Source organism: Suncus etruscus, chromosome 4, assembly GCF_024139225.1.
Source record: "Suncus etruscus isolate mSunEtr1 chromosome 4, mSunEtr1.pri.cur, whole genome shotgun sequence".
Lineage (NCBI taxonomy): Eukaryota > Metazoa > Chordata > Mammalia > Eulipotyphla > Soricidae > Suncus > Suncus etruscus.
This window is the reverse complement of record NC_064851.1, coordinates 103,633,090-103,700,117: the sequence shown is the minus strand read 5'-3', so window position 1 is coordinate 103,700,117 and position 67,028 is coordinate 103,633,090. Positions and strand designations below refer to the sequence as shown.

The window sequence follows — 67,028 nt, the reverse complement described above, 5'->3', positions numbered from 1 at the left end:
ATCAATACAATACTGGGAGCTAGCCTTGTATATGATACAACTGACCCAATTTTGATCCCTGGCACCCCAAATGGTCTTCTAGCCCCTCCAAGGATGAACCCTGAGTGCAGAGCAAGGAGCAAACCTCGAGGTTCATCTAAATCTGACTAAACAAACAAACAAAACTGATAATGGGACATTTCAGATTGTTGATGTTATTCATTCATGAACTGTAGCTTTGAAATGTAGCCTTGAAATGACAGTGTAAGAGCCAGAGCAATCGCAAGGCAAGCAGGGCACTTGTCTTACAAGCAGTTAACCCAGTTTTAATCCCTGGCATTCCATATAGACCCCATGTTTTGAGATTTAACAGAGTTGAGTCATCACACATGCAAACTAATGTATCTTTATATATATATTATATATATTAATTATATTAATGTATATTTATATTTTTCTTTTGATTTTGGACCACACCTGGGTGTGCTCTCTGGTCTTTGTACTCAGGGATCACTTGGCAACCACAAGGGATGCAGGAGATAAGACCCAGGTTGGCTGTGTGCAAGGCAAATGCTCTACTTGCTATACTGTCATTTCAGCTCCATCATAGGGCTTTTTTTTTTTCTCTTTTTTTTTGGTTTCTGGGCCACACCCGGCGGTGTTCAGGGGTCAGTCCTGGCTGTCTGCTCAGAAATAGCTCCTGGCAGGCACGGGGGACCATATGGGACACCGGGATTCGAACCAACCACTTTAGGTCCTGGATCGGCTGCTTGCAAGGCAAACACCGCTGTGCTATCTCTCCAGGCCCATCATAGGACTTTTTATAAACGCTCAGAGCATTGTAATGTGTCTTATTGCAACTTGATTGGTTTCACTCTACATTACGTATATGTGCTTTTTGACAAAATGAGGTATACAATTGGCTTCACAATACTTGGTGTATTGTTTGTTGACTAACTGTGCCTGTCCATCAGATTCTGCTTATCATTTAATTTCTAAAGTTGTGCATTTTACTTTTTTGTCTGTTTAAGGCATGAACTTCATAACATTTTAGTCTCTTGTGTTTGGCCCACACCTAGCAGTACTCAGGGGAAACTGGGCTAGTTGCTGGAGGGTCACTGTGGTGCACAGGAAACCCAGTGTGGTATCGGGCATTTGGAACCTGGTCTCCTGCGTGTAAGGCCTGCTCTCTCTCTCTCTCTCTCTCTCTCTCTCTCTCTCTCTCTCTCTCTCTCTCTCTCCCTCCCTCCCTCACTCCCTTCCTCCCTCCCTCCCTCAATTTATTGAGGAAGATAAAGGAAGTGAGCACTCTGTTGGACCACAACTGATGGTCCTCAGGTGGTGGTACTGGGAAGTTTAAGGCAAGTGCCTCACTTGCTTTTATCTCTCTGGCCCAGCTATATATCTTTTAAATTTGTATTTACTCTTCTATTTATTATTAGTTTTTTTGGTTTTGGTTTTGGGCCTTGCTGAGGTCCTTCAGGGTTTCAGTTCTCCTGGCAGTGCTTGGGGGACCAGTGAACAAAGACATCTTCCTTAGTGTCATTTCTGTTAATACATAACCATAACCATTCCAGACATTGAACCATTTGGCAGTGCCCAGGACTTGGATTGCCAGCACTGGCTTGTCCATCTGAATCAGGGCTTGAGGCATGGGGGTATCTCTGGTTGAGCCATTCTAGACTGAGTCTACAGAGACAGTAGCTTGCTCATCATCCTTGGGAGATGGGGTCTCTGGTTTAGTGCCAGTTGTGAACGATAAATAACCAGCCTTGAGAAGGCCTTTAGATTAAGAAATCATCACCACTAGGAAGGCACCCCTCCCCTGTTGGGGCATGTTCAAGGGAGAATCTCTAGGGAGCCTGGCATAGTACAATCCAGAGTGAGAAATGCTGGTAGATGGACCTGGATCAGAGCAACATGAAGCCATTCTGAACAGGAGTCATGTTCACTGATATTCCAGTGAAAGGCACAGCACATTCAGTCCAGCTTGAGAGGAGGCTTATCATGGTGCTAATCCACCAGAGGGTCAAGTCACTCACCATTGTTGGGGGCCTTCTTGGGTTGTGGGTCCCTATTTGGGTGCCAAATGCAGTGCCAGGATGTAACCTGGGGCTTCTTTATGCAAAATGTGCACTCTACCCTCAGAGTTCTTTCTCTGTCCCTAAAGTGTTCTTCTGATTTATGTGCTCATTTTTGCTGAACATATCATGTCCAAATATACCCATACTCCTTGACCATTCTATTCTAGGATGGCATTTCTCAAAATATGACACATGGACCACAGTAATCTTAGAGATCAGCACAAGAATATTTATCTAGAGATTGTGTGTATGTTTGGACCAAATTGGGTGGCTGCTCTGGGGCTATTCCTGACTCCCACCAATAAAAGGGTTATTATCCTCCTTTAGCCTACCACCATGAGTGCTACAAAAGTGTGATGATAATGGTGATTTGAATGTCCTAGTAAGTAAACATATTCATTTATTTATGGATTTGGGGCTGTAGCTAGCAGTGCCCAGGAGACTACTCCTGGTGGTGCTCAGTGGACAAGACGATGGCAAGATGGCAAGGATTGAACTTAGGTGTCTTGTGTGCACGCTCGGCCTCTCAGCCTGAGTTGTCGCTCTGGCCTAGGGAGCACTTTTACAAGTGAGGCAAAGGAGTAATTAAGAAGAAGGAACAAGGTAAATTAGAACAGACAGAAAGCTCAGAAAGGGTCTCCTCCAGTTTGAAAACTCATTGAGGGGATTGCTCAGTTTCTTCTCCAGCTTGTTCTCAGTCTTCTTTGCCCTAAATTCAAAGCTTCTAACTGCTTGAAAAATAATTTAAGGTAAATACAATTTTTTAAGATTTTTGTTACAGATGTAATCAAATGGGGAGAAATGTTTCCTTTAATTTATTTTTAGTTGCAAGCAGATGAGTCTGCCCATCAGCAGTAAACTACAAAGACTGAACATACATTATTTGGTTTAATACTAGAACCAAATAAAACTCTGAGCAGTTATTTGACATATATAATGATATGTGTATTTGTTACTGCGCTACATGTAATTAAGCTTAAATATAAAGGTCTGTGTTTAATATCAGTTTTCTGTAGCTGGACCTTGCATTTCTAGGGCCAGCTCGAATGAGGACAGATTATGTCAGGCCAAGAAACTGGTTACTGATATCTCTGTTTAGAAATTTTAATATTAAGACATTTGGTATTTGGGAAAATGATTGCTCCTTGTCTTTCATTCCTAATTCTAGAGAACTATAAGAAAGTTTCCAGGCTCATCTCCTTCGGGGAATGGTCCCTGGCTGACCAGGCTGGGGAATCTTGTTGGCAGATGGATTAAAGTGTTAAAGTTAAAACTTAAAAAAAAAAAAAAAAGAAAGTTTCCTTTCCTTTTCACTAACCACAACCATGTAGAAGGAAAATTGGGACTATTCAGCAATTGCTTTATTTTCTCCAAATAGGTTTTTTTTGTTTTGTATTTATTTTCACACCTGTCTGTTTACTTCTGGCTGTGTGCTCAAAGATCACTGCTGAACTGGAGTGAACTGGAGTCCACATGTAAGGCAGGAATCTCACCTGTGCTCTCTAGCTCTCCAAGTGTTTTTGTCTGTTTTGCTTGTTAATATTGCCTAGGTCCCAGTCATGGATGGCCAGTTCCAGAGACACCTTCTTTTTCTCCCTGCTTATGCCAAATCAGTTCCAGATCTTCGAGTCTAGGCTGTCTTGTAATTTAGGTGCCCTAGAGTTCTAAACCTGAATTTCTTTATTTGTTCATTTGTTTGTTTGGGGGCCACACCCAGTGATGCTCAGGAGTTACTCCTGACTATGCGCTTTCAGAAATTGCTTCTGGCTAGGGGGACCATATGGGATGCCAGGATTGAACCAGGTCCGTCCTAGATAGGCTGCTTGCAAGGCAAATGCTTACTGCTGTGCTATCACTCTGGCTCCTAAACCTGAATTTCTTATGCTTTTCTAACTTAGGTGCTGCCTAATGAATAATCAGTGCACATGAAACAGTGAAATAAAAAGGAAAACTTAGGGGGCTGAAGAGATAACATGGAGGTAGGGCATTTGCCTTGCATGCAGAAGGATGGTGGTTTGAATTCCAACATCCCATATGGTCCTTTGAGCCTGCCAGGAGCGATCTTTGAGCGTAGAGCCAGGAGGAACCCCTGAGCATAGCTGGGTGTGACCACTCCCTCCAAAAAAAAAAGGAAAACTTAGGACCTCGGGTTATCTCTGGTAGAGCACTTGCCTTGCAGAAATGATCCTCTCTATGGTTGCTGGGGCACCACACAGTAATATCTTGGAATATAGACAAAAGTGACAACAACAAAGTAGATTTAATATCATTACTGAAGCAAATCAAAAGATGGTAGCTTAGGTTTTATATATATGCATATATATTAATGCAATAAAATAAAACAGTAGTGATGTGTATATTTATCTATATATGTGTAGATATAGAAAATATCTACAGGGGCCGGAGAGATAGAATGGAGGTAAGGTGTTTGCCTTTCATGCAGAAGGTCATCAGTTCGAATCCCGGCATCCCATATGGTCCCCCGTGCCCGCCAGGAGCAATTTCTGAGCATGGAGCCAGGAGTATCCCCTGAGCACTGCCAGGTGTGACCCAAAAACCACAAAAAAAAAAAAAATAAATAAAAAGAAAATATCTACAGTTGTACCTACAGGATACAGATATACAGATCCAGGAATTGAATCCAGGACATTACAAATGCTAGTAATATGCTCTCCCAGTGAACTTGTACTTGGCCTAGGGGCTTCGTGTAGTGGGGAAGGCTCTACCTTGCTCATGGCCAATCTGGGGTCAATCCTCAATCTTTCATATGGGCCCCTGAGTAGTGGACCAGAAGTAATCCCTGTGCATCGCCTAGTGTGCACCTCCACCAAGAAAATATAAAAAACATACTTGGACCTAAATTTCATATTTTTTCCTGTTGACTTTATCATCCTTACCTTCCCAGCCCCAAAGAAGTATTTTTGTCCCTAAAAACACACTGACAAGTGGAAGAATCTAAAGGTTAGTGGTTTGTCTTTCCTTCTCTGTCACCACCTTTCCTTCTATTTCTCTATTGTCTCCTTTTCACTCCTCTCCCCCACCCTTTTTCTTGTAGCTCCCACCCTTTACCCCTTTTCCCAGGATCAAATTCAGGGTCTCAGGAGTAAGGCAAAGACCTCACTGGACAATATGCCATACCTGGAAACAGCCCTATCTGCCCTTTACTGGAAACATGATTTTTGGCAAGGAGTGATGTGGGGCAACTCCTAAACTGTGCTCAGTTCTGTATAAAGACCTGAGGATGAATGGGTGCTGTTTGTGCCCTGAGGTGCTCGGGATTACCTGGCAATACTCAGGTGACCTCCAGGGCTGCACTGAGTTGCACCTGGGGATGCTTTGAAAGCCATGTCATGCTGGGAGTCGAACTGGGATTGGCTGCAGGAAAGGCACTTGCCTTAACTCTCTTCAGCTCCTTGTGGAAACTTTATTTTTTTTCGTGAGTGCATACCCAGTGGTGCTCAGGGACCACACTGGCTCTATATTCAAGGATCATGCCTACTGGTACTGAATTCAGGGGGTGGTGGGCTTTCATAATTTGGATGCTCTACTTTGTGACATATTTATAGTTGCTACCCCATAGAACTAGAGGGTGTCATGGAAGGTGATGTAACTCTGAGAGACAACCAGGAACCAGAGGATGTCAGTCTGTGGTAAATAATAGACAAAACAAGGGACTAGATCGCGCACAATGGCAAACTCTTTGTCTTTTATCTCAAAGCTGAAATTATAAAACAATGGAGGGATGGGGAGAGCGAAAGGAAAAGAAGAGACATCAGAACAGTGGCTGGGGGTGGTCTTGGGCCCTTGAGTGTTGCTATAGGTGCAGTGACTGTACCTTGAAATCATAAATGTTAAAACCCTTTGTAACCTTCGTACTGCCACTATATTTAAAACTTTTTTTTTCCTTAAATTTTTCTTAATTAAGGCACTGTGATTTACAAAGTTATTCATGATTGAGTTTCAGGCGTATGATGTTCCCACACCAGTCCCTTCACCACTGTCCACTTCTCTCCGCCAATGTCCCAGTCTTCCTTCACCCACCAACCTCCCTTTATGAAAAGCACTCTAAATATTTTGGGGTTGGGGCCATACCCATTGGTGCTCAGGGAACTAGGGATTAAACCCAGGTTGACTACATGCTCTGGCCCTGTGACAGGCACTTTAATAGAAAAATTTTAAATCGCCATTATAGACAAGAACTTAAATGATCTGTAATGTGAGCAAGTGAAGGAAGAAAATTTTCTGTTAAATTTTCTAAGCAGTGTTTTAATATTTCTGCAGCATAAATGATGAAATGAAAAAATTTTAAATAACATTCTTGTAGTTTTGTAAGTTGATGTGATACCTCTTATCAAAGATTGTATTAAAGTCTGGAGAGAGAATCCAGCATGTCAAGGTGCTTGCCTTGCATGCAGTGGACGCAGGTTCAATTCCCAGAATTCACTATAGTTCTAACCCCTGTGATCTTTGAACACAGAACCCAGGGTAGATTCTAGGCAGTGCTGAGTGTGCAGCCAAACTAAAAAAAACAAACAAACAACTTTTTTTTTATTTTTTCTAGTTTACGCAGTTTATTTCATATCTTCCTTTGTATCCTACTATTGAACTCTTTGAAGATGACAATGTTGAGTCCACAATATTCTGAGAGGAAATTACTAATTTCTCTATTTTTCAAAATACTTTTCAGATATTTCAGTCAACGGAAGAAATAGCTCTTCTTCGAAGATGGAATCCGTTGTTTGGGAATGTGGCTGATCAACTGGGTACCTTGGCCAGATGTGCCCTCTGTCATAAAATGAAAAGAGACACAATGATGTCATTTTCCCATATTGTGAAACCAGAAACAAATGCCTTTTGTGAGACCCAGCTGACGAGCCTCTGACAGTGCAGAGTATTGAACTGATTGAAGAACTTACCAGAGCGATAGGGAAGGATCCTTTCAAGCTGGGACCTGCAGGAGTCTGAAGATCTGAAATACATATCTTGTAGACCTGATCAGCGACTCTCTCAGATCCAGGAAGGATGGCTATGAATTGGATTGTCTCTTATTTCTGGCCCTTGACCATGTTTATGGAGCATATAAGTGGGCACAGTTTGTTTTCTTGTGAACCTATTACCCTGAGGATGTGTCAGGATTTGCCTTATAATACTACCTTCATGCCTAATCTTCTGAATCATTATGACCAACAGACAGCAGCTTTAGCAATGGAGGTAAGATTTGGTTTCTTCTTTGACATATCTTAGAAAATTCTTTTTTTTGTTTTTTGTTTTTTTGGCCACACCTGTTTGATGCTCAGGGGTTACTCCTGGCTAAGCGCTCAGAAATTGTCCCTGGCTTGGGGGACCATATGGGAAGTCGGGGGATCGAACTGCAGTCCTGATCCTTGGCTAGTGCTTGCAAGGCAGACACCTTACCTCTAGCGCCACCTCGCCGGTCCAGAAAATTCTTCTTTTTTTTTTTTTCCTTTTTTTATTTTAATTATGACAACAAAGATGTAAAGAAGAGGACAGTGGAAGCCCAATCACCCATAAACAGAATTCTCGGTAGTCCCATCGATGATATCCCAGCCTTGAACTTTCAGCCAAAGAGCATTAAGAAAAACAAAACTGAACCCATGTACAATTTCTTGTCCCTCAAATCCCCAGTTGCAGTACATACTATTTCTTAGCAGCACACAATATAATCTAAAGACATTATACTTATGTAGCTCCCTAAACATTGAGGGCAAAGTACATTTCTCTAGTTCTATGCACATGCTTACTAGTTTAAGTTAACCTCAAAAGTTTTAGTGGGTTGTTTTTCTTAAGGATTGGAGTCAAGGGAACATAGTAAAAAAATGGTATTAAAGTGGCATTTGTTTGCATAGGCCCATCAAAACATAAGGGACATGGAAAGACAAATTATGGTCTAAATACAAGAAGACCCTAACCCTGAAGTTTCCTGGCACAGGACTGACTCTAGGCTCCAGGCAAATTAGTTTGTCCAATTCAAGTCATCGTCTGTAGTGGCAATACACCTCCATTCCTCACATAGTCTCTGTTGTTGGTATCATGCTTCTGTATTAAGGATCCTGGAGTCTGCATATCCCATATTGCAGTCAGGATGGTGCATAGCATCCTCTCGTTTCACCTCACAATTAAGGGGCACTAGAGAGAACCATGTCCTGTAGAGCAGGTCATTGATGTTGTCGAGTCTTCTCAGTGTAAACGGAAGTCTCTTTTTAGGGGGTCGATGTCAGACCCTTGGTAGTGTCTTTCCTGGTAGAGGACTGCTTCCAGCTGTTGCTGAAAAAGACCCTGGATGTTTCGTAGATAGCTTGCCTGGTTCCGGCGTGAATGGAGGATGCCCATTCTTATGAGGCCTGTGCCAGGTCATTATATCAATGTTCAGGGTGTAAGGTACATTGTACTGAGATTTATTAGATAAGAACTTATCTGTATGTATGGTGTTTTCCCATAGTAATGTGTCTATGCAAACAAGGATCAATGCCATGGGGCGTTATTGGTGCATCTGGAGGCAATAGGAACAAGACCTGCATTTTCCATGACATAGTTCAATCATAAGCATCAAACTGAGGGACAGTTCCACCAACAATCCTTACTGTACAGCTTACAAAGAACAGACAAGATGAAAAGTGAATAGAAACATCAGGGTAGAAGAATATATAGAGAGTTACATCAGTTAAAGAAAATACCCATAAAATATTCAAAAGATATATGTGTTCAATGTGTGTCCTTCTAGATAGTTCTGGGATTTGTTAGATCTACTGTATGTCTTAGGTCAGAGATTAGAACTATGTGTTACTGAAGTTAAGAAGGGTAGCGCCACCTCGCCGGTCCAGAAAATTCTTCTTTTTTAAAAAAAAAAAAATCTTAAAAACCGTTTTTGACTACCCTGGCTTTGTCCAGGGCTTTCTCCTGGATCTGTACTCACAGATCAGTCCTGGTGTGCAAAGAACTATATGGGGTGCCATGAATTGAATTTGGGTGTACCATGTACGAAAGTTAATGTCCTATCTGCCTGCAACTTCTCTAGCTCCAGGAAGTGACCTGGTGATGCTCAGGGCTTCCTCCTGGCTCTGCACTCTGCAATTTTTCCTGGCGGCGCTTGGAGCCATAAGGGATGTTGGGGATCAAACCCAGGTCCATCACATGCAAGATAAGTGCCCTGTGCACTGTACTCTAGCTCCCCAGAAAATGAGTTTTATATCACTCTCTTAACCAATGTAATGAATGTACCTGATAAGCAGCATGAAAAATATTTTTAAATATATATTAAAAAGTTACACATCTATACTCAAACCCTGGTAGATTGAAGAACTTATGCTGGTGATGTTACTCTCGACTGAGTTTATAATTATACTTTTATAAATTTGAAACACTGAAACTTGGGAGATAATAGTCATTTAGAAGTTTAAAACTGTAAAAGTTATTACATTGCTTTGTTACTTGATAATAAAACTGGACCAAAGACCATAACTTAAAATTTAATCATTATCGAAGGAATGTGATTTTCAAAATTGAGTCATTTTATTTCGTATTTAGGATTTTAGCTGAATAAAATTTTAATTTTGTGTGTATTTAAAACAATTTTATGGTTTTATCATGTTCAGTTAATTGAACAGTAACTCCCAAATTATGAAAAAGCTTTCGTTTGAATTATCTGTACATCTCAGGATTTTATGAAAATTTCTTACCTTGAAATTTTCTAATGATAATTAATTCTACTAGTTCTTTTAAAGACATTTGCTTTAGGATTATGACTGATTTTTGGATATAGTTAATAATGGGTTTACATAATTATGTGATTGTTTCTATAGTTGTGGTTGTTGGATTATTGACAAAATTATATATATCAGTTAAGAACTAGTGATGGGGTAATAAGGAATAGAGGCTTCTCATTTGCACTAACCTGGGCTTGAATTCTAGTTCTTCCCTTATTTAACTGCTACTTTGGGCAAGTTATGTGGAAATTTGTGGATAAAGCCAGGAATTAAAACCAGAGCTTATACTTAAAAAAGTAGGCACTTAAAAGAAAACAAAACAAACAAACAAAAAAAGTAGGTACTTTACCACTAATCAATATCCCTGGCAAAGATAATAAAACTTTCTGCCAGTATTTCTTCACTTATAAAATGGAGATAATTGTAATCATAATTGTAATCATACTGGCTTGTGCTTCCCTTTTTTGGTAAGGTACAAAATGAAGTTGTATGTAAAGTACTTGTCACAAAGTAAGTATACTCTGAAAGTGATTACTTTTATCATTTACTTATTCTCATTTATAGGGTTTTAGAATACATATAATTTACAAAGAATGTTTTTTACTTTGTTCTTTTATTCATTATTACAGTTTGTTCTTTCAGCAAATTGAAGTCTGCATGCTTTGGAATTCTTCATTTTATAATAAAACTCAGGTTTATTACTTCTCAGTAGACAGATATAAATTGTGGAAAGTTATACAAATATTTCTATTTTTAGATCTTAAAATAGGAAGGTCATCTCCTATAACCTAAGAATTTAAAAATATTTTAGAGATAGAATATTTTCTGCTCTTTTGAGTAAATACATAGTTCTAACTCATGAAGAGAATGTTAAATTAGGATGGATGGAAACGAGTATTGGTTTCATTCATCCAGTGATTTGGTTCAAGACAGAGTGGTCCCTCGTGTATGAAAGACATCAGTTTTCTCACAGAAAGTTGAAAGTAGGGGTACCTTGTTTCTAACACATTATAAATTGTAATTATAAACTCCTTTGAAACACAAATAGGGTGGCAAGAACCGATCAAAAGATGTTTGTATTGATTTGGATTCTGGTGGCTTGGTCCTGCCTCTGCACTTGAGGGCTCACTCTTGGTTGGTCTTGGTGTGGGGGTTGGGTACATTGGTATGCTGGGACCTAACCCCCAAGTGTGAGTACTCTGTCTCTCTGGTCCCTGGGCTTAACTTTCCACTCTGCCATGCAATGACGTTAGGACTTGAGACTATTCACAGACCATCCTGAAACTTAATCTCTTTCTTTGTTTGGGCAATAACAGCGACAGTACCTTGAGGGAAGATTTATAAAGTAATAGCATAATGTATGTCACACAGTAGATAATTCTCAAGTGTTAATTCTATTTTCAATATCATTCATTTATAGATAAGAAAAGGCATTCAAAAAGGCCATTCCAGAGTGAACTTGTACTCTTACTTGTAGGCTGACAGGTTGTCTGTAATGATGGTAGGTAACGTTAGCGAGCCTTGTCTCAGACACGTCCACATAGTCTGCTGTATTATGGTTGTGAGGTGGCTTCTTCGTATTTTACATGTTCTTAAAAAGGAACATATGGTGCAGTTGTATCTAAGAGTAAAGGTTCTATTTGAGGTCACTTTGAGTATTATATCAGGATGGTGATACCTTTGAGAGTCACTACACACTTTGAGTATGAAGGACATGGGAACTCAGCAGATACCACAACATACTTCCAGATGGAAGTAAGGATTTGGGGGCACTTATAAGGACTTCTGTCCGATGACATCTACCTCTCTCCCTCTAATCCAGGAACTTCATGTGTGTATTACTTTTTACCAGGCACATACAAGTTCAGGCACATTTTTGAATGTTCACTGTAGAACAGTAAGATTAAAAAGAGAATTTTCTGGGCCCGGGAGAGATAGCACAGCGGCGTTTGCCTTGCAAGCAGCCGATCCAGGACCAAAGGTGGTTGGTTCGAATCCCGGTGTCCCATATGGTCCCCCGTGCCTGCCAGGAGCTATTTCTGAGCAGACGCCAGGAGAAACCCCTGAGCATCGCCGGGTGTGGCCCAAAAACCAAAAAAAAAAAAAAAAAAGAAAAAAGAAAAAAGAATTTTCTTATATGGGGGGAGCTTATACCTGGTGGTGCTTGGGGGTTGTTCCTGATTCAGTACTCAGGGATCACTTTTAAGTGGGCTCAGAGGAAATTGCATGTGATGCTGAAGATTGAATCTGGGTCAATCACCCAGGTCTGCAAGGCAAACACCCTGCCCATTGTACTATCACGTGCCCCCCCCCTTGGGGGGATACACAGCAATGCTCAGGGCTTTGGCTGTACACTCATAAATTTTTCCTGAAATTTATGGAGCTTAGAGGACCATATGGGGTACTGGGGAAAAAGATAGATTTCTAGATCTAATGTCTTTGAGTAGGCCTGGGCTTCAGGCCCACCTAGGTTTCTTCCCCAGACTGGTGTTTGGGCGAGTCCAAAGGAGAGCTTGAGCACAGTATTATGTGGCTATGGATGAGGGAGTCACAGGTGAGGGGAGTTCAGACTGCCAGTTGTTTCAGGTTTGACTTTGCACTCTCAACTAGGTGGACATTCTTTGTATAAAGAGGAGTTTTTGTGCTTGCATTAAAATTATTTCATGTTTTAATAAATTATCTTCACTTTCTAAAACGTGTACACTTATACACAAATATAGAAGCTAAATTTTTATAACTTTTACCTTTTTTTTTTGTGTGTGTGTGTGGTTTTTGGGTCACACCTGGCAGTGCTCAGGGGTTACTCCTAGCTCCATGCTCAGAAATTGCTCCTGGCAGGCACGGGGGACCATATGGGACGCCGGGATTCGAACCGATGACCTTCTACATGAAAGGCAAGCACCCCACCTCCATACTATCTCTCCAGCCCCACCTTCCTTTTTTTTAAACTTAGTACTTGGTAATCTATCCTAATGGTGCTAAGGTTCCATATATAGTAGCACTTTTTAACTTGGTGCTTACATATCTTGTGCTCTAACCCATTGAACCTTTCTAGCCTTTAACTGATTTCTCTCTTCTCTCCACATTTCCCCCACATCCCCAATATTATTGTTGCCTTTGATAGAAAAAAAAATTCTCATTCTTGGGGTCCTCAACCCATCTTGAGCTGTGTAGATTGCAAAGTAAAGTCAGTTTTTGGGAACCGTCCAGTATGGACAACAAATTGCCAGTAACTCAACCCACTTGTTATTGGGCATTTATGACTAGCAATAAGAGAACACAGCAGTCTGCACTGGATAATTAAAAACCCAATTGAAGAAGAAGGTGACAGTTTCGTTGAGAAATACTAAAATAGGGATGGGAAGCATATTCTGGCACTAATGAGTTGTGTGGCTTCTTTGTGTTAGTCTACTCTAGAAGTGAATTTTTTTTCTCTCTCTGTTTTTGTTAAGGTCAGATGATATGTGTCATGTATCTTAAAGAGTTTTGAAAAGTTAAAGTGCTATGTAAATGCAGAGCATCATTCTCTGTTGCCTGTCACCCTGTGTAATTTCAGTTATTATGTGGAACAAATACTCTTTAATCTCTTTGGAGGTTGATTGCTGTTCTTTTCCTGTCTGTCTTCTCTGTTTCTCTCTCTCTCTTTCCACCCCATGCTCCTCCCCACAAACCTTTGTAGAATAATCAAAGAGAAAACTCCTAGAATGGTTTGTGTTTGTCTTCATTTCCTGATTTTACTGTCATGATACTCTCCTTCAAGAGTTTCTGTTACAGTGGAAACTGACAGCAGTATAGATCCTTCTGGAGAACACAGATCCCAAAGGCCTGAACCACTTGGTGTCTTTTATTAAGAACAAAGTGTGTTTGTCTCCTAGTTATCTCAAATAAATTTCATTAAAAAAAAAAAGCTTTATTATGTAAAATTTGTTTTGTATGTAAAATTTGCCAATAGTATATTTTTAATTTTTATTAAGATACTGATAAACAGAATTGTTCATAATAGAGTTGTTTAGGCATACAGTGTCCTGTCAATCCCATCATCTGTGTCCCCTCCTCCAACCACTGTCCCCAGATTTCCTTCCAACCTCCAGCCTGTCCCCTGGGCAGGCATGTAACAAATTTATTTAACATTTCTTGGTTCAATAAAACATAAAAGGAATGGCAAATAGAATTATCAGACAATAAATGAATAAAAGTCAGTTTGTGATGATTAATTGCTGTGTGTTTTTAGACTTTTACTTTGGGGGGGGCCACACCTGGTAGGGCCTGCTCTGCACTCAGAAATCACCCCTAGCAGGCTCGGGAAACCATATGGGATGCTGGGAATGGAATGTGGGTCTGTCCTGGGTTGATAGCATGCAAGACAAATGCCCTTCTGCTGTGCTATCACTTTGGCCCCTGTTTTTAGACTTTCTTAATTTAGTTGAGGGCAACCATAGGCACAATGGATTCCATACCCATTGTCACATGCTGGGAAGTTTCTCCTGGCCTTTAAAGGAGCTCTATTTTTTTTGTGGATTTTGGGTCACACCCGGCAGTGTTCAGGGGTTATTCCTGGCTTCATGTTTAGAAATTGCTCCTGGCAGGCACGGGGGACCATATGGGACGCCGGGATTCGAACCGATGACCTTCTGCATGAAAGGCCTTACCTCCATGCTATCTCTCCGGCCCCTAAAGGAGCTCTTTTAAACACTTTGCAAAATTGGTTTTAAAGCTATGCTTTCCCAAGCCATTGCCTATTCATGAAGCTTTGTATCATTCCTTTATATCTAGCTACATAGTGTATTCTTGGGAAAATATGTAGATAGTGTAATAGATACTTATGACTGAAACAAATAACTCATTGCCTGTTTGTTTGTTTGTTTTTAGGCCACACTAAGTGGTATTTGGAAGTAGTGCTTGTGTTTTTTTGTTGTCTTGGGGCCTCATGCCGGTAATGCTCAAGGTTACCCCTGGCTCTGCACTCAGTAATCACTCCTGGTGGAACTCTGGGGACCATATGGGATGCCTAGGATTAAACCTGGGTCAGCCAAGGGGTCGGCTGAATGCAAGGCAAGAGTCTTACTGGCCGTACTATCACCTCAAGGGTCACTTTCTTGGTGCTGGGAGTGCCAGGATCAAACCTAGAGCTGCTGCACGCAGAGCATGTGCTCATTCACTGACCCATCTGTCTCGCATGGGCTTGCTTTGAGGTCACTCTCAAACATCATCATTTCATCCATAATTTTGTTTGCATATCTCTAAAACATATAGAAGCCTAATCATCTTTATCACTTCCTCACTTTAACCTACTATACAGTTAATACTTAAGTTTCTTTCAGCTTTCACAGTTTTTGTAGTTGACTTTTCAAGTGAAATTCACACATTTTATTCAAGTCACATATTCCTTAAGCCTCTTTCTCGTCTCCCTTTTTTCTTCTAATGTGTGTGTGCCCCATACAGTTCCTTAGTCTTTATTTTGCTGGCTATGCCATGTGTTAGCTACTATGATTCTTTCACTCCTTTTAAAATTTTTCTTGGGGAACAGGGGCTTGGCTTGCAGTGGTGCTTTGGGACCCCGAGACAACTTCTGGCAGAATTTAAAGTGGTAGTGCAAACTAACATTTTGGTGGCTGGCCCCCCGAGTGTGCTGCTGGGAACCACCAGGACCAGGGAAGTGGGTTCCCAATACAGAGCTGGGCATCAGACTCAGCATCTTGTGTTTGCAAATCATATGTTCCCGCCCTTTGAACTCTCCCAAGGCCTCCCTTGATTTCCTTTTATCTCCCCCTAGCCCAGTGGTGTGGACCTTGAGAACTTCGTTTCTGCCTGCTGTGATTCTCTAAGTTCTTCCATATATGAGAGGGGATCATTTTGTATCTGTCCTTTTCCTTTGGACTGACTTCATTCAGCATGATATCCTCCTTGATATCCTCAGGATATATGCATATCCAGCAGACTTAATGTTCGTTTTTTATTCTTTGTGTAAGTTAATATTAATAAGGTGGTTTTCCCTAGGCATATGACATATGCCATATGGTTTAAGAAGTCAGTCTGTCATGTGATGGAGAAACAGTCAGGCATTAAGGGGTATCTAGACTTAAAAATGTACCTATGAGAACTGGAGAAGCTTAAAAATTTTAAATTGATTTTTTGTATGACTAACTTAAAATAAAACTTGTTTGAATTAGAGCAGTCGAATTTGGTTTATAAGGGGCCAGAGCAATAGCGCAGTGGTAGGGCATTTGCTTGCATGCGGCTACCAGGACGGACCTCAGTTTGACCCCTGGCATCCCACATAGTCCCTCGAGCCAGGAGTGATTTCTTAGCACATAGCCAGGAGTAACCCCTGAGCTTCACCGGATGTGGCCCAAAAACCAAAAACAAAAAAACAAAAAAAAAAGTTTATAAAAGTTTTTTATGCTTTTTTTTTTGGGGGGGGGCGGGTCACACCCGGCAGCACTCAGGAGGTATTCCTGGCTCTATGCTCAGAAATCGCTCCTGGCAGGCTTAAGGGACCATATGGGACGCTGGGATTTGAACCAATGACCTGCATGAAAGGCAAATGCTTTACTTCCATTCTATCTCTCCGGCCCCATTTTTTTTGTTGTTGCTGTTTTGGTTTGGTTTGGCTTGGTTTTTGGATCATACCGGGCATCGCTCAGGGGTTACTTGTGGCTCTACTCTCAGAAATCACTCCTGGCAAGCTCAGGGAACCATATGGGATGCTGGGATTCGAACCACAGTCCTTCTGCATACAAGGCAAATGCCCTATCTCCATGCTATCTCTCCGGCCCCAAGATTTTTATGTTTTGAGACAGACCTTAATTCAGAAATGTTCATTATATTTAAAATGTTGAAAGTTTCTTTGTAAAAGGTAAAATTTTATGGGTTGCTCTGGGATTTTCCCCTTTGACTTAAGATAAATATGTTTCTTGTTTGCAAATTCTGAAAACAAACTCACAGAGAGACTAGGAAAGTACTTTAGATACGCAGGAAACTTCATTCAAAATTTAACATTTGTAGTAGAAAAGCAAATCTATAGAATTAAAGGTGTTTTGCAAGCTTTAAAAAAATAAAAAGTTTTCAAGTTTGAAATAGTTTTCATTAGGAATTCAAAACTTTTATTTTTTATTTACAGAAAAGAACTTAATAAAAAGCAGTTGTTACTGTAAAAATTATTTCATATAAATTTTTATTCACTGGATTCAGTAGAATGAATATTATATTTATATTTTTCAACTCCGTTCCACATTTGGGTGCACAATTAGGGAATTCAGTCATAACTCTCCCAAACCAGTAGGATATAGTTTCCATGGTTACCAAATCCTTTGTGGAGGGACAAAGATTGGAATTCTGATTCTCATGAGTCAAATTTTGGCCTTTGACTCTGTCCCCCTTTCACACCCTTGCTAAGCCTGGGCTGTTGCTATGCTTGAAGGTTTGTCAGCTAGCAGGTTCCTATGGTAACAAGAATGGAAATTTGAAAGAAAGAGAATAGGAGGAGAACAAAGGCTTGGTGGATTTGAATTCGAACAAAGAATGGAAGGTTCCATGAAGGTGCACCTTTATTGTAGAAAGGAAAAATTTAATTTTGGAAAGTTACTTTACAGTTTGTAAACTTCCTATATCCTGGTCTTGATTTAGTGGAGTGTCCTGTCTAAGGAAGCAGGTCTTAAAATTTAATCAGGTTAAGTTCCTTTATTCTGCTTCGTAGAGCTTTAAGCGTTTTCCTTCTCTTATATATTTGTTCTTAACTCTATAGTACTCAGTTTATGGAACTTCATTTTGATTTTTCTGAGATAAAAATAGTTCATGTGAGGGCCGGAGAGATAGCATGGAGATAGGGTGTTTGCCTTGCATGCAGAAGAATGGTGGTTCGAATCCTGGCATCTCATATGGTCCCCTGAGCCTGCCAGGGGCGATTTCTGCCTGGTGTGACCCAAAAACAAAAAAACAAAAAAAAAAAAAAAAGTTCATGTTTGGGAAAAGAGCGAGAGTGAGAGAGTAAGCGAGAGAAATGTAAATATTAATATTAAAAGTGGGCCCAGAGAGATAGCACAGCGGCGTTTGCCTTGCAAGCAGCCGATCCAGGACCAAAGGTGGTTGGTTCGAATCCCGGTGTCCCATATGGTCTCCTGTGCCTGCCAGGAGCTATTTCTGAGCAGACAGCCAGGAGTAACCCCTGAGCAACGCCGGGTGTGGCCCAAAAAGCCAAAAAAAAAAAAAAAAGTTAATATTAGGGGCCGGCGAGATAGCATGGAGGGAAGGCGTTTGCCTTTCTTGCAGAAGGCCGGTGGTTCTAATCCAGGCATCCATATGGTCCCCTGTGCCAGGGGCGATTTCTGAGCGCAGAGCCAGGAGTAACCCCTGGGCGCTGCTGGGTGTGACCCCCCCCCAAAAAAAAAGTAAATATTAAAGCAGTTTGCTTATTTGAGAACTAGTAATTTTTTATTCTTCTATAACTGCAATATTGTATTATTTGAACATAACTAAATCATATTTATTAAGTGTCCAGTGAATTTTGAGATATCTATCCATGATCACAATCAAGATATAAAACTTTATTTTATTTTATTTTTTTTGGTTTTGGGTCACATCCAACAATTATCAGGGGCTTTTCTTTGCTCTCTGCTCAAGAATTATTCCCAGCAGTTGCTTGTGGGACCATATGAGATGCCAGAAATCAAACCCAGGTGTGCCACATGCAAGACCCTCCCCACTGTACTATTTTTTGCTCCAGCCTCCAGCCTCGATTCAGAAGCAACATCAACCCAGAAGTTTCCCTTTGTCTCTATGCACTCCACTCACTCTAACCTCTTTCTTCTAGCAACTATCGAGCAGCTGTCTGCATACAGAGTTTTATTTTCCAGAGTTTATATAGCTGTAATCATATATACCTACTTCTTAGATCTGGTTTCTTTCACCAACTTAATGATTTTAAAATTCAGCCTTGTTTTGTTTGGCTTTCTAAAAAGGTCATTTCAGTTGACTTTCCTACTTGTTGAGAAGAGGTTCCACTACTTAGAGCTACAAAGCTTCCCTGAGCCTTCTTTAAGCTGTCACTTGGCTGGATCTGTAAGTTATTGTTTATAATATTATTCCTAATAATATTGTTATATTATTCCTATAATATTATTGTCTGTAATATTATTTCTATTATGTTAACACAGTTTTATAGAAGAAAGATTTAAAGAAACATGTAGATATGTAGTGAAATGAAATTCAAAGACTTAATCAGACTGTCTTGCAAAGTTAGACTCCTGGTACTACTTATAGCTGTGTAATTTCTTTTCTTTCTTTTTTGCAGGGGCACATCTAGGGGCTACTCTTTTTTGCTCAGGGGCTACTCGGATTGGTATTCCAGGCTTGCTCCTGTCAGTGCTCAGGAAACTGTATGGTACTGGGAGTCAAACCCTGGTTGCCTGCATTCAAGCATACATTTCGGCCTCCTGAGTTAACTTTCTGGCCAAATATTATGTAATCTTTGGTAATTTTCATAATGTACTGGGTTTAATTTTCTTTACAACTTTATGAAATGAATTAGTAATAATAGCACCTACTGCATGGAATTGTTGAGAAGGTTAGTGGAAATAATACAGGTAAAGCATATGGAACACTGTCTGATCAATATGAGATGGTAAACACTAGTTGAGATAGAGTACCAACAACAGTACTTGAAGCTACTAAGTTGCAAAAGTAGAAACTTAGAGCTATAGGCTCAATTCAAGCAGCATAAATAGTCACTCCAGTCAATTTTGTTACTCATGATGAGGATCATAGATGAAGCTTTGGCAACATATTAAATTGGTTTGCTATTTTTTTTATTGCTGAGTACCAAGCAACTCGGTCATTTCTTAAGATACTACTTGCTAGGAATTGGAGAGATAGCACAGAGGTAGGGCATTTGCCTTGCATGCAGCCAATCCAGGATGGACGGTGATTCGAATCCCAGCATCCCATATGATCCCTCGTGCCTGCCAGGAATGGTTTCTGAGCACAGAGCCTGGAGTAACCCCCTGAGTGCCATTGGGTGTGACCCAAAAACCAAAAAAAAAAAATAATAATAATACTTGCTATATATGCTGTATATATAGCATCAGCTTGTGACTACAATACATTTGTTGGGTTTGGGTCACACCCAGCAGTGCTCAGGGTTAATTCCTGACTCTGTTTAGAGATTACTCCTGGATGAGCTTGGGGGAGTTATATACAATATTAGAGATTAAAGCCAGGTTGACTTTATGCCAGGGCCGGTCCCTTCCCTACTGTACTATTTTGTAATGTTATTTTTTCCAGGACCTTCTGTAGTATTATTTTTTTAAGATTTTTTTTTTGTGGGGAGTGTTTTTATTTTAGGGCCACACCCCAGTGATGCTCAGGAGTTACTCCTGGCTCTTCACTCAAGAGTCAGTCCTGGTGGTGCTCAGGGAACTGTGTGGGATGCAGGGATGAAATCCAGGTCAGCCACATGCAAAGCAAGCACCTTACACATTGTACTATCTCTTCAGTCCTAATTCTTTCTTATTGTTGTTTTGGGGATCACATTTGGCAGTGTTTGGGGATCGCTTTTGACTCTGAGTTCAGGAATCACCACTCTCTGTGGTGCTAAGGAGACCATATGTAGTTTTGAGGATCATACCCAGTTTGGCTGCATGTAAGGCAAGCGTCCTACTTGTTGAACTACCACTCTAGCCCCAGTTTTTTTTTTTTTTTGGTTTTTGGGCCACACCTGGCGGTGCTCAGGGCTTACTCCTGGCTGTCTGCTCAGAAATAGCTCCTGGCAGGCACTGGGGACCATATGGGACACCGGGATTCCAACCATCCACCTTTGGTCCTGGATCGGCTGCTTGCGAGGCAAACACCGCTGTGCTATCTCTCCGTAGCCCCAGTTTTTTAAGTTTTAGTATTAAAATAATTATTGACTCGTGGGAAGTTGCAAAACACATACACAGCAGAGTCTGTATGTTCTTTGATTTCTCCTAATCTTACTATCTTTTAAAGCCATTAAAAGGTTGAAAGCCTGGGGTATGAGAGTTAACTCAAAGGACAGCTGGGAATGAGCCCTGAGCACTGCCAGATATGACCCAAAATAACCTTTAAGGTTTCAAACTCAGAAAAGTGATGTTGGTATTACTTAAAGACTTGATCATATTATACTAGATATTGCATGTATTCATTTTCATGTGTATGTGTATGTCCCTATATGTAGTCTTTACATTTTATTACAGGTATAAATTCATGTAGTCAATGATTGAGTTAAGCTTCAGAGCTGTTGTATTACTACCAGGAATTTCCCTTGTCTTTTCTTGGTCCTCCCTTTTCTAACACCAAGCAGCAACCTGTCAAATCTATTCTTTTTAATTTTGTCATTTCCAGACTGTTCTATAAATGGAGCATATAAGAGTCTCATTGGGTTGTCTTTTGCACATCGCATTAGCGTTCTGCAGCCATCCATGCTGTTGCCTGTTTGTTGTCATGTTTTTAGCCTCTGTCTGTTCATCTATCCATCCATCCATCCACACACCCACTCACTCACTCACTTCATGTGCCACAGTTTATTTAGCCGACCACTCACTGAAGGACCTTGGGCTGTTCCAGCTCTCTTCTGTGACAAAGCTGTGAACATTGTGTATGGCCCTTAGAGCAAATGGAAGTTTTCTTTTTGTGGGGACAATTATCCAGAAGTATGCCGTGGGTGGTTTGCTAAGCATGTTTAGGTTTTGAGGCAGTTTTCATTGTGGTCGTATTGTTTCCCATTCTTATGATCAGAGTATCACAGTTATGCTTCCTTGGGATTCTCTATCAGCATATGGTATTGTCACTTTTTAAAACTACAACTTTTCTAATATGTATGTAGTGATAGCTTATGTTTTTAATTTGGGTTTCCATATGGCTAATGATGTGGACCATCTTTTCATGTGTTTGTTTCACATTCATATACCTTGTTGTGAAAATATCTGTTGAATTATTGACATCTTTTCAAAATTTCTTGTAATTGTAGTATTTTGTTATACATTTAACAATAAAATATTATATTATCTCTAATCAAAATAGTTTTACTTTTGAATTTTGAGATTGCATGTGTAGTTCATATAGAAATCCTTTATGAGGGCTGAAGAGATAGCATGGAGGTAAGGCATTTGCCTTTCATGCAAAAGGTCATTGGTTCGAATCCCAGCGTCCCATATGGTCCCCCGAGCCTGCCAGGAATGATTTCTGAGCGTGGAATCAGGAGTAAGCCCTGAGCACTGCCGAGTGTGACCCCCCCCCCCCCAAAAAAAAAGAAAGAAATCCTTTATTACATTCGTGAAAACAGCAGTTTTCTTTATATTCTAGGTTTTTTCGTTTTTTTATTTTTAGGCTGTACCCAGTTTGCTCAGAGCTTACTCCTGGTGGGTGCTTGAGGAATCACTGTGCTGCCTGCTGTACTCTCTCTAAGGCCCCTATCTTTACGATCTTAAGTTTTGTTTGTTTGGTTTTGGGGGGGGCCACACCCAGTGATGCTCAGGAGTTACTCCTGGCTATGCACTCAGAAATTGCTCCTGGCTTGGGGGACTATATGGGATGCTGGGGGATCTAACTGCAGTCCATCCTAGGCTAGTGTGCACAAGGCAGACACCTTACCCTTGTGCCACCACTCTGGTCTCTACGATCTTATTTCTTGTTGTGGGTAGCTCCAAACTCAGTGTGTTCAGGGACCATGCAGTACTGGGAACTGAAGATAGGTCAGTTTCATTCAATGCAGGCAACTTACCTCCTGGATAAACTATCCTACTCCTGGGGAAATTTTTTCCTTTTATTTGTGTAAGGCTTTCTTTGACTTAATTTCAAACTAGTTCTCTGCTTTTACTTCAGGAGTTTTTCTCCTTATTGTTTCTGACCCATACCTTCAATTGTAAGACAAAGTCAGCTTAGTTCTTAGCTGAACCTGAGTCTTATCCTGTAAAATAAACCCTACAATTATTCAGTCAGTTTTGAGATCAAGAGAACAAGCTCAATTCCTGTCAACCAAGAGGAAAAAACTGAACCAAACCATCCAGTCTCACGATCTTCCCTTCTTCCAGCTCACTGGAGGCGGAAGTCAAGCAGAGGCAGGCACAGAAAAGAAATCTTTTCTCTTTCTTTCTGTAATGTCTAGACCCCAACACAGGCGTTGCAATATTTTTTTTTCTTTAGGTTTGTGATGTTAAACTTAGAATATTATTGAAACCCAAGAGTATCTAGCAACTACAGAGATTGTTGTAGATTTTACTTTTCAAAACTTCCTGCTTGGAGCCAGAGAGTATATGCTTGGCAAGCTACCAACTCTGGTTTCACCCCAGCAACATGTTGTCCCTCAGCCTTGCTGGATGCAGTCTGGAAGGGTGCGGCCCTGGCCCCCCTCATACTACGAGGATCACCCTGGTAACAACCCCTGCCATCACAGGGCCTAGGACTCTGCTTGCTCTACCAGCCCAGCTGCCCAGAAATCACTGAGAGGGACCTCTTAGCACCTTCTGAGCACCAAAGGGTGGTAAAGAGAAATAAAAGTAGAGCTGGAGAGCCCTAGATTTACAGGCTGGGCTCATGCTATGGATGCCAGAGGACTAGGTTTAGTTCTTTGCACCTTATAGTTTCCCAGTGGGTGTTGGGATCAAATCCTGAGCATGTCCAGAATAGTCCTTTAGCACTTCCCTGTGCGGCCCCAAAACCAAACAACAACAGCAACAACAAAAAACAATACAACAAAACAAAAACATTCAGTAAAGTAAAAAGATTTCTTTATAATGTCAGAAAAAACAGCCTGTCTGTAAAACATTTGAAAAAGATGAAAAAATACGTTAAGAATATGAGAAATAGGGGCCGGAGAGATAGCATGGAGGTAAGGTGTTTGCCTTACATGCAGAAGGTCATTGGTTCAAATCCCAGCATTCCATATGGTCCCTGAGCCTGCCAGAAGTGATTTCTGAGCATAGAGCCAGGAGTAATCCCTGAGCGATGCCGGGTGTGACCCAAAAACCAAAAAAAAAAAAAAAAAGAAAAGAAAAGAAAAGAAAAATAGACCTCTTAAAAATCTTGAATTCACAGACACATCTCCTAGATCACAGTAAAACATGGCCCTTGATTAGAACCCTTGATTACATAGCTAACCTCAACCAAATGCATGGGAGGTCAGGGGTCAGTAGGAAAACTCTTGACTTTTCTAGCTAAAAGACTCCTTGATGCCTCAAATTGTTAGCTTCTTTTCCCCCATTGTTCTGGTATTCGACAGCCAATCTTTCAGTACTGTGTGCTAAACCAGATCATCAAAACACCACCGTTTATCTACTTCAGATAACCTGGCTTCTTTCCGTCTTCCAGAGTTCTCATAAAATGGTGGTAAACTGCCTCTTAGATCAGAATTCCCTTTGTCGGTGCACTTTTTTTTCCTTCTGGAAAATGTCAGATGTGAAAGAAGCCACATACAAAGAGATGGATCAATTCATAGATCTGATAAAAACCCACTATTTCCAATTCACGGGAGTGCTCGCAGGATTGCCCCAAGTCTACATACAGGTAATGAAAGGAAGGAAGAGATTGGAATTCTTGGGTGTGAACCAAATGGTGGCTTTCCCCATCATGACACAGAAGTGACTCTATCCACATGATAATACACTGAATTGTGATCCATTAGGGGTGTCATGAAAGGCATCTGGCATCAGTCTGGAATTGAGAAATTTCAGGCAGAGAGCGCCCTTTGACTCAGGTGCTTGCTTACCTTCAGACTTACCAATTCAAGCAACTTGCAGTATCATCCCCTCACTACCAGCTTCTCCCTGTTATAACTGCAAAGACAGTTCCACTGTCATTCAAATTGGTCAAGCAGTCAAGAGACATGGGACATTTCCTCTATGATTCTTTCTTGAAAAAGCTTTGTTGTCACAAGGTTGGAAGACAGTGAACTCATGTTCTCAAAGCAATGATCTTGTTTTGGGATAGATTGGGAGTGAGGTCCGACCACAGCCCGAAGAACTTGGGGGCTATTTCTGTCTCTGCTCAGGAGTGACCCCTGGAGTGCTTGGTGGATCCATTGGCAATTGTGTTATGCTGGAATTAAATGAGGGGTTGGAGTAAAAAAACGGGGGGGTTGGGGGTTGGGAGCATGGCAAGGTTTATCTTACTTGGTGTATTTGCTCTCCTTTTTTGTTTTGTTTTGTTTTGTTTTGTTTTGGACCACACCCGTTTGATGCTCAGGGGTTACTCCTGGCTAAGCACTCAAATTTTTTGTTTTATTTTGTTTTTTTTTTGCCACACCCATTTGATGTTCAGGAGTTACGCCTGGCTAAGCGCTCAGAAATTGCCCCTAGCTTGGGGGGACCATATGGGACAGGGGATCGAACCGCGGTCCTTCCTTGGCTAGCACTTGCAAGGCAGACATCTTACCTCTAGCGCCACCTCACCGGCTCCTATTTTGACCTATTTTTATATGGCATAGACAATATTCTAGTTTGTTTTTGGTTATTTTTTTTCCATGTGGCCAATCAGTTTTCCCACCACTTGAAGAAGCTATCTTAGATTATCATCTAATTATCTGAGGTATACTTCTGGACTCTTGATTCTTTTCCATTGTTCTGAGAATCTGTTTTGACTCCATTACCATATCATTTTGAAATGGAGCTTTGTGATATAAGGGAATGCAGTGATTCTTTTCTTTCAATTACTTAGGACTTACTATCATTTATTTTTTGAGGGGGGTTCACACCCAGCAGCGCTCAAGGGCTCTATGCTCAGAAATTGCTCCTGGCAGGCTTGGAAACCATATGGGATGCCGGGATTCGAACCACCGTCCTTCTGTATGGAAGGCAAACGCCTTACCTCCATGCTATCTCTCTGGCCCCTTTGTTTTTGTTTTTAAGCCATATCCAGTTCGGGGGTTCCTCCTGGCTCTGCACTCAGCGATTATTCCTGGTGGACTGTATGGTATTCTAGGGACCAAATATGAATTGGCTGTATGCAAGGCAAATGATGCTGTACAATCTCTCCAGTCCCACTTTGGATACACTTTGTTATTTTTTCTACTTTATTAAGGTGTGAGTTTAGGTTCTTCATCCTCTTGTTTTCTGGGAATTCTTTTATTTCTTTCTTGATTTCCTCTTTGACTCATATATGTTATGCTTGACAAATATATGTTAATGCCAAATAAATTCATTTATCCTACCTATAGTGAGGGTTGCCAGTGTGACTATTTTCAACCCAAAATCAGTAATGACTATGAAACTTTTACATGAACAAGTACAAAAAGGGCCCGGAGAGATAGCACAGCGGTGTTTGCCTTGCAAGCAGCCGATCCAGGACCAAAGATGGTTGGTTTGAATCCCGGTGTCCCATATGGTCCCCCGTGCTTGCCAGGAGCTATTTCTGAGCAGACAGCCAGGAGTAACTCCTGAGCATCGCTGGGTATGGCCCAAAAACCAAAAAAAAAAAAAAAAAATTATTAACAAGTACAAAAACAATTATAGTCAAAAAGTTTCAATGTACTGCTGGGAGTAGTTTTGGAGACTCCAGAAGGCCAAATCACAGACCAAAGTGGTATTCCGGACTTAACACCCACCCCCTATTTCTTTTTTCTTTTTTTGGGGGGGTCACACCTGGCAGCGCTCAGGTGTTACTCCTGGCTTTACGCTTAGATATTGCTCCTGGCAGGCTCAGGTGACCATATGGGATGCCGGGATTCAAACCACCATCCTTCTGCATGCAAGGCAAATGCCTTACCTCCATGCTCTCTCCAGCACCCCCCTGACTTTTTTTTGTGTGTGTGTGGTTTTTGGGTCACACTTGGCAGTGCTCAGGGGTTATTTCTGGCTCCAGGCTCAGAAATTGCTCCTGGCAGGCACGGGGGACCATATGGGGCACCGGGATTCGAACCGATAACTCCTGCATGAAAGGCACACACCTTACCTCCATGTTATCTCTTCGGCCCCGCCCCCTGACTATTTCTAAAGACATAAAAGGGACATGTATATCTCCTTTGAGTATCTTACAGCTATAACTCTTATTGAATATCCTCTTATATAGTGAAAATTTTGCCCCCTTTTTTTTTTGTGATCTGATCAATAGGAAATTCTGTCAGGAGAGCCTCTCTGTTTAGAGTTCATGGCTCTAGCCAAGTTACGGGGATTGTTGGACTTGTTCTGTCGGTCCCCATATGCACCAATAATAATACGTTGTGGCATTATCCCCCTTTTGCATAGGCACATTAAAATGAGAAAATATTACATATCAAACAAGTTCTTATCTGATAGAGGTAGGAACACAAATTTTGTAATGCAGTGGGTCCTTACACCCTGAACATGATCATAAAGACTTGGCTCAGGCCTCATACATTGCCCATACACTCCTGAACCATGGATACCATCTACTGAAACAACCACAGTTGTCTATAACATCACCAGGAAGCAAACCTCTACCAGGGAAGACCTTACCATTGCCCTGGCATCAACTTACTCCAAAGAGGGTTCGTTCTCTTAACACCCAGACGACTTAGCAACAGCAACAACGTGCTTGCAGGGCAGGGCTTTCTGCATTGCCCTCTAATGGTGAGGTGAAACTAAAGGACACTTGACATCATCCTGACTTCGATGAAGGAGATGCACATAAACCAGAATCTTTAACTACAGAAACCTGACACCATCAACAGCAAATGTGTGAAAAAATTTTACTGAGACCACAGAGAATGACTCAGGAGTTGGACAACCTAGTATTCCTGGAGCCCAGAGTGAGTCTTATGCCAGAAAATTTCAGTGGTAAGGTCTCCTTGTATTTAGGCCAAGGTTTTTCCTGTCCATGTCCCCCATATTTTGCTGGTCCTATGCAAATAACAATGGCCACTCACACCGTTTTTACTGTATTTTTTAAACTCTTATCCTTAAAAAAAGAGAGGAAGAGCTTACTAAACTTTTTGCTAGTGCTTTAATGAGTTCATTGGTGATTCAGTGATTTTCAAAAATATACTTGCTACTGAACTTTTTCTTTCCTTTCTCTCCCATCTCTTTAATTTTTCTTCCAATTTTCTATTTTTTTAATGATGTTGCTTTTGTTCTTCCTGAAACAAATGTATGATCAGTTATGTCAACTATGTGATGCATTTTCTTTAAATAAATAAAAATATTAAAAAAAAAAGAAAAAAGTTCAGATGTACTTTTCTTGAAATATGTGTTCTATTCTTGTGGTTTAATGATTATTTATTGTGGTTGTATGTTTGGGGCCTCTGTTTTTTCATTTTGTTTCCTTAGTATCATCTTACAGTGTTAGCTATGCTTATTTGATGTGATCTCAGAGTTTAAGGAAACTTTTTTTTTTTTTGTGCTTGTTTTTGGGTCACATCTGGTTGTGCGCAGGTATTGCTCCTGGCTCTGTTCTCAGAAATCGCCCCTGGTAGGCACAGGGACCATGTGGGATGCCAGGATTTGAACCACTGTCCATCCTGAATTGGCTGCATGCAAAGCAAATGCCTTACCACTCTGCTATCTCTCTGGCCCCAGGAAATCTATTTTTAAAGGTTTAGTTGTTTGTTTGTTTGTTTTTTTAAATATAAGAACAGGACAAATGAAAAGTTTTATGATTTTTTCCCACCCTGCCTTCAACCCTATTCCTACTATATGTAATCTTCTCTTCCTCCTCATTTTTCCCTTTAATCTTTTTGTCTTCTCTATGCTGCTGTCACACATTTGAAGAAAAACGGGAATATTAAAATACATAAATGACTCTTAGAACATGTTTTATTTATTTATTTATTTATTTATTTATTTATTTTATTTATTAGGATCATACCCGGCAGTGCTTAGGGGCTACTCCTGGCTCTACTCTCAGAAATCGCCCCTGGCAGGCTCAGGGGACCATATGGGATGCTGGGATTTGAACCACCGTTCTTCTGCATGGAAGGCAAATACCTTACCTCCATGCTATCTCACAGGCCAATTTATTATTATTATTATTATTATTATTATTATTTTGGTTTTTGGGTCACACCCGGCAGTGCTCAGGGGTTACTTCTGGCTCTATGCTCAGAAATCACTCCTGGCAGGCTCGGGGGACCATATAGGATGCCAGGATTTGAACCAATGACCTTCTGTATGAAAGGCAAAACACTTACCTCCATGCTATCTCTCTGGCCCCTTATTTTTATATGAAATAATTATATTGTTATTAGTAACTATAGGCTCTGCCTCTTCACTTATACCATCTGTTACAATTAAAAAATGTAATAGATTCTGGACTAGATCTCTGACCTATCCAAGTAAGAATTTCTAGGGATAGGGTAATGGTTTTGTTTAGACAAAAAATGAAATCATTTCTCTTCTGAATTTCCTAATAACCTGCATAAATTCTTTGTTTATGGTTTGTTTTTTTTGGGGGGGGGTCACACCCTGTAGCACTCAGAGGTCACTCCTGGCTCTACACTTAGAAATCGCCCCTGGCAGGCACGGGGGACCATATGGGATGCCGGAATTCGAACCACCATCCTTCCGGATGCAAGGCAAATTGCCTTACCTCCATGCTATCTCTCCGGCCCTGAATTCTTTTTTTCTTTTAAATATGGAACGCTTCACGAATTTGCGTGTCATCCTTGCACAGGGGCCATGCTTCGGCCCCGAATTCTTTTTTTTTTTTTTTTTTTTTTTGGTTTTTGGTTTTTGGGTCACACCCTGCGGTGCTCAGGGGTTACTCCTGGCTGTCTGCTCAGAAATAGCTCTGGCAGGCACGGGGGACCATATGGGACACCGGGATTCAAACCAACCACCTTTGGTTCTGGATCGGCTGCTTGCAAGGCAAACACCACTGTGCTATCTCTCCGGGCCCTCGGCCGGCCCCGAATTCTTAAATGAAAAAATGAGTATCGTAATGTTGCATGAAGGAATCTTTGACTCATAATCAAGTCTTTCACTAATGATTCCATTTTAATCTTTTCCTAGCCATTCCACCCTATGGTGAATCTGGATTGTTCTCGGGATTTCCGGCCTTTTCTCTGCGCACTCTACGCTCCGATCTGTATGGAATATGGGCGAGTCACTCTTCCCTGCCGCAGGCTGTGTCAGCGGGCGCACAGTGAGTGCTCGAAGCTCATGGAGATGTTCGGGGTCCCTTGGCCAGAAGACATGGAGTGCAGTAGGTGCGGAAACCGTGTTTCCCTACATCATTGCTTACATTGCTCTATGTTTAAATTACTTGTCTACTCGTTTGTCTACTTTTTAGAGTATCCTTGAAGCATAGATATTTGCTGGCGTATAAGACGACCCTTCAACCCATGAAAAACTTCCTAAAAGTCGGGAGTCATATTATATGCTGGTATACGGCATGATAAAACTTGTTCCAGCTTCAGGGACGAGTGATCGCACTCCTCTTACTTTTAAGAAGTAACTTACTGGGGCCGGAGATATAGCATGGAGGTAAGGCATTTGCCTCTCCTGCAGGTCAGTGGTTCGAATCCCGGCGTCCCATATGGTCCCATATGGTCCCCTGAGCCTGCCAGGAGCGATTTCTGAGCGTAGAACCAGGAGTAACCCCTGAGCACTGCCAGGTGTGACCCAAAAACAAAAAAACAAAAAAACAAACAAAAAAAAAAAGTAACTTACTTTTAAGACTTTTGGGAAGTTTTTCATGGGTTGAAGGGTCGTCTTATATGCCAGCAAATACGGTGTGTTAATTTTAAATAGCATTTTCATGGCTTCAGTTGTTCATTTTCTTAGACAGTTGAAAGTACTAAATGACAGAGAAGAAATTTTCTGTTAGAAAAAAATTTTGGTGTGGTTTTGGGACCATACTGTACTCAGTGGTACTTTTTGTTTTTAATTTGGGCTCACATCCAGCATTGCTCAGGACTGTTTCTGGCTCTGTACTCAGAGATCACTTCTGGTAGGCTCAAGGGACCAAATAGTATGCCTGGGGTCAAACTTGGATTGGTCACATGGAAGGCAAGTGCCCTACCTGCTATCTCTCTCTCCAGCCACAATACCCAGTAAGACTGAAAGGCTACTCCTGGTTTGCTGCTTGGGTCACTCTGGCAGTGTGTTGGGGACTAGGTGGTTTCAGGTTGAATGTGGGGCTCCATGTAAAGTATGAATTTTAGCCTATTGTTGAATTATCTCCCAGCCCTATAAAGAAATTAAAAAAAAAACTGAGGAAAATGTAAGATAGTCCATTTTTCTCTCTTAAATTGTATTGATTTTAATATTAATGTTTTAATTTTAATATTTAATTATTAGTTTGGGGACATACCTGACTGTGCTCAGGGATCACTCTTGGAGGGTTCAGGGGACCATATATGGTGCTGGGTATTGAAACTGGGTCAGCCACGTGCATAGCAAGTGCCTTAGCCACTGTATTTTCTTTCTGGCACCTGTCTTGCATATTTGAGGTGCTAGCACTCACACAAGTGAGATTTGAGATTTCTGGCACTCACACAAGTGAGCAAAGGGGAAGAATAAAACAATCTAGATAAGAGTTAAAAGAATTCTTTGTCATCTGCCTTCTTCAGAGGTAAAGCCATTTCTCTTTATATTTTTGGTTTTGGGGCCATAGCTGGTGGGATACAGTGTTGTTCTCAGGTCATGCTGGGGGGGGATCTTGCCCAGCTGTCCTCAGGGGACCATTTTGGTGGCAGGCACTGGACGGGGGTTGGTCATATGCCATAAACACCTTAACTTATATCTGTTCACTTTTGCCCAGCTCAGGTTTGTTTGCTACGTTGTTCCTAGTCACTTGTCTGATTATGCGGGTTAAGGATGCATACATATATTTATTCAACAGTCCTTGATTCAGCAGATAGCAACCAAATGTCTCATCTCTTGCTTGGCATCATTGTCACAGATGAATAGTGAACAAAACATGGTCTCTGCCATTAAGTAGTAGAGGTCGATAAAAATACATAGATATTGTCAGATGGCAATGAGCGCCAGTGAAAAAGAGTTGAGTTGAGAGTTGAGTCAATATGCAGACTGACCAGTCTTTTCAGACCCCTGTGCCTTTGTTTGGATTTCTAGCTAGAACACTGTCTGGCATCCTGCCAAGATTTGAAGAACTTGAATCAAAATTCTGTGTAGTTTTGAGGGTTTTACTCTATGAGATATTTCATAAGCTCTTCTCCTGAAGTGTCTGTCTTCTTTTTACCATTTTTATTACTTTCTGTATTTAATGCTGAATATTGTACTGTGTTTATAAGTTTATTTCTCTTTTTAGACTCAAGATAGGAGTACTAGTTCTATTTTTATGTTTTGTCTGTTGTTTAACCCCTTTCTACTGAGGATTCTAGATAATGCTTAAATTAAATTTTTCTATCATTAACTTTATAATTCTTAGCCCAGAGAGGAAAACGGATTGTTTTAGAAAATAAAAAGATTAATTAGCTACAGCATAAGGTTTTGCATGTATTTGGCAAACTTAATCTCAACAATTTTTTTTTTTGGAAAATTGTTGGATGCATATAAATTTGTAAACATGTAGTTAGTGGAAATCTGAAGGATTAGGAACTGATACTAGCAAGAAAATTGAAGTGGGGCCCGGAGAGATAGCACAGTGGTGTTTGCCTTGCAAGCAGCCAATCCAGAACCTACGATGGTTGGTTCGAATCCCGGTGTCCCATGGTCCCCCGTGCCTGCCAGGAGCGATATCTGAACAGACAGCCAGGAGTAACCCCTGAGCACCACCGGGTGTGACCCAAAAACCAAAAAAAAAAAAAAAAAAAAAGAAAAGAAAATTGAAGTGAAAGAAATTCATCCTTTAATTCATACTTGTAAGTATGAATTTCTACAGAAGAATCTTATTTTCTTTGTTCTCAAATTATGGTGCTTTCTCCAACTTGTGTGCCACAGCCCTTTCGGAACTAGGTAAAATGGATTTTTTTTAGGAACACTAAAATAGGACTTGTGGTAAAGGCAAAAATTGACACTTCTTAATCGTTGTGTTTGTGTGTGTGTCTGTATGCTTGTTTGTAGATACAAACAATGGATTATTATTTATAAGAAAAAGTGAATTCTTTTTGGCTACCGCATAGATAGAAATAGAGAGTGTCATGTTAAGCAAAATAAGATGTCAATACTGAATGATCTCCCTTGTGTGTGGTGTATGATGGAACAAAACTAGGAAACAGACAATGTCCAATGAAAGCAAACCCATAGATTCTGACAATGCAATTGTAGCTCCCAACCAGTGGGAGCAGGACAGCATGCAGGGAAGAAGAGGGACGAGTAGCAGGGGCAGAGAAGGACAATAGTAAGGGCTGTTGGCACTTGGGTGGTTCGTTTGGTGCAGTAATATCTGCCTAAAAAATAATAATAGTATCGTAAACCATGCTACATCAGCTTAAAAATAATTCATATACTAATAAAATCTTAAGTTGTTTACTTAAGAAAGAATTTGCATTATAAATGAACAAAATGTTCATTTTTTTATACCAAATATTCATACTCATATCAATGTAATAAATATTTATGAATACTAAGCTAATTTGGCTTGAGATAACTGAATTAGAGGATGCAGTATCTGGAGAGAAATGAGGTATGGTAGGATAATAACTAATTGACAGTATGGACTTATAAGATCTTAAATTATTAAATATGATAAGCAAATTGAGTATAAAATATGAAGAAAACACGTAACAACCTAAGCCTCTCGTAAAGATCTTTATAATGCTAAACTAACTCAGAACACCTTGGGCTGTGCATTTAGGAAAGAGTTGTTTTTTTTTATAAATAAGAGCAACTCTCATCTCATCAGGGCTCAACCCAGAGGCTGCCATGCAGTGCCAGGAATTACACACTAATACACTTTGGACTCCTGGACATGCTGGCATGTGCTATACCAATTAAACTATCTCCTTAGCCCGAGGCAAGAATTTTGTTTTTTAGCTTTTGAGTTTAAGTAAATTTGATTTGAGTCTAGAGTAAATTAAGGACTGTATTGTTAAAGTTTAGAAAAAAGCTTTTAGCAAAAAAAAAAAAAAAAAAAAAAAAAAAAAAAAAGCTTTTAGCTTAAATTCTTTTGGAGTACATAAGAAGGTTTTGTTTTGTTTTGTTTTTGGGTCACACCCGGCAGCGCTCAGGGGTTACTCCTGGCTCTAGGCTCAGAAACAGCTGCTGGCAGGCTAAGGGGACCATATGGAATGCTGGGATTTGAAACACTGACCTTCTGCATGTAAGGCAAATGCTTACCTCCATGCTATCTCTCTGGTCCCATAAAAAGTATTTTTTATCGTTATATATATTTTTTATTTTAAATTCTTACTCTGGACTGCTTATACTAAATAGTCTCTATGTACACTCATTTCGTATGTACTGTGCTTAAATATTTTTGTAAAGGCTTCTGTTTTTGCAGCCAAGTCAAAATTAAAAATAAAAGCTTTTTTTTAGTTATGGAAAAATCTAATTGTTGGGCCCACAAAGTAGATATCGCCGCCTACTTTATTCTGAATTATTACTATTATGTGTCAAAGACATAAGAATAAACAGAAAAAAGGGTGCTCCATTTGGAAATCCAGTGGTGTCAGTAGCTTTCCCAGCACAGTACAAATGGTTTTCTTCTGTTTTCTAGGTTCCCAGATTGTGACGAGCCATATCCTCGACTTGTGGATCTGAGTTTAGCTGGAGATCCTACGGAAGGGGCCCCTGTGGCAGTACAAAGGGACTATGGTTTTTGGTGTCCCCGAGAATTGAAAATTGATCCCGATCTTGGTTATTCTTTTTTGCGAGTGCGTGATTGTTCTCCTCCATGTCCCAATATGTACTTTAGGAGGGAAGAGCTTTCATTCGCTCGGTATTTCATAGGATTGATTTCCATCATTTGCCTTTCTGCCACCTTGTTTACTTTTTTAACATTTCTGATTGATGTCACAAGATTCCGTTATCCTGAGAGACCTATAATATTTTATGCCGTCTGCTACATGATGGTCTCATTGATTTTCTTCATCGGGTTCTTGCTTGAGGACCGAGTGGCCTGCAATGCATCTAGCCCTGCACAATATAAAGCTTCCACAGTGACACAAGGATCTCATAATAAAGCCTGTACCATGCTTTTTATGGTACTCTATTTTTTTACTATGGCTGGCAGTGTCTGGTGGGTCATTCTTACCATCACCTGGTTCTTGGCAGCCGTGCCAAAGTGGGGCAGCGAAGCGATTGAGAAGAAGGCATTGCTGTTCCATGCCAGTGCATGGGGCATTCCCGGAACTCTAACCATCATCCTCTTAGCGATGAATAAAATTGAAGGTGACAATATCAGTGGCGTGTGTTTTGTTGGCCTCTACGATGTTGATGCACTGAGATACTTTGTCCTTGCGCCCCTCTGCCTCTACGTGGTGGTTGGGGTTTCTCTGCTCTTAGCGGGCATTATATCCCTAAACAGAGTTCGAATAGAAATTCCATTAGAAAAGGAGAACCAAGACAAATTGGTGAAGTTTATGATCCGAATCGGTGTTTTCAGCATTCTTTATCTCGTGCCACTCTTGGTTGTAATTGGATGCTACTTTTATGAGCAAGCCTACCGTGGAATCTGGGAGACAACATGGATCCAGGAACGCTGCAGAGAATATCACATTCCATGTCCGTATCAGGTAAGGAAATCTTCTGAATTTCACAATGTAGTAGTGAAAGGAAGCGTGTTGTGTTAAAGACCTCATTTTGCTTGACTTTTTATTTTCCTTCCAAACCCATGATGACTCTTCAACTTGCACATTAAAACATTAAAGCGAAGGAATAGAATATGGGAGTGGAGTGGGAACATGTTATACACATGTTTCTACAAACCTTTTTCCTTTTTTGCAGAATATGATGTTTTTATGTGTAAGCTTTGAAAGCAGTTTAGCTAAATTGCTTCTTGATTCTTTAGTTCTGTGGGTCTGAAGTGAAGCTGATAAAATAGCTGTCCTTTGTTTTGTATAACATTTGCTGATGGTTAGAATAAAAAATGTTTTTAACAGTTTTGCAAAACTGATAGAAGGCATCTGTACAAATTAGTATGTCTCTTAACTGGCTTTAGCTTTTCCAATAAACAAGGATCGTCAGGCCCGGAGAGATAGCACAGCGGCGTTTGCCTTGCAAGCAGCCGATCAGGACCAATGGTGGTTGGTTTGAATCCCGATGTTCCATATGTCCCCCGTGCCTGCCAGGAGCTATTTCTGAGCAGACAGCCAGGAGTAACCCCTGAGCATCGCCGGGTTTGGCCCAAAAACAAAAAACAAGGACCATCAACTCTGAGAAAGTTGGTATATCCTGTAATCCCTGTCTTAGGGTCTCTGAAATAAGGCAAGGGGAGTAATATAGGACATTAAGGTTGGTTTTTTGGGTGGCCAGAATCATAGCAAGTAAAACATATGCACACACCAGACCCAATTTAGTCCCCAATGTTCCATATCCCCTTCTCATAAATCCCTCAAAGATCCCTCAGTGCAGAGCCAGGAGTAAGCCCTGAGCATAGTTGGTTGTGTCCCAAACCAACCCACAAATTATTTTTAAAGAATCTAAAATAATTTTTTTTTTTTTTTGGTTTTTGGGTCGTACCTGGCGGTGCTTAGGGGTTAATCCTGGCTCTTCGTTCAGAAATTGCCCCTGGCAAGCACAGGGGACCCTATGGGATGCTGGGATTTGAACCACCATCCGTCCTGGATTGGCTGCATGCAAGGCAAACACCCTACCGCTGTGCTGTCTCTCCGGCCCCAAAGAATAATTTTTAAAAGTAGGAGAAAAATAAGAAAAGAACAGAATAAAAAAGATTCAAGAATAGGGCCAGAGCAATACAACAGTGGGGAGGGCACTTGCCTTGATGAGGCCAACCCGGCTTCGACCCTGGCATCTCATAAGGTCCCCCAAGCCTTCCAGAAGTAATTTCTAAGCACAGAGCCAGGAGTAACCCCTGAATGCCACTGGGTATGGCCTGAAAAAAAAAAAAAAGATTCAAGAACTAGGACCAGAGAGATAGCTTGGAGGTAGGGTGTATGCCTTCCTTTGCAGAAGGATGGCAGTTTGAATCCCAGCATCCTATATGGTCCCCTGAGCCTGCCTGGAGCATTTTCTGAATGTAGAGCCAGGAGTAACCCCTGAGCACTGCTGAATATGACCCAAACCCCCCCCAAATGATTCAAGGACTGATCAAGGGGAAATATGAGAACATATACTACAAACCAAAACAGTAAATAGTAACCAAAGTCTATAATTGAGTTATCTCAAGTCAAAATATTAAAAACATTACATGATGGGGGCTGGAGTGATAGCACAGAGGTAGGGCATTTGCCTTGCACATGGTAGATCCAGACGAACCTGGTTCAATCCCCAGCGTCCCATATGGTCCCCAAGCCAGGAGCGATTTCTGAGCACATAGCCAGGAGTAACTCCTGAGCATCACCGGGTGTGGCCCAAAAACCAAAAAAAAAAAAAAAAAATTTATATAGTTGTATGAAATAATTTTTAGAATATAACTTACCAAAAATGTCTCCAGAAGAAAGGAAATTCCCCCCAAACCCAAGTTCTATTAATGAAAGTTAAAATGTCATTTTCAGTAAACCTGATATTGGACTGAAGAAGCAATACATAGGTGCCTGTCTTGAATGTCCCTGGGAATAGTATTATAAACATATTAATTATCTCATTATGGCCGTGAAGACTAAATTTTATAAAAAGTAAGTTTCAGTATTCTCTTGGTTTAAGCACATGATTATTATTTTGTTTTGTTTTGTTTTGGGCCTACACCCAGTGATACTCAGGGCTTTCTCCTGGCTCTGGACTCTTAGTGGGTTCAGGGGACCACATGGGATGCTATGAATCGAAACTGGGTCAGTTGTATGCAAGGCAAACATCCTGCCTGTTGTACTGTCAATCCAGTCTTACATAATTCTTTTGTTTGTTTGTTTTTGGTTGGGGGCCACATCCAGCGTCACTCGGGTTAGTCCTGGCTCTGCACTCAGAAGTCATTTCTGGCAAGCTCAGGGACCACGCAGGAAGCCAGGATTGAACCCTAGTCCATCCCAGGTCAGCCGTGTGCAAGGCAAATACCTTACAACTGTGGTATCACTCTGCCCCCATAATTCTTGAGGTAACAAAAAGGATTATTGCTGTAGTCTGTACTAGAATCATGAGTTTTCCTTTGTCTTAAAGAACATTTCTTTCATTTCTTTATCTCTTTTATATAACTGATTCACTGCTATGTGAATCTCTGGGGATTTTGACAGTAGAAACTATGCTTTAGAAAATGTATTACAGGAAAGCAGCATGGCTAAGACTATCATGGATTTGAGCCATTTGTAGATTTTGTTTTAAGGATCATTTCTTTAAAGCAAACCAAACCCTCCCCCCAAATTCAAAACAACCCAAGCCATTAGTTGTATTATTAAAGCCAGACAATGCATTCATCTGTTATTTATTTAGTTTTGATTCATAAAAATAGGAAATAACTGAATAATGTCAAACCTAACTTTAGTATTTTAGCTTTGTTTTCTAATAAGAATGAAAAATTTCTTAACCAGGCAATTCCAAAAGGAATCAGCTTTGTTTATAAAATAACCATGAAGAAAATTACTGTGTCTTAATGCTTCCAAAGTTAGTAGCAATGAATTATTCTTTATAAATATTTGCTGCTACTGATCTTCTTTTTCTTTTTTTCAATGTGCCTGTGATTTTCTTTCATCAAATTAATTGTTTTTCAAAATGGTGTAGCATCTGTAAAAGAAAATATTGAGAATTTTATGAAAATATTATCATATAATTAATAGAAAAGTATTGCAGAAATTTAAGAATTACTTATTTTCTTACATTAAAAAATATATAACTAGGGGCCGGAGAGATAGCACAGTGGTATTTGCCTTGCAAGTAGCCAATCCAGGACCTAAGGTGGTTGGTTCGTATCCGGTGTCCCATATGGTCCCCCGTGCCTGCCAGGAGCTATTTCTGAGCAGATAACCAGGAGTAACCCCTGAGCACCGCTGCCGGTGTGGCCCAAAAACAAAACAAAACAAAACAAAAAATATATATAACTAGAGGGGCCAGAGAGATAACATAGAGGTAGAGCATTTGCCTTGCATGCAGAAGGATGGTGGTTCGAATCCTGGCATCCCATATGGTCCCCTGTGCCTGCCAGGAATAACCTGAGTGCTGCTGAATGTGACCCAAAAAAACAACAAAAAGTAAAGTAGTATATATAACTAGAGCATCAAAGAGATGCCTTGTGTGCAGCCAGTCCTGGTTCAATCCTTGATAATACATATTATCCCTGGAGTTAGTCCTAAGCACCTCCAGGTGTCACCTCCAACCCCCCATATATAAAAATAAATTTATAAATAGCCACCAGTATACTTACATATTGGTTATAAAATGCTGCTAGTGGTACTTTTGGATAGATATATTAAAATATAAAAGTTGACGTGATTGTCAACTTTGTTAACAAGAATCCCCAAGCCATAAATTCTGTTTAAATCTGAACTACCGGGCTGGAGAGAGAGTACAGTGGCATTTGCCTTGCAAGCAGCCAACCCAGGACCCAAGGTGGTTGGTTCAAATCCCAGCGTCCCATATGGTCTCTTGTGCCTGCCAGGAACTATTTCTGAGCAGATAGCCAGGAGTAACCCCTGAGCTCCGCTGGGTGTGGCCCAAAAACAAAAAAACCTGAATTACCTGAACTGCAGATATATTTGATGTAAAAATGGTTTATACATTTCCAGGAAAATATTCAGTGTGTCACCATAATCTAGAGCAGAGCATACTATTTCAGTCAAGGGTCACACAGTAAAGCCTTGATCTTTGCTGGGCAAGTGGATTTTGTTGCAACTTCTCAACCATACAGATATAATATAAAAATAGCAAGTGGTACTCAGTATATCAATGAATTGCAATGTTCCAGTAAGTTCTGTTTATTGCAGCAGATTGGGTATGCAGATTCAAGTTTGCCTCCCCTGATGTACATACAGTAAGCACTGTTCTGTATCCCTTTACTGCATACCCTATTCTGTCACGGTAATAAAGATGTTCCAGTAAATCTAATTTCCAGTAGTCTTGAAGGCATCATGACGCCAGTTTAAGGAAATAATTTTAGTAGTTTATGGGAATAATAAAATAGAAGCAGCATGGTGTAATCATCTCAGAAATGTCTAGTTATTATGCTCTATGCACCAGGCTGTGTACAGAATGTCATTATTAAGTTCAGTTCTCATAATAACCCAGTAAAGTCATGCTTAGTTTCCCAAATGTGGAACTAAGCCTCATAATTATGCAACTATTCAAATTCTCATAGCAAGTGATAGATAGAACTGGGATGTCAGTTCCCTTTCTGATCATAAAACCTATGGTATTGATATCATTTTGTTTGTCATTTAAAAAGAAACAGCAGCACTCTATGAGGATCTAGAGAGCCAGTCCTGGAAATATTTTTAGTTTTGTGTCTTTGTACCAAGCACTCCATTGATTACTTCTTCATGTTTAAAATTAGGGCATTGGACTAATCTTAAATGACTTTAGAAACTGGTCTTCCACAAACCACAATTTGCGTTTTCTCTTCCCTTATTAAACCTGTTCATTATTTCAACACCCTTTAATTGTGTATCTGTCTTCTGGATACTGCTATGCTAGTAGGGGCTGCAGAGGCAGCACTGAAGGGTAAACCGCAGCCCTTTAAGAGCTTGCCCTACTCCTGAGTTTTTTTATTTTTTACCCTCAAGTAAAATATAACACTTGAATCTCAAGGAGTAGTTATGGAAAAAAAATCATTCTAACTATATGACAAAAGTGCCACCTGAGGCCAGATATAGGCTACTGTGGGTAAGTTGCTTGCTTTGCATGCAGCCAGCTCTGGTTTGCTCCTTGGCCCTGCATATGGTTTGGTTCTGAGCACAGCCAAGTGTAGCCCGGTACCCTTGCCCAAAAATATCATCACTAGGGCCCGGAGAAATAGCACAGCGGTGTTTGCCTTGCAAACAGCCGATCCAGGACCAAAGGTGGCTGGTTCGAATCCTGGTGTCCCATATGGTCCCCCGTGCCTGCCAGGAGCTATTTCTGAGCAGACAGCCAGGAGTAACCCCTGGGCACCACCGGGTGTGGCCCAAAAACCAAAAAAAAAAATTTTTTTTATATATATATCATCACTAGGTCTAGCACTAGGTGTCAGACACAGTTTTCTTTTTCTTTTTTTTTTTTTTTTTTTTTTTATTTTTCGGGTCACACCTGTTTGATGCTCAGGGGTTACTCCTGGCTAAGCGCTCAGAAATTGCCCCTGGCTTGGGGGGACCATATGGGACACTGAGGGATCGAACCGAGATCCGTCCTACGCTAGCACTTGCAAGGCAGTCACCTTACCTCTAGCGCCATCTCACTGGCCCCAGGCACACTTTTCAGTGTGAATATTAGAGTATATTTTCTATAGCTGATGGGAAGAGAATTGTGAGTACAGTTTTCATGACCAGGTCATTGTCTAGCTGTTTTACATTTCTATTTAGAGTTTAGTTCATTTCTCCTGCTCTTTTTAGCAAAATAAAAGCCAGTGGTTTGCTTTATAAAGGTTCTTCCTTGTTCTACTTCTGAGCTTGCTTGTATGTGAGCTGAATTGTCTGCACCTTGCTTAGAGAAACTGAAGGAAGATGGGAAAATGACTCTTCTCCAAAGGCCTAATTTATACCACCCATCTCTTTGCCTGCTTTCGTCCTGATCCCTCCCTGATGTGTATTCTTTCCAAAGGAATGAACACATCAGCAACAGGGAAAAAAAGGAAAAGAAAATTGCCAGAGTTTTCACTCCACCTTTTAAAGTTCTCTTACAAACTGTCCATCTGTTGGCACAGCAGCTTATTTGCCATCTCTGAGGTCTGCATTATTTTCTCATGGCTTAGAATGCTTTGATGTCAGGGATAGAATCAAGAATTGAGACACGATGGGGCGGGCTGGAGCAGTGGCACAAGTGGTAGGACGTTTGCCTTGCATGTGCTAACCTAGGATGGACTGAGGTTCGATCCCCCAGCGTCCCATATAGTCCCCCAAGCCAGGAGCAATTTTCAAGCACATAGCCAGGAGTAACCTCTGAGAGTCACCAGGTGTGGCCCAAAAAAGAAAAAGTAAATAAAAAGAATTAAGACGAGCTCCTGCAGAAGTTTGAGTTCCATAATCAGAGATCAGTTGTACAGAAACCAGTTGGCTGTTCCCATGGCACACACGATCACAGCGGGTCTATCAGGCTTCCCTAAATATGAACTGATGACCAGTACAACTTGAGTGCCAGTACAACTTGAGTGCTTGGAGGGATATTTCCCATTCTTACTAGCAGACCTTTATGTTAATATGAGGAGTTGCTATTCTGATTCAGATCTGTTACCTTTATTACTTTTATCTAACATCTTTTTCTGACAGTAGTATATGATAATTGAGTATAGAATTAAAGTGAATATATGGGGCCGGAGAGATAGCATGGAGGTAAGGCGTTTGCCTCTCATGCAGGAGGTCATCGGTTCGAATCCCGGCGTCCCATATATGGTCCTCCCGTGCCTGCCAGGAGCAATTTCTGAGCCTGGAGCCAGGAATAACCCCTGAGCACTGCCGGGTGTGACCCAAAAACCACAAAAAAAAAAAAAAAAAAAAAAAAAAAAAAAAGAATTAAAGTGAATATAAAATTAAGTGAGCCGTTGAAGTATGAGTTGGAAAGCAATGTATTGTTTTCAGAATTGATAGTTTCAGAAAGACTTAGTAAAGACAAGTTGATTTTTCTTTTGTTTTGTTTTTGGGCCACACTCTGAGGCTCTCAAGGGTTCTTCCTGACTCTGCACTCAGAAATTGCTCCTGGCTAGCTAGCGGACTTTATGGGATGCCAGGGATCTAACCCAGGTCTGTCGCAGGTCAGCAGCATGCAAGGCAAACACCCTACCGCAATGCAATTATTCTATCCCTGCATGTTGATTTTCAAACTACAAAAGATTATTATTGAAGTTACTATGGGTAAGAGAAACTGAATTCAGATTACAAAAATCTCCAATTTTGTACTTAGATCACTTTAAAAAACTGGAATTTTAACTACCTGCTGCCTAGTCATGTCAAAATGAAACCTTATGAAATCTTACTTCCGTTTGTCATTGACTTTATAGACTATAAAGGTCATTCACTTCACTGTTATTTTGTAACTTTGCTACAGAATGAGCTACTTGTCTTAAAGTAGATGTTACAAAAGTAGGAAAATACAGTCAAGGGTCTAAAATCAACTCAACATGAAGTCTGATTATCTGGACAAGCCTAAATCATTGTTGAACATTGTTCAAGCTTAAATCCACCTAAAAAGAAATCCCGTTTGAGTCGTAGATCTCATGAGGGAGGGAGGTCTCCAGAGAATCCCACCTAAAGAGACATGGTGTGGAGCTGGAAGAGAAAGAGCTGCCGAAATGTGGAGCAAGTGATAGAGACAGAGACATGGGTCCCAGGAAGTTGAGTGGATTGTGGGAGCCCCCTTTGAGCTGAGATTTCCAGAGCCTGGCTCAGGAACTGTGTTTACAGGTTAGTTGCACCTCCTGATGATCTGTGGAGACACTTGTCTCTGCAGGATTCCTGCTAGTTGGGGAGCCAAATAGCTCCAAGTAGCTGAGAAACAGGACCAGAACAGCATCCAGTGTTTGTCAGAACTGCAGGGATCAGAGTTATCAGGTACGGGCAACTAGAAGAGATGAGTTGTTGGGGCTAGACTGGTAGTACGGGGTTCACATGTGTGCCTTGTATGTGCCCAGCACTGGTTCAGCCACATGGTCCTCTAGGCACTACCAGATGACACCCTGGAGGTGCCTAACTACCACCGTGATGGCCTGGGCCAAGGATGTTTGGACTCTTGCATGGCTAGATTTGCTAAGATTCACCTAAAGGAACACCCAGGCCTTCTGAATACCACTTGGAGCCCCTAAAATAATAAAAGGGTAATATAATATAGAAATTATGCTATCACGGGGCCCGGAGAGAGAGCACAGCAGCGTTTGCCTTGCAAGCAGCTGATCCAGGACCAAAGGTGGTTGGTTCGAATCCTGGTGTCCCATATGGTCCCCCGTGCCTGCCAGGAGCTATTTCTGAGCAGATAGCCAGGAGTAACCCCTGAGCACCGCTGGGTGTGACCCAAGAACCAAAAACAAAACAAAAATAAATAAAGAAAAGAAAAAAGAAATTGTGCAATCACAGGGCCAGAGCAATAATACAGGGAGCAGAGAGTTTGCCTTGTACACAGCCAAGCTGGGTTTCATCCCCAGGACTCTCTAAGCCTTGCCAGGAGAAGCCTTGAGCACCGTGTGACCCAAAAACAAAAACAAGAAAGAAATAACACATTCACAAAGGTATGATGTATTAAACAATTTCTTGAAATACAGGCTTTTAAAAATTTATAGTTCTAGGACCATAGTTTTTGAAACAAATTTGATGAATTTTGGAAATGTAAAACAGCAATTTAGATTGCCATTGGAAGAGAAATTTAGTGAAGAAGCATTTATAGAGGGAATTAAGGAGCATTTATAGAGGGAATTCTTGCTCAGAATTCAGCAAGAGCCAGAATATGAAAATGACATTACAAGAAATAGAAGAAAGAATAAGAAACTTTAATAGCATAATCAGGGTCTCTAAAGGGAGTTCCAGGAGGAAGGTTGAGAAAGTGTAGGAGATACATTATCTCAGAGATAATAGCTGTGATTTCCCAGAAGAGAAAAATGCGAATCGACAGATCTGGAAGGTACTGCATGGAAGCAGGATGCAGTAAGAGACTGTTGAAAGCATGTCAAAGGAGTAGATCATCACCAACAAAAAGCAACGGAATAACAGCAGAGTTCTCAACCACAAAGAAAACCAGAGCCCAGAGCCTGGGCAGGGCCCAGTGGTAGTGTTAGTGCTTGCACATCTGAGACCTGGATTCCATCCTGATGATGGTGTAGTCATATCTTTGAGATATGAAATAACGTATCCTGCCAGCACCACGCCTGTGTGAAATCCCTGTGTGGGTGGAGGAGACCATAGTGGAGATCTGCAGAGAGAAATTTGCTGCTCTGCTGCCTTTCCTGCAGCCTTACCTGTCTTTTCCTTTCTGAGACAGCCTTCAGCAGTCTGGGGTGGATTGAGGAAACCTGGCCATTGGCCCTTCATGGGACACTTCACTGGTCATTACCAGCTCCAGAGAGTTCTGCCAGTTCGAAAGAGAGAGAACGTGTAGCATTTTATCTTGGTCTGCCCACTCGTACTACTGCTCCTTTTATCAGATAAACATCTTTTCTCCACATCTTTCATCTTTCTCTTGAAAAAATTAATCCCATCCTCAAGAAGGAATATAAACCAGCATAAGCTATCTCTCCAGTCTAGGAAAACAGTTTACCATCAACATGTATGGAAGGAATTTCTAAAGGCTCTACTTTCAGGATGAAAAACTTAAAGACAGTAAGATATGCAAGAAGGATGCTAAGGAAAGAAAACCATACACATATTTATGTACAGCTATAAAGCTAAACAATGATTTCTTTTTATTAGGTGGGGGTGTGGGAAGGTTGGCCACGTCCAGCTGTGCTCTGGGGACCATATGCAGTGCCAGGAATCCAATTGGGATTGGCCACATGCCAGGCAAGTGCTTTACCGCCTGTGATATCTGTCCAGTTCCTGAAAATGTTTCTATAAAATACACACAGCAGTGTATCCCTTAGGGATTTAAAGTATATAAGGTCGGGGTCGGAGAGATAGCATGGAGGTAAGGCATTTGCCTTTCATGCAGAAGGATGGTGGTTCAAATCCCAGCATCCCGTATGGTCTCCCGTGCCTGCCAAGGGGCGATTTTCTGAGTATAGAGCCAGGAGTAACCCCTGAGTGCTGCCAAGTGTGACCCCCCAAAACAAAACAAAACAAAAAAGTACATAAGGTCCAGGAAAAAATATTAGGATAAAGTGTATATATAGACTAGAATCAGATCAATATTGTAATTTAACTTTATTGCATGGGTGATGTTTTAACACAAGTTATCGTGTTAAATATGTAAAGCCTATGCTGGGAACTGATGTGAAGCTGAGCATGCAGCCTAGCCCATTGAACTCTTACCCTGGTTGTGCATCTTTCCAAAACAATAAAGTTGTTTTAAGTCATGGAATAATAGGTGCCCAGTATTTTTATACTTTGTCAATCAGGAGAATGTAGAACAATTCTGAGGCTTTTCAGAAGACTCAAGTCTCAAGCTAAAGTGAGAGCAACAGTAGATAGTACAGTTGTCTTGCATGCGACTGACCTGGGTTCAATTGCTGACACCCCAGGCTCTGTCAGGAGTGATTCCTAAATGCAGAGAAAAACAACAAAAAGAAAACATCTGTCTCCTAAATAGAGTTTATGGGCCTGAAAAAGTTGATCTGTTGTGATAGTACTGGGCAGTCCAAATTTGTTTTCTGTTTCATTAACCCCTATTTAATAACAAATGAATTCCTCACTTTACACTTAGCTAATAGAACTTTTTTGTTTGTTTGTTTTGTTTTTGGGTCACACCCAGCAGCACTTGGGTTCCTGAAATCTCTCCAGCTCAGAAGACCTTATGGGATGCCTGAGATAGAACTCAGGTCTGCCATGTACAAGGCCAATATCCTACCAGTTGTGCTATTATTCTGGTGATAACAGAACTTTTCAAAATTATATTTGTTAGATTTATTTTTGGGAAAACTCATTTGCTTATTTATTTATTCAGAGGTTTCCATACCTACCATTATTAACAGTCCACTTCCTGCTCTGTCCTTGGAAATCAATCCCGGTGACACTTGTGGGACCGTCTGATATTAGATTGAACACAGGCCTCCCTCATGTAAACCATGTTCTTCAGCCCTATCTCCCTGGCCCCCACCTAATTTTGGTGGGGGGCACATTCGGCGGTGCTCAGGGATTGCTCCTGGCAGGCTTGGGGAACCATATGGGATGTCAAGAATTGAACCCAGGTCCATCCTGGGTTAGCCGCTAGCAAGGCAAACGCCCTACCACTGTGCTATCTCTGGCCCCTGCCCACCTAATTTTTTCATGCAAGAAGAAAGATTATACTTTGAATTTAATGAGGGGACCTCAAGATATTCTGACTGGATATAAAAGGTATATATTTCAGGGGCCAGAGCAATGGTGCTAGCCGTAAGGCGTGCTTGAGCATACTAGCCTAGGACAGACTGCGTGTTGATCCCCTGGCCTCCCATATTGTTTCCCAAGCCAGGAGTGATTTCTAAGCACATAGCAAGGAGTAACCCCTGAGCATCACCAGGTGTGGCCCCCCCCAAAACAAAACAGAAAGTTATGTATTTCAGTCAAGATTAAGCAAGAATTCTCCAGTTTTTTGGTTTTTTTTTTGGTTTTTTGGGCCACACCCTGTGACGCTTAGGGGTTACTCCTGGCTATGTGCTCAGAAGTCGCTCCTGGCTTCTTGGGGGACCATATGGGATGCCGGGGGATCGAACCGCGGTCCGTCCTAGGCTAGCGCAGGCAAGGCAGGCACCTTACCTCCAGCGCCACCGCCCGGCCCCGAATTCTCCAGTTTTAATGACTTGTTTTCAATTCACCATTGCATCTATTATTATCAAGGAGATGTGTTTAATAGGTTTTTCCATTTTCTAGTTATTTCTAGTCTATAAAACTTCAGTTCAGTGATAGTCACTTTCCCCCTCAAGTATAATTTGGATGAAGATTCAAAGAGTTTTCCTTTGCTCAATCAAAAGTAACCCTGAAAGAGCAAAAACTTCTATTTCATAATACCATCAAAACAGGAACAATTGATCAGAATTGAGATAACATTGTTTTTTCTGTTGTTGTTTTAAAGTACTGATTGATTTTTGGCGTTAGGTCCTTCTTAGCTCATTTCTGAGTTTTCTATAGGGCTAATTGAATAATGGGCACAATATATCCAGCTTTTGAATTTATAGAGATATATGTTCAATACATACATATATATATGTATATATATTCCCCTAGTATAAAAGTTGGGGAGAAGGTTCTTTGGAATACCTCCCTGAACTTTTAAGTGCTGTACCAATCAATTTTCCATTCAAGCAAGTTCAAGGCTTTTCACTTGGGAACTTGGATATCCCATAATTTAGGGGATACATTTTTTCTTAATCTTTAAATTTATGTAAAGTAGTCACCCAGAGTTTTATAGCAGTAATTGGTAAACAGGAATCTAAATTGTTTAACTTTCCTTTTCCGTGCCATTAGCCTTGACTTTGAATTTAAAGAAAGAATTGTTGGGGCAAAAGCAATAACACAGCAGGTTTGCCTTGCACGAGGCCTACCCATTCCAAATCCTGACATCCCATATGATCCTCTGAGTCAGCCAGGAGCAATTTCTGAGCATTGAGCCAGGAGTAGTAACCCCGGAGCACCTCTGGGTATGGCCCTAAAACAAAAATCAGTTTCTGTGTTTGGGAAGAAAGATTATTTGCAAAATCTTTTAAATATGGTGGTCATTGGAGCTTGGGAATTGGCTTCAAGTGTACCACTTATTTTCTTCATAGGGTTAAAAAATAATAGCTGGGTCCAGGTTGAACTTAGAAGAGTGTAGCTGGATAGAACTCTAGTGGAAGGAGTGACTCAGAAACCAGGTCTTTGTTCACCCTACCTAGAGCCACTTCATCTCATTTCTTCACCACCTCTCTAAGAGGAATGACGTATGGAAGGAGCCCTAACTTCTCATTTGTTCTTTCTTAGAAAAAGACATTATGCTTCTGAATAAAGATTAAACCCTGCACACTCTCCCAGCCATCTAAAAAATTGGACTCTCAAAACACCGGGTCCTCTCCCCATAGGTTCTTCCTCAGATACTATATTAGGCCAGAGAGGATAGGATCAAGGCTCTTGCCTTGCATTCAGCTATCTGGTGACTCCACTTCTCTCTGATGTTGCACATAGTCCCCTGAGCACCACTAGGACCTCTCAGCACACTGCCAGGAATAATCCCTGAGCACTGCTGGGTGTCTGACCCAAGCACCACCCTCATTCCGAAAATAGGGTGGTCAGTAAAACCTCGATGGTATTAAGGAAAAAAAATAACATTGCAGTAAAATCAATTAGTAAAATGAAATAACATAACTCAAGACTGGTGGGATTTTTAATATACTCATGTCATTTATTCATAATTTTTTCTTTAATCAGGGTAATATCAAAACTGGATATATTTTCTTCAGTTCGCCTTTTTTATTCAGTTGACTTTACCTTCCGGTTTTTCCCCCAATTTAATTTTAATTGTATGTTGTCAAATTTATGTTAGATTACCTTTTTCTGTTAAGTTACTTAAACTTTGTAAGAAAGAAAACCTTAAGGCAGGGGTCTCAAACTCAATTTACCTGGGGGCCACAGGAGGCAAAGTTGGGGTGATCCTTGAGTGCAAAGTCAGTAGTAAGCAGTAGTAAGCCTTGAACATTGGGGGTGTAACCCAAACAACTAAAAACAAAACAAAGAAAGATTCCTCTAGGACAGGGCCACAAAATGTTGTACGGAGGGCCGTTTGTGGCCTGTGTTTGAGACCCCTGCCTTAAGGTCTGCCCAGAACCCACCATCTTTATAGATATTCCTACTGGGTTGATTGTTGTGATGTAGTTCGGTGGGAATGAGCTTATTTTCTGTGACTGAGTGGTGCAGTTTTCTCTGTTCCTCCTCGGTGCTGCCTCAGTCTCGTATCTTAATATCTTCCCCTGCATATTCTCGACCAAAGTCATTACCTGTCTTGGTCTTTCATTGTTGTTCTCATTACTGTAGATTTATGAGAGATCTTTACTTCTGATAGGATGAGTAGGTGTCTTTCAAAGCAAAACTAAATTAAGGTAGAGCAGCGTCGTGTGGGAAGAATGCCAAATCTGGAATGAAAAGATCTCCCTTGTGCAAAGGTGTCAGTCAACTTTCTACAGGAGCCTAATCAATACTTCTACACAATATAAATCAACATTTTAGGATGAACCATTTTGTTTGGGGACCACAAAAAAAGTGTTTTGGACTTACTTCTGGCTTTTTTTTACTCAGGGGTCACTCCTGGGAGGCTCAGAGAACACATGGGGTGCTGGGGATCAAACCTAGGTCAGCTGTACGCAAGGCAAGCACCTTACCTTCTGTGTTTTTGCTCCAGCCCCCTGAACCAGGTTGTTTTGTTTTGTTTTGGGGCCACACCTGGCGGGTGCTTTGGGATTACTCCTGGCTTTGTGCTCAGAAGTTGCTCCTGGCAGGCTCAGGGGACCATATGGGATACTGGAGATCAAATCCTGGTCCATCCCGGGTTGGCCACTTGCAAGGCAAAAGCCCTACCACTGTGCTATCACTATGGCCTGAGTTTGTTTGTTTTTTTCTTTAATGAATGCAAACAGTGCAAAATGTGTTCGTAATAGAAAAGTCTAGATTCTTCTGAGAGGAGAAAGCCAGACTGATACAAAGCCAAGGTTTCAGGAGGAAGAACTGCAGTTAGGCTCTCATAGTTGCCATAAGGGGACCTTGGGGGTTGTCTATCTTTCCTTGTCTTATTTTTTTCTTTCTTTGTGTGCCTTTCCACACCCCCCCCACTTATAAATATTTTTTTCTGTTTAAAAAGAATTTAAGCCCCCAGGATCTTTAGATTGTGGGTATAAATGAGAAAACAGTCTGGGAACTTCTTCATATTACAGTGGAACCAAGTCCTCTTGCACAATTCTCTTGATCACTCTCAAAGTGGTGATAATGGAGCTCATTTGTACAGAAGATGGCCGAGCTGTTCTGGAAAAGGAGAGTCATGAAAACAGTTAATGTTCATGTCTCCTTTCCCAGTCAGCTGGTCAACACACACCAAATTTGCTCCTAGTACCTCATAGTTCCCTCCAGAATTGCAGGGTGCAGCCCCAGGGGACCTGAACAGTACCTTCTCCTCAGACCATTGAACTCCAGGCAGATCCTTTGACAATCACTTGGGATTCCCCCCTCCCCCCCCCCAAAAAAAACCCAAATATTTATTTGACAGGAAACTAGAACTATGCATTTATAAATAATTCAGGCTAAAAAGGAAGCTAGAAAACACCAAAATGATTATTAAGTCGGTAGAAAGGGAAGGGTTTATTAGTGACTGAATAGAGACTAAACTGGGGAAAGATTATGATGGTGGTGACAGGAGTCTTGAAATTGGCCAAGGACAGTGTAGGAGTCATTTGAGCCACTATATCTATGGCTTATTTCCTGTGTTTATCTTTGGCGTTAGGGAAGATTATTGTGAGCTAAAAATATATTGGACTCATTATAAATCTCTTGTCACCTTTTTAGAAGGTGTATCTTCTCTTTGTAACTAATACTAACTACAGAACAATATATCAAATTTACAAATGCATTTTAATAGTATTTAAAATATTTTAAAATTGCTTTTAAAATTCGAAAGTTTCTTTTGTATAATTAATGTGCTTTTATTTTCCTTCCTGTAGGTTACTCAAATGAGTCGACCAGACCTGATTCTTTTTCTGATGAAATACCTGATGGCTCTCATTGTTGGAATTCCCTCTATATTTTGGGTTGGAAGCAAAAAGACATGCTTTGAATGGGCCAGTTTTTTTCATGGCCGTAGGAAAAAAGAGTGAGTTGCAATCAGTTATCAGAATGTCTGTGAATCTCACATGCGTGCCAGCTTCTTGTGTTGCCTGTTACAACAGTTTAAATTTAGAGAAATATTTTATGAAAGTGTAACCTCAAGTGCCACAAGTTATGATTGGTACAGCATTTTCTTAATTAAACTTAAAAATTATTCTGAGAAGAGAGTCGGGTAGTACTCGGCTTAGGATCCTTTCCTCACCGGATAGGAATATTTGAGGAGAGGGCTATTTCTTTGAAACCCAAATTGCAGTTTTCTTCATTCAAGACTAATGTTTCACTGTATTTGCGCCTCTGGCTATTTCTGTGTTGGTATATCTTATCATCTCTGTGAGTGGTGAGAAAGGCTAAGAGGTTAAGTGCCTTGGCCAGAATCCCAGAGGGATTAGATTCGATTCCCCTTTCCACCACTAGCTGTTCTAACGATCCATCCGGCAAGGCTTGAAGGATGCCGCCTCTTTCCATGTGGTGCACATCAAACCCTGAATAGAAAAATAGCCTTAGAGGATCAAATAGTTGAGCTCATGCTGTGGTCTTGGGTTGAGTCTGCTCCTAGGCACTGCCATAGATGCTAGAGCCCCTCATGCCTATCCTGATCCGGGCAGCACTGCATGCGTGCTCCCTGCTGATCAGGAAACATCGCAAATCCTTATGCTATGACAAAGGTTGGCCAAAGCATCTTTGGAGGACATGCTTAAGGTCTTCTTTTTTTGTTTTTGTTTTTGGGCCACACCCGTTGACACTCAGGGGTTGCTCCTGGCTTCAGGGGACCATATGGGATGCCAGAGGATTGCACCAAGGTCCATCATAGGCTAGCACTTGCAAGGCAGATGCCTTACCTCTAGCACCATCGCTCCGGCCCCAAGGTCTTTTTCTTAATTAAGTTCTTCATTCCTAAGAATTTGCAATTCTCACAGGAAAGCAAATTATTTCTTTTTGGGCCATCCTTGACTATGTTCAGAGGTTACTTCAGGCTCTGCTCAGGGATCACTCCTGAGATTTCTTGGGGCGACCATATATGATGTCAGGGTCACTTGTGTGCAATGTGAATGCCTTCCTATTATATTTTCTCTCTGGCTTGGCAATAATTTAGAATTTTATATTGGGTAAAGTTATTTGATGTATGCTATTTCTGAATTGAGAGTACATAGTTTTAGAATCTTACTTTACCTAGATTCTGTGGTAAGTGAACTTTGGGATAATAGTCTGTTAAACTCATCAGAATAAATATCTATATCTCTATATAGATAAAATGCTGTATCTTAAATAGATTGAAGATCTTTTCTTATACAGTACAAAGTATAACAAAACTATTTTTCTACGATACCAGTAATTAGTTGTTTCTCTTGAACAAATCATATTGAGATAAAATAATAATTTTATTTTTGTTTATTATATTTTAATAATTATAATTTTAAGATAGACATGTTTTATATCTCATATGACTAATAATTCAAATCATGCATTTTGCCTTTTTTAATTTTAATTATTTGGGGCCACACCTGGTAGAGTTCAGGACTTACTCCTGCCTCAATGCCCAGAGATTACTCCTGGTTGGATTTGGGGATCATATGGGGCTCAGGGATCAAAACGGGATCAGCTATGTGCAAGGCAAGCACCTATCCACTGTACTATCACTCTGGCACCTGCTCCCCTCTCCCCACAGTCTCCCTTTCAATACAGCATTAGGGAGGGGAGCAGGTAGAGTCTACTCAATGGTAAAGTGTTTGTCTTGCTTGCAGGAGACTTGGTTTGATTATCAGCACTGCTGAAACAATCACAATAAATCAATGACTTCAGCTTCATAGGCAGGAAGGAAAGAAGGAGCACATTCATTTGGATAACAAAGAAAATGTCTTTCCTAGGCCCTTGATTCATCCTTCAAGAAAGCCTTGATTGAGCTAAATAGAGATGCCAGGACTCAGGGCACATGCTCTGTGTTAGTGAGCAGAGCTAGAACTCGGGTGTCAAAGGCACGTCTATGCTTTGCATGCCAGGCTTGATTGATTCTGGCACTTTGGGATCCAACTTCCAGCACCCCCAGGAGTGGGTCTGGCCCCTGACCACTGGCAGATGCAAGCACTGTAATTGTTATTATTATAAATAGTTTTAGGAAATAGAACTCAAGACTGATTTGCAATATGACTTTCTGAGTGGAGCCATTGGTGAGAGAAAATCAGTTGTTTTTTTTTTTCCGTTTTGTTTTGTTTTTTGATTTTGGGGCCTACACCTGGTGGCATTCAGGAGTTACTCCTAACAGGTTTGGGGGATCCTATTGGATGCCAGAAATCAAAGATGGGTTGGCCGTGTGCAAAGCAAACACTCTCCCCATGATGCTTCCTATCGCTCCAGCCCCGATGTGGTGTTTTTGGGTTTTTTGTTTTTGTTTTTTTTTTTGGTTTTTGGGTCACAACCAGCAATGCTCAGGGGTTACTCCTGGCTCCATGCTCAGAAATCACTCTTGGCAGGCTCGGGGGACCATATGGGGTGCCGGGATCCAAACCACCGACTTTATGCATGAAAGGCAAACGCCTTATCTCCATGCTATCTCTCCGGCCCCATATGATTGACTTCTAAGACATTTAAACTTACATTTGATCCACAGCTCTTGATTTTGTTGTGTGATCTTTAGAAAGCTTTTATCTCTTAGAACTTTTATTTCTCTGCCTGTAAGATATATAATAGTGGTAGTTTTCCAATATCCTCTCAGGACATTAAGCATCATAATAAAATTATTATTAAGAGGACCAGAGGATAATCCATAGACCGAGCCATGTCCATGTTCCATCTACCTTCCTTGGTTCCCACACAGCAGTCATTGACAGCCCTGTCTGTCATTGGAACATTCAGACTGTCTGGACTTTTTCAATGTACAACCCAGTCTTTTGGAATTTTATCCAGTTTAAAAAAAATGATTTATTTGAGGGGATGTGGGACCATACCCAGCAGTGCTCAGTCAGGGCTTTGTGCTCAGATGTCATTCCTGGAGTTGCTTGGGGACCATATGCAGTGCCAGGTTCAAACCTGGGCTGACTTTGTCTAACACTTTATCCTATCTCTTCGGCCATGGTGTTTTATTTTTTAATAAAATTACTAATCTGGGGCCCGGAGAGATAGCACAGCGGCATTTGCCTTGCAAGCAGCCAATCCAGGACCAAAGATGGTTGGTTCGAATCCCGGTGTCCCATATGGTCCCCTGTGCCTGCCAGGAGCTATTTCTGAGCAGACAGCCAGGAGTAACCCCTAAGCACCGCCGGATGTGGCCCAAAAACCAAAAAAAAAAAATTAACTAATCTGACTGCAGTTGGGTGTGGTCCCAAAACAACAAAAAACAAAGCAAAACAAAAGAACTGAGACCTTCATTCTCTCTCTGGCTAGTCTTTCTCCTGTGTCCCCTCAGGCTGGCAGGAGGCTTGTCGTCAGGCACAACGTTCCCACAGGCTGAGGGTCCTCCTGAGGAGTGTTGTGTGTGTTTTGCATGTGTGTGGGGCCAGTTGGGGTCTGAGCCTGGGCCTTATTCTCAGCTTCTATTGTCCAGGGTCGTGAATGAGAGCCGGCAGGTACTTCAGGAACCTGACTTTGCTCAGTCCCTTCTGAGGGACCCAAACACTCCCATCATCAGAAAATCCCGAGGAACGTCCACCCAAGGAACCTCCACGCATGCCTCCTCCACGCAGCTGGCCATGGTGGACGACCAGCGGAGCAAGGCAGGGAGCGTCCACAGCAAAGTGAGCAGCTACCATGGCAGTCTGCATCGCTCCCGGGATGGCAGGTGAGTTCCCAGAGTGGCTCAGTCTCTGCCACAGGCAGAACAACCCAGAACCTGGAGTTAAGTGTTAGTGAGCTTTGAGCAGAGACATTCAGAGGAGAGGAAGGCAGAACAGAGGGGCTCTTGGGGTGTGGCGTGGCATGGTGTGCCTTATGGGTCCCAGCGTATAAAGGTGAGGTTAGTGTCCCTCTGAGCACACAATAGTGTCCTTAAGCTCTCTCTCTCTCTCTCTTATACACACACACACACACACACACACACACAATGTATTTAGAAAAGATTTTTACGGGTCAGAGAGATAGCATGGCAGTAATGCGTTTGCCTTGCGTCCAGAAGGATGGTGGTTCGAATCCTGGCATCCCATATGGTCCCCCATGCCTGCCAGGGGCGATTTCTGAGCGTAGAGGCATGAGTAGCCCCTGAGTGCTGCTGGGTGTGACTCAAAAAAAGAAAAGAAAAGAAAAGATATTTACAAGAGGGTCCTGAAATCAATCTCTCTCTCTCTCTCTCTGCATCTCTCTCTTCCAATTTCTCTATTTATAAAATAGAGGTGATAATATCTGCCATTTTAGAATAGTATCTAAGGTGCATTTAAGAATATAGACCTTGGGGCCGGCAAGGTGTTGCTAAAGGTAAGGTGTCTGCCTTGCAAGCGCTAGCCAAGGAAAGATCGAGACCGAGGTTCGATCCCCCAGCGTCCCATATGGTCCCCCCAAGCCAGAGGCAACTTCTGAGCGCTTAGCCAGGAGTAACCCCTGAGCATCAAACGGGTGTGGCCTGAAAACCCAAAAAACAACAACAACAACAACAACAAAAAATATATATATATATATATTATAGACCTTGGGGCCAAAGTAATAGCACAGTGATAGGGTGTTTACCTTATATGTGGACGACCTGGGACGGACCCAGGTTCAGTCCCTATAGGGTCCCCCAAGCCTGCCAGGAGCGATTTCTGAGCACAGAACCAGGAGTAACCCCTGAGCACCTCTGGGTGTGGCCCAAAAACAAAAATTAAAATAAAAAGATTATATAGATCTTATTGCTCAAAACACCACCTGTCTCAGCAAGTGCCTGATGTCAATTTCTGTGCTTAATTCTAAGTAAGAAATTACAGTAGACAGGTAAGAGAGTCTGTTGGTTCACAACTGGCAGTGCTTCGGGCTTGCTCTTGGCAGTGAGGGGTCAGACCCAGGCCAGGGCTCCAGCCCTTTGAGCCTAACAATCTTTTTTATTTGTTTTTATTTTGGGCCACCACCAACTTGGCTCGGGGTTTTCCCCTGGCTCTACACTCAGGATCATTTCTGGCAGGGTTTAGGGGGCCTTATGGGGTATAAGGGTTCAAATGGGGCACAGGTACTCCTGGGGCCCATGTGGACTTGCCTACTTTCATGCTAGGCTCTCTCTCTGTCTTTGGGGAAGGCAATGTTCTTTCTTTGTGTTATTCTCTTTCTTATCCACTCCCTGCCCTTCCTTAGTACCTATTAGTAAAACCTGTTTTACCTAAAAACAAACAAACAAACAAACAAACAGAAGAGTGCTTCAAAAGAGTTGTTGTGTACTTCATATTAAATTGTACTAGAAGGCAAAAATGAAACAATAAATAAATAAATGAAGCAAACAAACAAAAAGCAAACTGGCTTGGTTTGACTGCGTGTAAGACAAGCCATCAACCACCTGCACTACCTGTCTGCCCCATGACAGACTTTTTCTATAGAATCTTGTAATAAATATTTTACAGATAGTAAAATCTCAAAATAGTATTTTAAGATTTGTATGTCACAAGGTCTCTTGTTCAACTATTCTGCTGTAGCATGAGAACAGCTTTAAGGATGTGTAGACAAAGTAGGAATGGCTATGTTCCCCCCAAACCATTATTTGCAGAATGAAAGGATGGACAACAAAGGGCAGCAGGCTCTGGTACCACAGGATCAGGGAGGAGAAGGGCTGATTCTGGTGAGGCACAAGCTTCAAGAAATGTCTGGGAGAAATTGGGATGTGTGTTCCTATAAAACTTAAGTGGGAGACACTACAACTCAGATTTCTTCAGGAGCTTGAAGTAGGAATGCGTGATGAGAGCTGTGCACAGGACAGAGAAGTTGGAGAAGGAGATGATTAGAGTTGGGGACAGGTGTGCCTGAAGGAAGAGACACACCAAGGAGAAACTTTTTTCCAGATATCTAAATGGGCAACACAAAAATTTGAAATTTCTAGTGCCTCAGCTGAAGAGTAGTCAGCCGGCCTTTGAAAAATCTGTTTCTTGGGTTCGGAGTGATGGCGCAGCGATAGGGCATTTGCCTTGCATGTGGCTGACCCAGGATGGACTGCTGTTCGATTCCCCAGTGTCCCATATGGTCCCCCAAGCCAGGAGCGATTTCTGAGTGCACAGCCAGGAGTAACCCCCAAGTGTCACTGGGTGTGGCCCAAAATCCCCCCCCCAAAAAAGTTTCTCAGTAGTAGGGCGGCTGGCTCTGCATGCAGCCGACCCAGGTTCAATCCTCAACATCTCATATGATCCCCTGAGCCATCCAGGAGCAACTTCTGAGTGCAGAGCCAGGAGTAACCCCTGAGCACTGCAGGGTGTGGCCTCCAAAAACAAAAAACAAAGACAAAAATTCTGTTTCTGTGGTATTTTGTTTCTTTCAATCTCATCCCAGCCTCTCAGTCCTCTCAGCCCTCGTGGTGGAGACAGTTCTGAGCCTAACTTTAATTTGGACATTCTGGTTTTTTATTCCCAGTCCAATAAAAAAACATTTAGCAAGAGTCCTATAAAGTGAGATTACCTCAAAAGAGTTTGACTCAGTCCTCAAAATGTTGAATTTTACAGCTGACTCACATTGAGTCATGGACTTCTGATGACAAAAGAACAAGTGCACACTTCCTGATAACTCGCTCTGGAGCTGCTTAATTCTTTCAAGGACTTTAAATCAAATGGCCTGTTGCCGCCTTCTTTTCAGAACTGTCATTTGACGCTTAATCTATTCAAGCTATAAATCACATCTAGTTAGGTTCTCAGTGAATTTTCATGTTTTGCCTCTCCTTGGGCTGGGTGAGTCAGAGCTGAGCCCAGGACAAGGACAGAAAGGGAAGCAGAGATTCTGCCATAGCACTGGAGGCTGCTATAATCCTCAAAATGATGCCATCTCCCCAGGCCTGGCTCAGGGAAGAGAAAGAATTTGCTTGAGTGGAAATCTGGGTTCCATATATATATATATATATATATATATATTGGTTTTGGGGTCACACCCAGCAGTGCTCAGGGGTTATTCCTGGCTCTATGCTCAGAAATCGCCCCTGGCAGGCACAGGGGACCATATGGGATGCCGGGATTCAAACCATCGACCTTCTGCATGAAAGGCAAACGTCTTACCTCCATGCTATCTGGCCCCTGGGTTCTATATTTTTGCGTGCTATTGTGAATATAGATGTAGCTTTTGTGAACGCTGGCCCTCACAGCCTCGGGTTCTTGTGAGAAGCAACAGAGCCTGTTTCTGGAAGCTGAATCTGCTGCTGGCTAGCTGAGGACATGGAAGACAAAGTCAGCCATCTGCATGTGGTGCTGCTCATCATTGCTTACAAGCCAGTTGCTTCTTCGTGTTTGGGGATTGCACTAATTTCTCTGCTAACTCCATGTGCTCTCTCTTCCAATCCTAGTCTTTTAACTTTGGCATCATTGGACCACTGTCCTGTTTATTGTTCAACCCCTCCGGACAGTGTCATTTCTTTCTGCTCATCTCCCTGAACCCACCCTTTGGCCCCAACTGAACTTGAATGAGAAAAGTATCCGTGCTTCACCCAGGCCCCTGTAGTCAGCTTTACTTTGCCCTTTTATAGGCAACAGAACCTCATTTCTGGACTAATCACAGGGGCTTCTCCCTCTTTTTGTTAGCCAGGGGAACAATCAAATCTCCAGTGTTAATGAAATTGCTGTGAATCGGAAACTTGTATTACTTTTTTTCTGTTTGTGTTGTCGAAACCACACCAGATAGGGCTTATTCCTGATTCTGCACTAGAGGATCGCTCCTGGCAGGTTTGAGAGACCATACGAGCATCTGGGGACTGAATCCCAGGCAGCCATGTGCAAGGCAAGCAGCTTTCCTGCTGTGCTCTCTCCTCAGCCCCTCACTTTTGTTGTGTTGGTCCCAAAATTGGTTCACTTACAAAGCTATTTGCATGCAAAGCCCCATGCTCCTTCCTGTCTACTGCCTGTCACCTGCTGACCCCTACTCTCCTTCGTTAGGTACACTCCATGCAGTTACCGGGGCGTGGAGGAGAGACTACCTCACGGCAGCATGTCACGCCTCACGGACCACTCACGCCACAGCAGCTCTCACCGGCTCAACGAGCAGTCGCGCCACGGCAGTGTGCGGGACCTCACAAGCAACCCGCTTACTCACATCACCCATGGTACCAGTATGAACCGGGTCATCGAGGAAGATGGCACCAGCGCATAGATTGTCCTCCTCCTTGGGAGAACTTGTGCTTTTGAAGAAGCAGGTTTTGTTTGTTTGCCTTTGCATGACTGATGGCTGTAACTTTGCTGTTATCATGCTTTCAGTCTCGTGCAGATTGTCCAGCGGGAAAGGAAATCTTGTCTTTTTATATCGCATCCCACTGGGGGGCATTCAGGCGTCCACCATGTCACAAATTAATGTCATCATCGCGCCAACAATTAACTCTTCCTTCTAGGTTATAAAGAGATTTACTTATTTGTCTGGTAAGCATTTTTATAAATCTACTTATTTTGTATTTAAAAAAATCCTTAAATGTGTGGTGACTGCTTTGTAGTAAACTTTCCTATCCTGAACTAGTTGTGAAAGAACGTTTGTTCTGGTAGTTCTGTGAAGAAAACAAAATTTCAGCATTACATTTTCTATGCAAGGTTGACTTCTCAGATGAATAGCAGGACTTTGTAGTTTTCTTTCCGATACGTGAAGAAGAACCGTGTTTTTAAACTGTAGAAGAATTTGATACATCAGCGAAGGTATTTTAGCTAACAGAAGATGAGTGCAACTGAAGAATCTAACCCGTGTATTGAAGGCTTTTTCGAAATTCTGTCCAAGTAATCTTTATCCAGAAAGATATAGGATGAGGATTAGCAACGGAATAAAGGCAGAGACGGGCATTTCCCCCTCAAGTCGTCCTGATCTATTATTTTGTAAATATTACTTTTTCTGGCTGTGCTCTTAGAACTTATCCATATGCATGATGGAAAAATTTAATTTGTAAAGCCATCTTTTTCCCATGTGGCAATATTGATTCATGTTCAGATCTGTTCTTGGAAGGCATGTAATAAGATAAACATCACTCATTACAAGGCTTTTGGTCGTAAGCACAGTTTTAGAGAAAATGGCAGAATGTTTTCTCTGTGTTCATGGTTGTATCTTCCCACCGTCAAATGTGATCTCACACAGCCACCTGAGCTTTTCGTCAGTGAGTTGACTGTCTGCTCATTCATCACCCAGCAGCCTCTCAGCTACAGTTTTTGTCCTGTACTTTACTTTCATATTCTGGATCATTCATTCCTTTATATAGCTGAAATATCTATGTAATCTGAGTCCAAAGTTGTGATTAATCCGGGGTATTTGAAAATCATCGTACCTAAACAAAGCATGAGTAGTCTTGCTGTGAAGTATCTTTTAATCTTAAAAAAAAAAAATCAACTCAAAAACGTTTGACATTTTTGTCCTATAGTGTTGAAATAATTTATGATAAACTGTGAATTTTATCAGGCATGAAATTTATCAGAAGGGAAAGAAAGGTTTGGGAAGATGCTGGATGTTGGATATAGGAAACCTACTTAAACAGGTGTTCCTCCAACCCTTACTGCAAATAAGAATCATGTGGGGAACTGCATTTCCAGCGCCTTCCTGTTATTGAGATGATGATAATGGAGAGTTGTTTTGTTTCTTTCCGTTTTTCTAGATGATTCTAATAGCAGCCAGGCTTGAAACTCACTGGTTAAACTTTAAATTGACTTGCCCCTGACGACCATCTGATGATGGCGTCATAGTGTACCAAGTGGAAAAGCTAGTTGGATTTAATGTTATGCTTTTAGATCATTACCTGATAGATGGTAGTTCTCCACTTCATTTTTCTTTATAAAATGTGAGATCCTGGGCCCCTCTTCGAGAGATTCTTCTAAGGTGCATCGAAGATGTTATGGCTTTAAAAAGCTGTACTTCTAAAAAAATACCACAGTGATTCTTGGGCCAGTAATCCAAGAATCAGAACATTTAGAAAACTATTCTGGACTCTAAAAGAGATCTGGGTTTGCCATGCTAGTTTTTGACCTTTACTAAGTCAGCCTCTCTGAACCTCAGACCTCTTGTTTGTGAGTGAAGACAGAAGATAAATACCTACCTCAATGTTGTCAACTAGGGATCAGATGGAAAATCCTATGAAAGCTCTTTGCAAACTTGAAACTTAAGAGATATTTGAGGGTTACTATAGGACTTTCTTTGATGTGCTTATATTGGGTATGATGTTCTCTCATTTTCTATGACTAAATAGAAATATGACTCAGGTGTTGAAAAGGAACTTTCATCGGGCACAAAAATCAGGTTTCTGATAATGAGTTATTTGTGTATCACATTGTATCTTTCAAAGTATATAGATATCTTAATATTTGTTATCACCAATTTTTCCTAAGATATATTTTGGCTCCAAATCTTTTTTCTGTCTTCATTATGTTTCTCCTTACAAATGGAGTCAGTTCTCAAGAAGGCAGACTGAATTGACAATTAGCGAACCTTTCTGAGGCCAAATTTATAAGAAATTAATTATAAATAAATCAGTTACTCATGCGACTTTTGTCTGAGAATCTCTCCTGAGAACAGCATGAGAGGACCCAAACGAACATTCAGAAATAAAAATCAGAAGTTAAAATAGAAGATACCAGTTTGAGCTCAAAGATGTTGTCATTCATTACCATCTGCATTCAATTAGCTATTTCCAAATTGTTAATCAATTTCCTTATACAGTGGGCCAAATAAAGACAGTTTAGTAAACATCCATGTGAAATTCTATTTCCTAACTTTTATATACCCATTTGTAATTTGTCTATTAAACTATTGTCATATTGGCTTACATGCAAATTCTATATTGACTTCTCCATTTCTTCTCATATCTTAATTTTGCTCCACAAAATTTGTTATTTAATACTTTAAAATTTACTTAGTTCATGGCAGTATTTTATTTGTGCTGTATTAGATATCAAATAATGCTTCAAATTAAGAATTAAAAAAAAAAGAAACAATTAAACTGTAGCAAAACAACTAGCTGAAGTCAAGTTGAGCAAGTCTGGACAGCTTTTTTTCCATATGCCTGACTTCAGTATGTGTTGCAGTCAGCATATGAGAGTGTTTAGTGTTTCCTTTGTTCAGTTAACAACTGAGAAAATAATAATTCTCTCTAAAATATTAATATATAATCAAAAGGTTTTGGAAAGTACTTTGATTTCAGAAATTTTTAAATTAGTAACTTAAACAGACTGAAGGCAATATTAAGTTCAAAATGATAATTATTTTTCAAAGAACAATTGATCAATAACAACCAACATGTGGTTTAACCTAGTTAAGTTTTTCTTTTTTTTCTTTTTTTTTTTTTTTTTTTTTTGGTCTTTTGGGCCATACCTGGTGGGTTATTTCCTGGCTCTGCACTCTGGAATCACTCTTGATGGGCTTGGGGCACCATATGAGAGGCCAGGGATCGAACCTGGGTTGGCTGCATGCAAGGCAAATGCCCTACCCATTGTACTATCTATCGCTCTGGCCCCAGATAGTTAAGTTTTTCAGTGACTATTTAAATAATCTAATAACATGTGTCATTCAACTCCCAATATTCTAGTAGTAAGTAAGTATGTTATTTCAGAGAAATTTGAAGACTTTAAATTTAAACTAAATGAACTCTCTACCATATTAATAAGTGGCATATAAGGAATACATAAATGACACCAAATGAATCATAGTTTTTGTAAAGTGACATCCATTTTGGTATTTTGATAAAAGATTAATATATTCAAACTCATACCAACACCTTATATCAATTATCAACAGGTATTTATTGAAGTAGAACTTGGTTGGTTTTATGTGAAGTTATAGTTCAGTGTACCGGTGGGTTGAGGGAGCATTCAAGCAAATCTTATTAGCTCTGATTTTCTTTTTTTCCCCATCTCAGAGCAGAATTATAAAAATTCTAGGAATTTAGTCAAGTTAGATAAAGTTGCTATACTTGAACCTACCTCATTAGTATCTTTATGATTCTAGCAGGAAATAACTGAAATTTTAACTGTCTTAATTGAGGCTATATCCCTACTAAATACAATGAACTGCTTAATTTTTTTTTTCATAAAATGGTAGATCACTGAATGGAGTTTAGAAACATTAATTACTAAAATTTCACTGTAGTGATATTTCAACTTCTTTTGACATGCCAAAGGTTACATTGAAATCATACTAAGCATGTTATACCAGTGCTGCAGTAGGTAATAATTAAGCCACGTTCAAGTATGCACCACTGGTGGTACACGCCAGCATCAGTGTGTTAAATAACTTAAATAACTTATGCAGGCTAGGTCAGAGGTTACTTAATTTGCCAAAAGCCTCCTTCTCAGAAAAAAAATCACTTGGGGCCAGAGTGATAGCACAACATGGAGGGTGCTGGCTTTGCACATGGCCAGCCCAGGTTCCACCCCACAGCATTCCATATGGTCTCCCAGCACCACCAGGAGTGATTCCTAAATGCAGAGTTAGAAGTAACCCCTGAGCATTGCCAATGTGGCCCTGAAAGTGCTCCCCAATTGACCTAAAGCTACTCTGAGCATCATTCCAGCAAGACCCCAGGGAGAAAGTAGTAACTCCCACTTTGGGAAACAGTGGCCTAGTACAATGAAAATTCTCTCAACTTAAAGTTTGAAGACCGCCGGGTAGGTGGCGCTGGAGGTAAGGTGTCTGCCTTGCAAGCGCTAGCCAAGGAAGGACCATGGTTCGATCCCCCGGCGTCCCATATGGTCTCCCCAAGCCAGGGGCGATTTCTGAGCACATAGCCAGGAGTAACCCCTGAGCGTCAAACGGGTGTGGCCCAAAAACCAAAAAAAAAAAAAAAAAAAAAAAAAGTTTGAAGACCAGACCAGCCCTTTCACTTAATCCCTCAGTCTCTCTCAGTTTCTGGCATGTAAATGAGGGGAGATTATTTTGGATCCCTCCTATGCACTGGAGTTGGAGAAGAGCCAATGAAAGCACATGTAATGTAATATGTGCATTGTGAACTACCTGTTCTTCTCTGCTTATTTGTTTTGTTAGGATGTGGGGTTTTTAGAAAACATGGGTATGGTCTTCTGTGGTCTGGACCGGATTATCAGTGACCCTCCTTAAAATGAGTTTCTTGAGAGTTTAGATATTATCGGGTTTTTGTTTGTTTTGGGGCCACTCAGGGGTCACTACCTGGCTCTGCACTCAGAAATTGCTCCTGGCAGGCTCAGGGAACTATATGGGATGCCTGGGATTGAACCCGGGTTCATCCCTAGTTGGCCATGTGCAAGGCAAATGCCCTACTACTGTGCTATCACTCCAGCCCCAGATTTTAGCATTTCTTTAAGCTGTGTTTTAGCAGAGTGTGATCTCAAGTTTTATATAGTTGAATTTGCAGCTCCTGTTAAACATGTGGGAATCCCTGTGACATTTTTCCTTTGATATCTGACTATAGAAATGTAGTAGTTGGGGCCGGGTGGTGGCGCTAAAGGTAAGGTGCCTGCCTTGCCTGCGCTAGCCTTGGACGGACCTCGGTTCGATCCCCCGGTGTCCCATATGGTCCCCCAAGCCGGGAGCAACTTCTGAGCACATAGCCAGGAGTAACCCCTGAGCATTACCGGGTGTGGCCCAAAAACCAAAAAAAAAAAAAAAATGTAGTAGTTAACTTCACTGAAACTACATATAATACAGAGGTGTGGGCTTTGAGTCCTTTCAGGTACCAAATTCTTCCTAAGAACAATTTTGCTTTTGTTTTTGTTTTTAATCTCCAAATGATGTGATTTTTTTTTTTTAAGAACAAGTTTTGAAAAGGGTGATTATGGGGGCCGGAGCAATAGCACAGTGATAGGGCATTTGCATGCGGCCGACCCTGACAGACCCAGGTTCAATACCTGGTATTCCATATGGTCCTCCAAGCCTGCCAGGAGCAATTTCTGAGTCTGGGTTTAATCCCTGGCATTCCATTTGGTCTCCTGTGCCTGTCAGGAGCGACTTCTGAGCACGGAGCCAGGAATAACCCCTAAGTGACACTGGGTATGGCCCAAAAACCAAAAAAAAAAAAAAGAAAGAAAGAAAGAAAGAAAAGAAAAGAAAAGAAAAGGAAAAGGTGGGGCCCGGAGAGATAGCACAGAGGCAGCATTTGCCTTGCAAGCAGCCGATCCAGGACCAAAGGTGGTTGGTTCGAATCCTGGTGTCCCATATGGTCCCCCATGCCTGCCAGGAGCTATTTCTGAGCAGACAGCCAGGAGTAAGCCCTGTGCACTGCCGGGTGTGGCCCAAAAACCAAAAAAAAAAAAAAAAAGAAAAGAAAAGAAAAGGAAAGGTAATCCTGGTTTCTTGTTGGTTTTTATTGTCACAAGACTTTACATTTAAAGTCATAATGCTGAATTGTTTATATTTTTAATTTATAATTTTAAACCTACACAAACAAGGATTGTTCCATTTTTTTCATTCATAAAAATATAAAACAGCATTTTTAGAGAACCTATATGTATTTACCAAGAATCTCCTGAGTCTTTTAAACTTCCTCGCCTTTTTTACAGTCAATTCTACTAGGAAAAAATTGTTTACATGTAATTCGGCTATGTTTCCTAGTAGCTGATTAATCTTATATAATCACAATTTTTATATTAAAAAGTATGTTGATATGTCTTATAATTTACTTTCCCTTTTTTGTTTCACTTTTATGAGTTTCATGGGAATGGGAAGATTAAGTAGACTTTACCTCCTGTAAAAATTGTCTTGGTTTTATCTTTCTAATTTAATTTTAATCCTAGGTTGTTAAATTTATGTAGGATTACACTTTCTGTCAAGTTCCAGAACCTTGTAGGAAAGAAAATAATATGTACCTAGCATCAGCCATCTCTAGACATTCCTATTTGATTGATTGGGAATGAGATAATTAAGTGACCTCTAATTACAGAGTCTGGGTCTGGAAAGATATCTCAATGGACCTAGTGTATGCTTAGCATTCCAGCGTTCCACCTTTGATCCCTGACAAAAAAGCACTTGAGCTTTGAGCACTGCCAGGAATGACCAACTCCTGAGTATTGCTGGGTTTGACCCAAAAGACCAAAAGAAATAAATTTCATTGCCACAAAGATGAAGTTTCATTCAACATGAATCAGTCTCAGGATACTTCCTGTGAGAGAGAGAGCAGTCAAGCATTGTATTGGGAGGTCATTGGAAGGTTCTTTCTGCTGTCGACTTTCCTTCCAATCATCATTCTACAGGTCTGTGTGCCCGAGACATTCTCATGGGTATGACACGTCTTTCATTTATCCTCTTTTCTTGCTATCATCAAGTTCACCCCAAGATTATCCCCCAAGATCAGCAGCTCTTTGCCTTCTAATAGTTGCTATTTTGAAGATCCATCTTCCATCATGCCAATAACGGTCATTCCATTGGTGCTTCTAAGACTGTTTCCCCATGTTTTCCTGTTCTCTATCCTGTGGAGTAGAGTGGATCACACCTCCCTTCTTGTAGCCCTGGGTTGTTTTTTTGTTTTTGTTTTTTTTTCTGTTAGCTGGCTTGTGTACATTCTTTTTTTGGTTTTTGGGTCACACCCGGCGGTGCCCAGGGGTTACTCCTGGCTGTCTGCTCAGAAATAGCTCCTGGCAGGCACGGGGGACCGTATGGGACACTGGAATTCGAACCAACCATCTTTGGTCCTGGATCGGCTGCTTGCAAGGTAAACGCCACTGTGCTATCTCTCCGGGCCCTGGCTTG

General features: G+C 41.1%; 1 protein-coding gene and 1 pseudogene across 1 annotated transcript; one reads left to right on the top strand and one right to left on the bottom strand.

The window, feature by feature from the left end:
* Positions 1-6,754: 6,754 nt before the first annotated feature.
* On the top strand, positions 6,755-59,823 carry FZD3 (frizzled class receptor 3). The gene is made up of 6 exons (XM_049771104.1): positions 6,755-7,274; positions 29,701-29,897; positions 34,313-35,330; positions 51,119-51,267; positions 54,820-55,053; positions 59,291-59,823. Exons 1-6 carry the CDS (start codon positions 7,086-7,088, stop codon positions 59,502-59,504), a joined length of 2,001 nt encoding a protein of 666 aa, XP_049627061.1. The 5' UTR covers positions 6,755-7,085; the 3' UTR covers positions 59,505-59,823.
* Positions 29,318-29,433, bottom strand: LOC126007645 (uncharacterized; annotated as a pseudogene).
* Positions 59,824-67,028: the final 7,205 nt, after the last annotated feature.

Bases quoted from the DNA above. Each gene is read 5' to 3' on its own strand.
- FZD3 (XM_049771104.1), top strand. From the start codon at position 7,086: ATGGCTATGAATTGGATTGTCTCTTATTTCTGGCCCTTGACCATGTTT. The intron at 35,331-51,118 runs GTAAGGAAATCT...TCCTTCCTGTAG, and splicing joins ACATTCCATGTCCGTATCAG to GTTACTCAAATGAGTCGACC. The intron at 51,268-54,819 runs GTGAGTTGCAAT...TCTATTGTCCAG, and splicing joins CATGGCCGTAGGAAAAAAGA to GGTCGTGAATGAGAGCCGGC.